General features: G+C 40.0%; 2 protein-coding genes across 3 annotated transcripts; one reads left to right on the top strand and one right to left on the bottom strand.

Annotated features, from left to right (window-relative positions):
- Window positions 1-18,328: 18,328 nt before the first annotated feature.
- Window positions 18,329-23,138, top strand: LOC128807617 (prolactin-like). Of its 2 annotated transcripts, none has more exons than XM_053978114.1 (5): window positions 18,329-18,417; window positions 18,500-18,651; window positions 18,800-18,907; window positions 19,962-20,099; window positions 21,840-23,138. In XM_053978114.1, exons 1-5 carry the CDS (start codon window positions 18,381-18,383, stop codon window positions 22,032-22,034), a joined length of 630 nt encoding a protein of 209 aa, XP_053834089.1. In that variant the 5' UTR covers window positions 18,329-18,380; the 3' UTR covers window positions 22,035-23,138. The 2 variants fall into 2 exon arrangements, with proteins under 2 accessions (XP_053834089.1, XP_053834088.1); XM_053978113.1 differs by having other exon boundaries at window positions 19,962-20,141.
- Window positions 23,139-29,502: 6,364 nt separating this feature from the next.
- On the bottom strand, window positions 29,503-48,891 carry DBX2 (developing brain homeobox 2). Its single transcript, XM_053977918.1, has 4 exons — window positions 48,251-48,891; window positions 37,489-37,584; window positions 33,248-33,435; window positions 29,503-30,842 (listed from the first exon to the last, which is right to left on the bottom strand). Exons 1-4 carry the CDS (start codon window positions 48,792-48,794, stop codon window positions 30,522-30,524), a joined length of 1,149 nt encoding a protein of 382 aa, XP_053833893.1. The 5' UTR covers window positions 48,795-48,891; the 3' UTR covers window positions 29,503-30,521.
- Between the last annotated feature and the right edge of the window lie 23,198 nt (window positions 48,892-72,089).

The following is a 72,089-nucleotide window of genomic DNA, read 5'->3' as shown; positions in this document are numbered from 1 at the left end:
AATCTCTCTCCAGTCTGTCTCTTCCTGCAAAGAAATACCCAGTCTCAGTATTCATATTAGAATCATCCAAATTTTTCATCATGTCCTTGCTTACTCCCTAGTCTCTGGTCTCCTTCCCCGGTAAGTGGCTAGGCTGCTTAGCCAAAACTGTTAAAATAATTTTGCTGAGAGGCTATAATCTCAGGATAGAGAATTTCAAACAGAACAGACTTTAACTTGGTCATAAAAATTTATTAATATGGTCTTTTACAATCAGACAGGTTTTGTGCTACATGCCCAGGTATACTGAAGACTCGTTTCTCTAAGATTACTGAAGCAAAGTAATCAATTGAAAGTGATATACTGCACCAGATACACTTATTCCAATTGATAAAACAGAAAGTTTCATGGCCAATATTAATTTTCTTTTGCTGCAATACATGGTTTTATTTCATGCTCCATTAACAAGTGTAGGTGTACTTGACACTAACTCAGCTCTTTCTAATTAGGTCTCATGCATTCATGCTCTTCCTCCTACAAGTGCAAAAAAGAGGGACAAGGTAATGTTAAGAAAAAAGGGAGATGACTTACTACTCATAGGCCTGAGAACTTTTTGTTTCTATTTACAAACCATTCCCAGTTTAGCAATTTCCTTAAGATGAAGGTGGTCAGCCTGTGACTGACCGACAAAACAACTAACCCAGCATGTCCAGCACTGTCGTGGTTACAGGAGAAAGAGTGCCAGTAGTTTGGGAGTAACCAAACTATGTTTTCTACGCCCATCTACATAATTCCTGGTGAACTGTTAATGGTGGGTAATTTGCAATAGCTACCCAACCCATCAGGCTACCAGCTGGGTGTTGCCTGAGATAAGGAAAGAGAAAAAACCCTTCCAGGCAGGGTAATGTTTCTTTTTCTTCACACCAATGACTCAGCCCCATTATGAAGCTCTCTCCCCTGGGGGAGGTACTGAACATTCCTGCCAGGATTTGAGGATATATAATCTGGACCACTACCACCACTGGACATCCAGAAAAGGACATGAACTTTCACAGGAGGACCAGACCTTCCACAGGACCACTGCTTTTGACAAGACTGCAACCACCAGCAGGACTGCAACCACTGTTTAACTGGCCCATGACCACCACCCTGACCAACAATGGCCAGGTTGTACTCTGACTTTGTGTATTTAAGCCAATTTTTCTGTATTGTTGCATTTATTGTAATCTTTCTATGAAATTGTAATTTCCGTCTTGAAATGTCTTGCAAAGTATTTGTGTGGGGTTAATTTCTCCCGCTGGTTTGCCTTCAAACCCTCAAAACACCCACATTCCTCCTTCTTCCAGAGCCTCCTTGAATGCTCCCCAGCAGCTGTCCCAGAGTAAATACTTCATTCTGAGGTAGCACTGGGTCACTGTCTCTCCTGAGGCTTGGCTGCTCATGTCTTGTCTATCTCCTGTTGTGGCATGGGGTCCCCAGGAAGGTGCAGCTGAACCCTCCCATGGCCCTGACCTGCCCAAACTAGTAGACTGGGGAAGGCTGGGAAGAAACTCTGTGATTATTTTGTAACTAACAGGCCACTGCTGTCTGCCTCTTGCCACGGTCAGCCTCAGGGCAGCAGCTAGGGTTTATCTGCACACACTCACAGTGGATGCAGGAGCACTGAATGCTGTACAGGACAGCTGTAGATGGTCCTGTAGAATGTGGCTCTTAGTACTATGGTCTAGATGACAAAGTGGTGATCAGTTGAAGGCTGGAGTCGATGATCTTGGAGGCCTTTTCCAACCTAAATGATTCTGTATGTCAAGGAGATGGAGGCAGACCATGGGGCAGGGACTGTGGTATCTGGCCCTTGCCAGCCACTAAAGGAAGCTTTGTGGCCTGCTTGCCTAGAAAGGTTTAAACTAGAAGAGAAATGTGCCTCTCATGTATCAACAGTGTGTTTTTATGAACAAGGATAAACTTTATGAAAGCAATTCCCAAAAGCTGAACTGTTTTATCAATTATAATGCAAGTAGTAGACTACAATCCTCTGTGCAGGTCAGTGTATCTCCTGTTACCTCCACTTACACATGTCCTGACTGTCAATAGTAATTCAGCTGAATAAGATGCCTGTTTGTAACATTTTATACTGCCAGAAAAATGTGCTGTTGTTAGAAGAAAATGGCAAACTGAAGCCTTCTGAGAGGAAAAAAAAATCCCCTTATCAGCAGGCACGTAAGCAAGGACACTGTATAACACTGAACTAATATAATAAATCTATTTGTTTGAGAAAATGTCTCTTCTCTAACACAAGATGGTTAAGTCATATCCAAGTTTAATTATTACAATGATAGTGCATCTAATTACAATCTTAGCAGTATCATCATACTGCTGGAAGATGCAATTTAGCTGAGTTAACTTTGCAAAAGTACAGAAACAATAGCATTTAAAGCACTTACGTTCAAAACAGGTGATACCCAGATGAGAAAGTAGGGATGAATTGTAATACTCCTTTCAGAGATGAGGACTGACATACTGAGAGAAGAACCACTCTCCTTGTTTTTCTCTTCATCTCCTTGACACCAAGGTCTCAGGGAATCACGGCAGTGAGCAGAATTGCACTCAGCTGCTTCAGAGTGCCAAGCCCAGGCTTCAACTATACCCTACCTAAAGAAGCTTTTACAAATCAATGCAACAACAAAATTAGACATTTTGACATATCTTATTATACTTAATTAGATAGAATTGTGTCTCCTTAATTGCCTTTATTATATGCAGATTATATGCCGATGACAGGCATTGTGTTTTAAATACTTTACAAGAAAGCAGGTTTTTAAGTTCACCTTTCAAACTATCTTTTGTGCCTTTGGCTGTATGTAAAAAGTATGGAAAACTCCTTCATGGAACTCTAAATTCATACAGCTTACCACAGCTCTATAAAGGAAGCATTTGAAGGAGTGCACTGTGGTCCGGGCCTCATTTTGTTGCCTTGCTGCTTTTGGATAATTTCCTGAGTTGTGATTCTTTTTTTTTTCCCAGAGCTGATCCCAGCTGGTATCTAGATGAAAACTTCTGGGCCATTGACAAAAGAAAAATAAAACCCAACAATGCTCTTGCAGTTATTTTTACATTGCAGCAGAGAGGTTGGGGAAGCTAAGGAACTGCCAGATGTCAAGCTTTAAACTGGTCTTGTATCTTGATTCCACAAAGCAGTTAGGCATACTCTGAGATCCAACTTTCTTCCAGGCAGCAGGAGATTGCATTTTGATACATGCAAAAGAAACTTACTATAATAAGCCATCCATATATTTCAGCCATCTGGGATGCATATAAAGTGTATTACCACAAAATCCTCCTTTTGCTGTACAAATCTATTTAATGGAACTAGTTTTATATGTCCAGTAGTTAAACAGCAGTGGTGCACGTTCAGATTTCAGGTGAATTATTTTGGCCAGCATTACGAAAAACAACAGTTAAAACAACTATCATGCCCTTTTTCTTTAACCTATAAAATCTCATGGAAACAGTCTCTTCAAAGCGTTGTTTTGTTCTGAAAGTTTGTGTCTAGAAAATGAAGTTTGCTGTACGCCCGTGTTGTTATCTAAAGGATTGCACTGCCATCTCGTGGCAAGAAAACCATTGAAAATCGAGTACTGATGGTGGCTGAGACGGAAATTAAGCAAAAAAACCTAAAATAATTAAACAAAGGAAATGAATTACGGAATAAGTATCTTGTGGTCAGGTTTTAGTAAGAAGGGGTAGAAGATAGCAATTTTCTCCACTCTTCATCACGTTTCCTCCAAGGGTTTCCCAAGTGGTTAGAGGTGGTCTCTTCTTGGCGAGAGGTTCTTCCATTGAGTTGTGACATCAAACCCAACCATAAAAGGTCTTCAATACTTTAAACAGTGGAAACACACAAACTTCTTGACAATATCGGCAGCTTGAGGTACCATCCTCTAAACAAATAGTCCCAACTTCATATCTTCAGGGTGCTTTTGGCATACACTGTGCTCTTAGAAAGTCTGGCTACTTTCAGAGACCCATAAGCAACGCTATATGTGTCCAACACTTGATACCTTTCCTTCACATCAGCCCAGAAATCCCACAGCTTCCTTTTCTGTGTGATGATCCTGACACCATCTTGTCTTCACACCTTCACCCCATCCTTTCCACATCTTTCTCACATAGATGCAGATACATGCAATGGTTTCACAGAATCAGCTGAGTTGAAAAGGACCCACAAGGATCACCAAGTCCAACTCCTGTCCCTGCACGGGACACCCCAAGAGTCACACCATGTGCCTGAGAGCAATGTCCAAATTCTTGGACTGTCAGACTTGGTGCTGTGACCACTTCCCTGGGGAGCCTGTTCCAGTGGCCAACCACCTTCTGATACCAAATAACAAAATGGGAAAAAAGGAAGAAGAAAAGAATCAGAGGTAGAAAGTGTGCAAAATGTGAAAATTGAATGTAACATTACAGGACTAGAGTAATATGGATTGGGAGAGAGGATAAAATGATACCTTACAACAGTCATAAACTTTTTCTTGGAAGACATAGGACATATCATCTGGTCATGGAATAGAAGTACAGTATTATTAATTAATGCCTTGAGTACACCAGAATTAAAAGATTAGCAATCCAGAAAACCTGTTAGAGAAAAAACAGTTCTAGAAAGAAAAAAAAAGAAAAAAAAAGTGGTAAAACCATAATTTTTTGAAAGAACAGTGTATAAACAAGTTAATAACAAGGTTGAGAGTTCTCCCAAAAAGTTTTCTTCCACTATACATCTTGTCAAAACCAACACTTGTCTTAAGAATTGAGCTTTTATAACCAGGGGTCCAGCAGAAATCAAAGATAATGAATAAAGCTCTAGCCATTTAAATACTTATGCATATCCCTAATACTTCACATTATTCAAAGAGACAACTAGCAGACCGAAGTAAATAAAACTTAATGTCTCAATGTCAATACAACTTTTTTGAGGGGAAAAAAAACCCTCTGCTCTAAATTTTCTGGAGTTTTGTTTCCAAATTTAAAAATAACCTGTCTCCTTTTTTTGGTTTTTTTTTTTTTTTTTAAGAAGTTCAAACTTTCAGTAGCAATCTTGGCAAAGAAAAAAGATGCAACATTAAAAAAAAAAAAAAGATGTTTTCTTGTTTGGGAGACTGGAATTTTTTTCTTTCTTCTGAGTTACGTTGTCCTTTTCCAAATCCTCTGTCAACTATCTACGTGTATTTACAGGCAGGAGGCATAAATCTGCAGTGAAGCAACTCCTGAAGCCATTACCCTTTTCCCATCAACTATTTTGCTTTAACTGCTGTAGCTAGGTCTGAATCTCAATTTCTCCTTTGCCCTTCTGTCTTTAAAAATCTATTATCAGTAACAGGCTAGACATGTAGGTCAATATCTGAAGAGGCCTCATCAGGACCTCTGAATTCACGTTTGAAGAAAAAGCAGTATCCTGACATTTAGGTTCTTGATTGCAAACACAAGTGTTGCCTGTCACCACAATGCAGAGTTAGATATCAAAATGCTCTTTCTTTTGCCATTTGGCTGAAAGAAAACAAGACCATTGAAGTGTTTAAGAATTTTTTTTCTCTAGAAACATTTCACACAATTTATAGCTTGCAATAACAATGTCTGCAAAAGCTTTAATGTGTTTCTTGTTATTTTCTGTATTACATACACTGCTAGAAAAGCTATATATTATTTTATATATTTTTTCATAATTGAATAAATGCTAAACTCTTCTAACAATGAAAGTGTTTGTTTAGAATTCTTCCCCTTCTTACCTTTTACATTTCTGTGTAAGAAAATGGAATATGTATACACATTAAATCAAAACATCTCTTAAGTATCATGGAGCCTTGGCATGTTGGCATTCAATTGAGGAAACTTGTTTGAATGGCTTTTAGCTTTGGCCAGATGAATATTTGGTTGTGTAGAAATCATACTGACTGATTCTTTCCTTTGCACCTGGAAGCTACTACTTTTATTTAGGTTTGATTTATTCTTCCCAGGAGGACTGAAAAATAAATCTGCTTTCAGCTGTTGAATTCCATGTAATTTCAGCTGCCTTTTCACTTGTGCTAAAATGTTATGCAACTTTTATCAAAGCAGGTGGCCTACTGACTTCAGCAAGCCAAAGCAAATATTATCTGTCCTTCTCTAGTAATTCTGCCACCCCAAGTGACTCACTCTGCTCATAAGTGAGACAACCCTCACTTCTCCATTTAATAGTGCTCTTCTCTCCAACCTGGTCAACAAATATCCTAATAAATTGACTGAATGGTCTCATCTTTCCCCTTTGAGTTTCCATTGTATTGTGTCACTTCCAACTGCTTCCCAGAGACCCTGTTGAGGAAACCTGTATTCCTGTCCTGTGTCAGGTTATCCTGATAGTTGACAATGCCACAGGGCAGACAGTCACACTGTTCCTCAGGGCTGTTAATACTTTGCCATCCCACTTTCCCATGCCCACTACAGTTTTTTTGCATCTCTTTATTCTTCTTCCTCTTGATGCTGTGTTTCATCAGCTTTAGTGTCACTGTATTCATTATGTAGCCCAGTACTAGTTCCTGATTCACCAGAGACACTGCCATCACCTCCAGACTTGACATCCTGGTTATTGATCCTCCTTAGGGTCTTCAAACTCAGTGTAAAATGCTGTGCCATTACTCTTTGACTCAAGTCAAGGGCTGACTAGGGTGTGAGTAAAGGTGGCTGTAAAGGATCACAGCTAAAGATTAGCTGCTATCTAATATCCAGCCTTGCTCTGCTTCTGCTGTCCAACACCCAGCTCTCAGTTCCCTGGTCTCCTCAATTTTCTGTCTTCAGAAGTGTTTTGGAGTAATTACCTGTAGGAGAGAAAAAGAAACTCTAATCCACAAGGCAAATTATCAAATCTTCCTCTCAGAGTTGGAAGATCCACTGCTATTAAGTAAACACAGCACCATGGAGGTCAAATTACAATGATAAAAACTGGACAGTAAAGGCAACACATACCATATGCAATAGATAAGAAACATGTTGGCTGTTGGGAAAAAAAAAAAACCCTAGTTAGAAGATAAACCACTACTTTTATACCATCTTTGGATTTATTGCTTATGATTGACTTGAGTTTAGAGGCCTTTGGTAGCCTTTAGTTCATATCAACTTCACCTTGTCACGTAACTGACAAATACTACAAATTACAACAAAAAGAGTGAGGCCAACATCCAATGACAAAATATGACAAAAATTAATTAAGTATAAAACCAAAATTCCCTATTGCCTAACTAGAGGCTACTTCTACAGGTCAAAATTAAGGTAAATTTATAGAATAATGGAGAAAAATCTTTGCTGTGACCTCCTTCCCTTCAAGACAGTACAAGTTCGGGTCAAGATCATCCTCATTTAACCTTGCATTATGAAGTGACTCATTCAATGTCTCCTAATCATTGAAAATCTACCACATGATAAGGACACCAGACAAAAATTAGTTCCACACATGCTCACGCTTGAAGCACACTTCTAATTATTTGAATTGTATGAGTCAAATATTTGCTAATGGGCAAAAACAAAATATTAACTTGTTAAACAATACACTGAGCTTCTAAGACAATATTTTTACATTACCAAAAAAAAAATTAAATTAAATATAACATTTTCAAAGACCCTGACTTGAGTTCCCACTGACTTTCCCATCTCTTTGCTGTTATCTTTTTTTGTCCCTTTGAAAAAATCATCTGATAAATGTCAGGCTACTTAGATAACAATGTGACTCCAAAACACAGCTCTCTCCCATTAAATGATATACAATGCACATTACAGAGAAAATTGGAAATCAGACTATTTACTATCACTGCAGACTTCAAAATACCTCATTCTAATTTATATCATTTGTCACATCACTGGTATTATTAATAGTCTTTATTTCAAATGAAGAATTTGTTTAAAATCTTGCCTGGAGTTAGTTTTGCATTAGTACTGGATATGAATGAGAATCCAAAGTACAAATCCCAAGGCAAATCTCAACTGAGATTATTTAATTTTAATTTCAGCTTCCATATTCTAAAATATAAGAGGTGGCTCTGCAGGACTTCCTTGCTGCTGTCAGTTTCTCAGACCACCCTATTGGGCCTGGATTCTCCACAGATCCAGAAGGTCTTGCCTGGATGTAGCCCTTAAGATTTCAGGCTTGAACTCCAAGAGGTAGTCAGGAGTAATTTTAAGTAATCCTGCAGCTGTCAGACTGATCAGTTCAGCTAGCAGACATTCATAGCCACACATATATTTTCATACTCTGCAGAGCTGATGTCTTTATATTCATTTTCTTTGACAGTTTTTCCCTTCTAAAGACATACTCTACCACTGACAAAGAAACAGACAACTACGCCATTTTAATTACATTGTTTCAGGCTTATACTACTATTCAAGCAAATAGTTGCTACTCAAGCAAATAGTTACTATAACTTAGTATGGCTACTTAATGTCATACTTAGTGACTTGTACATTTACATACATTTACATGACAGACTTGACAGTGGGAGAAGAGAGGAAAATATTACTGTCATGTCAGGAGTGAAGAATGAGGATATAGCTATAGTTCAAAATCTATAAAAAACCTACCAGTACTGTTCTTGTTAAGCCTTAGGTTTTGTAGCATGATGATTAATGGCCCCAAATAAACAAGAAAGATGGTGCGACAACATACTTCCCTATAAAAGTCTCACAGTCTTTGATTATGTAATTCTAAATCAAATATATTCTTGGCAATTAAGTTTCACTATCAACATATTCTGTCTGTAGTTTAAAGAAAGGAGCATTTGCTAATGATTGCCTGTGATGGTTCCTTCCTGGTTCACATTTTCCACTACAAAGTCTATGACAAGTTTTCACTGATAAAAATTGTCATTTCCTGAAGATCATTGATAGCTGGTGATGCACAATTATAATTTATTTCTTAATGCCAGATACAGTTTTCCATTTGACCATGTGATGGTTCATTCATTTTTGTACAAACATCAACTAAAACACCTGCATACCTAAGAACAACTGAAAAGTCCAATAGCACATCCATAAGATAACACTGAGAAAAGTACAGTGTGAGATTTTCTTCATTTTATTTATCATATTATTTTATTTCCTACAGATTTCTTCAACTGACATTCAAAAAAAAAAAAAAAAAAAAAATCCCCAACACTATTAACAGTGTCTTGTCAAGTAAATGGGAAACTTAAATCAGAAGGAATGGGAACACAAAGGTTTCTCTAGCCTGTGTCAGAGGTGAAGAAAATTTGCTCATTCTTCTCATTTGCTGAGTGACCAACCAGTCTGGGCAGTGAGCTTGAAATGCTGAACATTTTTGGCCATCTGGGATCTTCTTCCTTTCGCCAGGTTTTCTAGCCTCACACTGGCTTCCCTTCCTGTTTCTCCCATTCATTCCAATCTTCACATTTCAGTTGGTCATTGCAGGGAAAGTCAATTAGATATATTTTTTGCAGGAACAGCTGTTAGTTCCTTCTGGCTGGGCTTATGTTTTTTGTTAACATTGTTTGCTTTTTTCCTTCTCGGATTTTCTCTTAGCACAAGCCAATTTTTACCAGAAATTTTCTTCTACCTTTTTTCCCTTTTTCAATACCATAGACTTTACCTTGTTGGATTTACCAACAAGAGCTGAATGTGACTAGGACATGTCTTAGGGCTAGTGAACAGCCAGTCACCTACACCTTAGACTGATCTATGAAGCCCCAGGAAAGGGATAAAATTGAATGGGGCAGTTTGACCTCAAACCACAAGACTGGTTAGGCTTGGAGTCTTAAAACATCATGGATTTAATCAGAAACACAAACCCTTTTGTTCCATAGCAGGCCTTACTATAGTCCCTTTTTCTCTACTCATGCTTTTTCTCATATTCCATCTTGTAGTCAGGGAGATCAGACAGGAGTCGGGGGAGCAGAAATCTCTGTAACAGAGCTGCTCTTGGCTATGGTCTGCTTAAAGCTTCAATTTCACATTCTTCTGACAGGCTCTACCCTGCCTACTTGCAGCTGGAACAACCCATCCCTGGCAGCAGATACGTACTAAGAGGGGATAGGGTGTCTGGTATATAAATCAGGAACATCATCAGGCATTTTCAGAAACACTGTCAGGGTAAGGACTTCCCATGACTTGTGATTTAAACTCCGCTATTCAAAGAGCGCTGTCTCCTGACAGGACTGAGCACACTGATAAGCACAGAGCCACAGCACCCATGGAGCATGAGGACCAGCAGATGAGGACCAGTGCACAAGAGAGATCAGTGCTTGGTCTCCAGCCTCCTTTGCTCCTGCGCTTGGCTGGAGCAAGAAGGGCTGCTCCCAAGAGCTGTGGAGATCTTGGTAAGTGACACACTTGCCAACTGTGCAAGTGCTGTCCCTGCAGCACAATCCAGAAGAATCCTGCAGTTCCATGGGTCCTATGGTTCCAATATGGAACATATGTCTTTGCTCAGAAAGATGAGAGAATGAGGAGAGCAGACTGGAAGGATCTTGTACTCCTGGCTGGTTATGCCTGGTTCAGGGTAGGAGGATTTTTATTTCTCTGCACTTCTTTCACACAAAGGTCAGTTAGAGCAAATACACACGGGAAAGTAAATTTTAATTTGCATGACTGCTTCTCCCTTTTGAAAGGATATTCTAGCCACTCACTTTAAATAATTCCTGTCCTGGGAACAGTAAGGATTATTAGAAAATGCTGGAATGAAGCCTTAAGTTACATTACAGTAATTTGTTATTTAATTATTTCCTTTGGCAAGAGTTAGATGTCAACATATGAGCATGATAATTATATATATATATACACATTACTCATTCCAATTAGTTTTATTATAAGTATGTCATATTTCATCCTTGTCAACTGTAACACATAGCAGGACCAGTGGGTTCTTAACATTTGGTAGTAGGTTTATTTTTTCCAAGGAGTTTGACAGAGACACGTGAAAGACAGACACACATTCCATGTGACAGTAAACAAATTTAGAGACAGCAGCCTCTATAAATAATCTATGTTCATCATCTTACATAAGAAAGTGGAAGGTTAGCCACTTATTCCAATCTATTAAATGCTTTGCAGCAGTTTAGTAAGAAAACCTGCAGGGTTTCTCGCTATCTTTATGCTGTCACATGGCTGCAGTCAGATGACACAAGAATAAAGTCCACAAGCATGTGAATATAAATGGAAGTACAAGTCAGTGATTTGGAAAGACAAACACACACACACAAAAACCCTCTAGGGAACATGAAGGAGCAATTTTTCTTTTCTGATTCTGAATAATTTGTCACTTTTTATAATATTTATTGTAACATATATGTCAAAAGCATGTGCACTAGTCTTTTCTCAGCATGGAGCACCTAGTCTGTCCAGGGAAGGATTCCTGAGGTTAGAGCACAGCAACTGAAAGGCATGGGGGTTTTTCTCAGCCAGGAGGACTCCTTGCACCATCTTGGAAGAGTCACTTTTCTACTCAGTGCTTCTTCCATCTGTAAACTATTGAAACACACCTCCAAACCTGTTAGTGGGATAGTGCATACTGTTAGCACCTCCTAGGAGTATGAAGATCTGGTTTGCTGCCTCCCCCAACCCCTGGGTACTGTGGGTGGAGTGGGCAGGGACTAGAAAAGTCTTTAAGTTAAGGGAACAGGATTTGTTCCACAAAAGCCATGTACAACTCAAATGTAAACTGGATCTGATAGGTATTTGCTGTTATTGTGCAAATTCACCCTCTTATTGTCAATTGGTAACCTTTTGAAAAAGGAAAACACTCTGTATAAATGCAATTTAATCTTCTTGATATTAGCTGGAAACTTTCTAACCAATTCCCCCTCCACTCAACCTTCTTCATCCCAGAGATGATGCAGCTCTAAACTACCAGGGGATAAAAAATCTTGGCCATGACACTTAACTCAGAGTATGCACCATCCTGCATTGCCTGTTTCCATGCTGCACTCTGAGACCCTGAAAGAAGAATATGCCTGATTCAAACACAGAGAAGATGTGTACCAGTCCCATGTAGAGCAGTTTGGGAAGCGCAGGTAGAGGAGAACAGGACCTGAATTTTTCCTTCCAAGATTCAGGTACATTCTGTCAATCTTCAGGCCTGACTAGTGAGAAAGCAAATAGAATGGGGCAAAAAGTCTGGTGCAAGGAAGAGAATGAGTATTAGGTTTTAATGAGGTAGATAGGATGACTAGAAGCTAAGTCTCAGGAGAAAGACTTGTAAAAGATATAGGAAAAAGTATGCAACAGTTTGAATAGGTATCTCAAAACAAGAAGGCAGGGGAGAACTGGAGAAAATATCCATATACTAGGAATATTTGGTGAAGGGAATACCTACCATGTATCAATGTCTCAGTACTGGAGACAAGACTGACAGTTCTATCTAATTACAGCACAGCCCCTTTACAGCTTGAGAGGGAACAAAATGTTCCCAGGTCTCACTTAGTGCAACCTTAGTGTCAACAAATATCTTCACCTTTTCCCCAGAGATGAATAATAACTTACCACTGCTATCAACTTCTTGCCTTACATGAAAAATACTTCAGGGTTCCAAGCAGAGGTGGGTGAAACTACCTATTTTTTCCCCCTGTGGTTGTGGTGAGGGAAGTATCTTCAGAAGAGCACATCGGAGACCTAAACAAAAGACTTTTATATCTGAGTTCAGTAAAGATATTACTTATATATGAAGCTTTTCATATATGATGTGAGGCTTTTCTTCAAGCACTGTTCCTATCCTTTGAATGGCAAATTGACTATCCAAATGAGCATGTAATTTCACTATGATTTTTCATTTATCTACAAAATGGGCATGATAGCATCCATCCACCTCAGGAATATGCTGGGATAATAAATTAACTAATGTGTGTGAACAGACATATATTTGAGAGCAATAGAGAGATTCCAAAAGGAAAATGATTATGTATTCAGAATGGGTCGGAACAGTGAGTAGTACAGAAGGCATGAGACATACAGTGATCATCAGGAGAAAACTGAAAATTCAATGGCCACTTATTCAGTTGAATAAACCAAAGTGGAAACCATGAGAAAAAATACCGTCCAATCATGTCATTAAACATACTAGCTTTTATGCACAAAGAGGGCAAAGGAAGATTCCATAGCATAGTTAGTATTTCCAGCCTCAGCAAGAAGCAATCAAATAACATTTGAGAATATGAAAATAATGTAGCAGAAACTACAAAGTATTTTTAAAAATTGAGGACCTATATGTCATTTTGTCATTTTTCCTGTGATTCCTGCTATGAAAAAAAGCAAACCTTGAGATACTGGAAGTCCTCTATGCAGTAAAATATTACTATGTGAGTGAGGAAGGCACATCTTGGCAACACCTGACACTAGACAGATGTTAAATTAACTGCAGTTAGGTTATGTCCGTACTGCACTGATAGAAAACTTGGACCTTTGGTACTTTTGACAAGATTCTCTTCTACAATGATGACTTCAATATGGTGGCAGATGGGAAGTTACAATTCAAATGAAATTTAAATGAAGCATAATTTCAAATCTGTAGACAGTCGTAGTGTCTTCTTCCCTACTTCACTAAATGCTCTAAATAATTTGATTTCCTAAACAGAGGACAAAGCATGTATTCTTTCCAGATGGATATTACAGAATTAACCCTGGGGGATGTAGTTCATTTTCAACTGCAAATGCTTATCAATAATATAGACTCAGGACTGAAACCTCTTTGATGTCTCTGTGACATCAGTGAACCAAAAGTAAATACACCTAAATCAGTGAAGCTACACCAGTGAAGCCACAACAGCTTCACCAGTCAGTGAAGCATGATGGTCTAACCCAGTGTTTATTAAAGTCAGCCAAAGCCTATTAGAGATCTGAGTGGGCACCAGGACATGGCCTTGAAATTGCCACCTTTGTGTGACAGAGATATCTGCATTTCCTTAAAATTCTTGGAACTGAGGTAATGACTTTGCCTGAAATTTATCTCCAGACAATTTCAGATCATGAGCTAAAGAATGCATTTTTGCTTGATGCACTTACAAACATTAAATACATCATTTTATATTCCTCTACAAACAAAGATTGTTGAAATACAAGCCCATATCCTCTAAAATTTAACTTTTTTTAACACACATGTTACTACAGATGCTATTGACACAGCAGCGACACACTTCATATCAGGAAAAATACAGCTAAGCTTGAAATACCTAGTATTATTACAGCACATCAGAGACACGGCGTAGACTATCCTATATGGACACTCTAAGATGTAGAAAGCATGATGATGCACATTTATAGCTAGGGTGTAGCTTCTCTTGAGAAGACTGGTTTCCTTTCTAGTGGTTTAGAGGAAAATGAAATTCCATTGTAGGATTTTCCAAATCTGCAGCTGGTAAAATATGACACCTTACCCCTCTCAGTAATATTAAGACAGTAAGAATATATGTAAATATTCAAGTAGTAGGATTCAACCATGTCTTTCTCTTTTTCAAATATTTTTAATATATTTTAGAAATATTTTGCATTTATAAGTAAGAGCATTCTTCAATGGAATTGAACATCCCAGAATGCAGAACTTTTTTTCTCCTAAAGTTTCATTGTCTAAATAGTATTGAATATTTTAATTATAGATTCTACCTTTCATGCTGAAATCCAGTCTACATTCAAGACCAATTGCAAAACTGAAATATACAAAATTTTATATAAAATATATAATGTAAAGTTGAAATAATCAAATTTCACAAACAAAAATTTGTGTAAAGACCTAAAATTCCAAGTTAAGATTTCATAGGGTGTATTACCCTTTCAAGTTTCAGTGAAGATCAGAGTTTTCACCTATTTTTCCTGTGATTCAATCTATCCTCCCAAATCACTATTAAGTAAATCTTCTATCAGATAGATCTAAATTCACACATATAAGTAAGCCCACTGAAGCCAATAGAGATGAGAACATGAATGTTCTCCTCTTAAAAAATAAATTGAAACAATATCCTAAAAAAATCATAAATAAAGCATTAAGACACTGATTTTCCCACTTGACTTGCATGATGCTTAGTATGGTGAAAATCATACATTAGTATGATCATTACTATGGTGAAATTGATTTACAGTAATATCTGTTTAGCACGGCAATATTCTGCTCAGGCACTCCACATGCACTCCAATCTGTCCTTACAGAATTGATTCTACCACTTTAGCAGGGTGTAAAATAACACATTTTAATAATAATGAAGGGTTCCAGAACTTACAGTACCTGAATTTGTAACTGGGTCTATATCTTCAGTTTTACTTAATCTTTATGTGCATACAGGTCTCACCTAAAATAGCACAGAAGTTCATTCTCATGAGTAGCCAGCACACCAGCTAAGGAATTCATCTCCTCCAGAGGGTTGGAATAGAGCAGATGTTTCAAAAACATGTTACTCTCTACGTGTGTGCTACAATCATAGTCACAAACAGCAGACATCTCTGTAGCCCCAAGGGAGGCAAAAATGCAATGCCTGTATGAGGCTGTCCAGCAGAGGAGTAGGAAAAGAAGCAGCGCACCAGCTCCATTTGATGTGTCAAGCACATGCTCCCTCAGCTCCTGGGCTACATTTGCAAACAGAAAACGAGATTTCTCTGCACTAGCTCACTCTATACTCATCACCCTGAGCTCACCTGAGAATCAACAGGCAAGACCATGCACCACCAGAGATTAGTGAATTAGTGAATGGAAGCAACTTCTCAGTGAGTGAGGTTATTTAATGAGATGGAGGATAGGGAAGGATTTTGCCCAGAATGACAACTAGAGACAAGAACCAGTTGCTTTAAGATGAAAGGACTAAAAAATGTTTGTACTGTGAAGAGTGAGAAGAAGGAGAAGTAGACAGATATAAAGGCAAGAAATATACAATCCAGAGCAAGATGAGATTTGCAAACCATTGATTAAAAAAAAAAAAAAAAAAAAGGATAGTTGATCAAGCAGACAGTTTTTCAGCTTCACTCTGAAAGAAGCTCACATTTCCTGCAAACATTGTTTCTGTTTTCCCAGCTATATCAATAGATCTAATGAAAAATACTATGTGTTTTTACTTTCCTTGTGTTGTCTATATCTTTGGAGTCTCAAGATTGTAACAATCAAGAACAACACAAATCAAGACAAAATCAGCAAGTTGATTACTATATGAAAGCAGGGAGACATGAACTGGACAGCTGTTTCCATAGAGAAGAGAGAGGAGAGAAGACAAGTAAGAAGAGAAAAGTCAAACAATTCTACATGAAGTGATTCTGTTTACAGAACTCAGAAAAAACACAGATCTGAGATCCAGCCTTCAGAAAGTGGTTTACTCCTTTAAGCAGGTACCTTAATTTCCCTTTTAAGATCCAGGTTAGATAATTTTCGTCTTGTTTTATTCAAGAGCTTGTATTGTCAACTTTCAGAGAAGAAGTGTGTGACATGTCCCTTATTAAGCTGTAAAATATGCCTGTTGTTATAGGAAAAGGTTCAAACCAATAGTGGACAGTATTTGATTGAAACAAAGCTTTTCATTCCAGCTTTTACACCTTCATGATGTAAATTCAGGAGTGATTCTTGAATACATAATGAACTCCAGTTGATCTTGCACTATAAATCTTTGGCAAGCTGGAAGGGGCAGAGTTGCTGTTCAAGTAATTTACATTTTCCAGAGTTGAAGTTCATCGCTCCTTCAAAACTTAAAAATTTAATATTTCAAGGAACCTTTTTAAGATATGCATATATCAGGATTTCTCCAAGGCACATGAAAAAGAAAAGAAAATGGCTATTGGCCAATAAAAATAAGTCAGTGATCCATGTGTTTCCCATATGCAAACTACCAATGTTTTTCAGATCCTGTCATATGCATCATTGCTTGTTTTATGATAATTATTAGAACTCATTATTATTAATATTCCAACCCTTCAGCTGGACCACAAGCCATTAAGCAGTTTATCAGCTAGCAAAGAGCTCAGCGCTATTGCCATATTGGTATGGTCCCCAGTAAGAACTGGCTCAGCAGCACTAAACACTGAAATTACCTACATTGTTTTATTCATTAGGCACATCTTAGGCACATCTGTTTTTAAAATTAATTTTAGAAGTTCTATAAAATAAGGGATTAAAATTATCCTACAGATTCATTGGGCTACCAGACTTTCAAAACATGAGTCCTTTAGAAATGTCCTCTTGACTTTGTGCAGAAGCAGTGGCAGACAATTACATTTAAGATCTGGCTAGAGAAGTAGCTACCTCTACTTGTTTTCTACCAGTTTTTTTAGTACCCACACACAATATAGGTGACAGAGCTCCATTTCACCTTGGCCAAGAACTAGTCAAACTCATGTCTTCTATCTCCAGAATGAGTTCTAGTCACCCAGCTGCTCTTAAAAGGTGGGGAGAGGGATGATTTTCATCATTCTGGCAGAGGTATATTCCTTCTATTTTCCATAAATGAAATCAGGATTCAGGGGCTAGAAAACAGATACCTGACTCCAGCATAATGGTTGGGGAGAAAAGATAACAATTTCATAGCACATGTCTCCTCATGTAGACTTTTCCCTTGGCAGTGAAAAACCCCAGTAAGAAGGGCAGAATCAACTAATTTTCCTCATGACCAGCATCTCAACTTTTCTTATGTGTCCTGAGGGTTGCTCGGATCTCATGCACCAAAATAGAGGACACCACCCATGGCCACAGGACTTGCACTCCTTTAGGAATCCTGATCTAAGTCCTTTGCTGCACTACCCCCTGAGCATTTAGCCTCATGGGATCAACCATCCTGAGGTATATTTGCACCATTAAACATGCAGTCACCAGCTATTACAACTTCAGCAGTCTTACCTCTCATCACCTGCAATGGAGCAGGAAAAGCAGAGCTGATCATAACAGTGTGATTTGAAAAGATGGCTAAGAGATGAATTTCATCAGACCAGGCTTCTCTCCTACCCCTCGTTTTGCCCATTTCTGACCTTTTGTAAATCCCGTTACCACGAACATGAGCAATTTATTTTCCTGGTCTCCTTTCTCCCGCCCTTACCCCCTCGGACACCCTGGGACGGACCTGACCACGCCGCTTCTGTGCGGGGGGCCGGAGCCGCCCCTCTGCCCACGAGAGGGCTGTGACGAGCGGGCGGCTGTGGAGGTCGGTAGCGGCCCCAGCACCGAGCCCAGGAGTCAGTCCCGTTTCGGCCGGGCCCGGTGGGTTGCCGAGGGCAGTCGGTCCCGTCGGTGCAAGGGACGCTCCCGTCCGCCTGCCAAGCCGTGAGCCCCGCTCCGGGCGGGCTGGCTCACGGTGGCCGCGGGCTGCGCACGTCAGGGGAGACACCCGTCATCACTGTGAGATCCCGGCATATATAGGAGATGCGGGGGCATCGCCGGCCGATCGCAACCGCTCCGTGCCGGGCACGGGCTCCGCAGCGCTATGGCCGTGGCCCTCGCCCGGGCGGAGGGGCGAGCAGGTGAGGGGGCGGGCTGCGGGGTCGGGCCGGGCGGGGAGACACCCCGACATTCCGCGCCCCGACGCCGCCGCCCTCTCCTCAGATGCGGTTGCGGCGCTGGCGCTGCTGTGGCTGCTGGTCTGCGCTCCGGGGGACGCTGGCTGTCACCCCCTGACCGTGGCCGATCTCTTCGACCGGGTGATCCGGCACTCGGGCAGGATCCACAGCCTCTCCACGGCGCTCTACGCCGAGCTGGTGAGTGCCGGGCCGGCCCCGCCGCCTCGGAGCTGGGCTTGCAACTGCCCTGGGATCGGCTGCCGACGGGCGGGATAGAGGAAAAGGTGGGGGGATGTAGGGGGGTGGTGGTGCTCTCGGTGTACGTTTAGGTGTTCTTCTGCCGTAGGAAAAACACTTTCCTCCCCGTGATAACGAGCTGGGGAGGCCCGCTCGGAAGTGCCACACGTCGGGGATGCTGACCCCCAACGGCAAAGAATACGCCCAGAAAATCCCGGTAAGGGCAATGGCGGCGTGGGCTGACAGAGACAGAGCAAAAGGGGGCACCGCGAGGCTTGGGAGACGGGAAGGGGACTCCGCAGGTCACACCGCCTTCTTTCTCCCTGGTCTGGAGAAAGGGGAATATACCTCCTGTCCTGTCAGAACCCCAAAATGTCTCATTCATCATGCGGTAATGGTCCCCCACTCCAGTCGGGCTGGAGACAGGCAGAGAGGTTTTTGTGCTTCCGGAGGTTCATCAACAATCTGGATGAAAGAGGCTACTAAGTTTTGACCCCAAACATGTGCACATCACAGAGATATTGCATATAAATCTTAAATTATTTGAATTTTAAATCTGTATGTGGTACCTAAAACTGGACCGTAAATACTAGTTATAATAAGGATATTGCAGTAGTACTTTGTCAGAATGACTGACAGACATCCTTTGATTTTGTTGAGGCAAACTCTGTGGAACAAAAACTTAGAAACTTTTGTGTGTGGCAAATAAGTTATATTAATCAGTATCACTGCAAAGTACAAAAAGCAATCATGAGAAAGAAATAACAGTCATCTCTGAATTGGTAGTTAGATAAGGGGAAAAGAACAGCGGTTTGTTTACATCACAGTTGTGATGGCAAAGAGAAAAAAAAAATCATTATTAGTTCAGAGAAGAGTAGGAAGAGTTTGCTCCTATAGAGAAAAAGCAAATTGCGATGTTGGAGATACATCAGTGGGAGACACTTTTGCCTCTAGGAGACAGACAAAGACAAATACTAACATTTTGGTTTTTGGATGTAGTGGAATGAGGAGATTCCCCCAGGACGTCCTTCTAGATGGTCCCCTGGAAGGGCAATGGGAAATGAGGCCCTGCTCGTGTTAGCTGAAAACATGACAAGTACAACTTCTGGGTGTTACTATATATATACAAATAACCAGAGACAGAGTGGTGTTTAAGTAGTCAATTGCAGATGTAAATCTTAATCCCACTGAGATTTCATAATGAGACTAAGAGTATTCATATGATCTGCTGCAAAGTAACAGACACATTCTCTACTGCTTCAATTTATAAGAGAGAAGAACTAACTCACGTGATACTGAAACTTTTGCAAGCCTGGAAAGAACCACTTTCCCACTTTAACCAGTATATTGAGCACCATCAAGAGCTACCTGATGACAGCCTTAGCAAAGCTAAGCAAATCAGCAATATGGTACGTGAGCTGAAGACTGGAGTCGAGAAAGTAACAGAAAAGGCAAGATTTTTGATATAGCTTTTATTTATATCAGTTATGTGGCATGGGTGACTTCAAGGAGGGGGCAATGTCTGCTCCCACTTGGGCTTGGAAGCTCTTATTCAGCAAAATGCAGGACTTTGTTAAAGATACAGTCATTTTTCTGTTAGAGGATGTGACTTAGTTATAAACTGGCAGAAATGTAGATGGCCTTATAGAAGTCCATATCTGTGAGGCAACATTTTAATTAATATGACATACATGAACAACACACAAAAGTACAAAGGCTAGAGCCCTTTGTAGCTTCATATATGAGCCAGGAATGACTTGTTTTTTCTAGGCCAGTAGAGAAGATGTGGGTGAACCATGATAAATGCTTAATAATTGTGTTAAGTTTTATTTGGATTTACATTCTAAGCAAGTCAAGTATCATTGCTGTCTGATGCAAAGAGCTCCTTCCTAAGGCAATAATTTTATGCTGGGATAAGTTCTTCAAGACAACAGTGGCATTGTTTAAGTCTGATGTCAGTCACAAAACAATTTCAAAACTCCATTCCAAATTATGGGAGATTATATATAAATCATTGGATGAAATTCTTTGTTATTTCCATTTCTGTCTTCTCATTACTAGCCAGAAGTCCTGACCTTTGCCTTTTTTGTGCATTTATAGCTAAAATTAACTGTGGTTTTGGCTGAACAAATGAAATCTGTGTGCCTGTTCTCTAAAATGGCTACACTGCCAGGGTGTTTGTTTCACTAAAAAAAAAGAAGTGATTAATAAACTAGTATCTTACACTAGTAGATCACCTTTCAACTTTATGAACACAGGTGGGGAACACAAGTTTTAAAACAGTAAGCAGCTCATCACTAGAATAGGCTGAATTGTACCCTACCATAAAATGCAGTCCAGGTTAGGGTGACTCTGAGTTACAAATGGAAACTCCATCATCCAAATGCAGCCATGGTTCTGGGTTAAAATGGCCTTGAAGTTCAGATGTCTTCAACCTCAAAGCTTGACCTCTGCTTCAATCTGTAGCTGAAGCAAACTCTAAAGTAGCTACACACTTTTGGTGTATTTAAATGCTTTATTTTTTCTAAAACACCTTTGAAGCTATTACTAAGAGGGAAACAAACCTTTGAAGTATTGACTTCTCTGTGCCATGGATATTTCTACACAGGGTAGAAATACAATTACAAAAATTAATGCATTGCATATTTTGCATCTGTGTTTTTCTGTTAATAATTAGGAAAATTCTAAACTTGCTTTTGTTGTGAAGCACCTACTCTGAGAGGTGATCACAGCCTGTAGAACACAGATTAAATAAACAGCACTGGCGGATGCTCATGTTAGAAGCTTCCCTTCACAGAAAGCATTAAAATAAATAGCTAAAAAAAATCTCAAGACTGATTTGCTATAATACTTCAAGAGGAAATAAGGATTACCAAACCGGGGTTCCTCTACTTAAACTCAGATGAAGTATTCATTACTAGCATATCAAGAAAATTCAGACTAGTTAAAAGTTGCAGAGATACCATAAGGATAAAAAGTCAATGTTATTCTATGTAAGGATCTTTACATATACCTTTAGTAAGTATGTGAAAGATCTGGAATAGCACAGCCCAAAGGAGTGACACCTCAGTTGTCTTCTGCAGTAGTATTTTCAAGGTTTGTTGTATGTGTAGTTACAAGTTGAACTTCTTTGCCTGTTTCCAATACAGATGCAGTCAATGGGGATCATCAGCAATTCATTAAATGGAATGGCATCATCCGAAGGCACCGGTTTATCAATTAGTAATGAAGCAAATATGATGAGTGACTCTGACTTCATTCACTGTTTTAGGAGAGATTCCAATAAAGTACAAAGCTACTTAAAAATCCTCAAATGTAGGATTATGCCAGAAAATAGTTGCTAAATTGTAATCCCTTGACAAGTAGTCTTCAGCATGTTGCTTATAAAGATTTAAAAAAATAGAACTTCTAAAATATCACTTTCACAGTAATTTTAATAGGAAAGTGTTTTTTAAATCCTTTGGAAGCTGACACAGTTGACTAATGCAGATGAAATACTAAATAAAGCCTCGTGTGTGTGTATGTCGGTTAATGCACCAATAAAAAGGAGTGCTCTAGCATTAGATAAATAAATGTTCTTGCATGTTACACTGTGGCAGACTATACTATGGCTGATTCATACAGTTTAGATAAATACACAGAATTACAGAATGGCTTGGGTTGAAAGGGACCTTAATGATCATTGAGTTCCAACCCCCACTCCACCATTGGCAGGGATGCCATCCACTAGATCAGGCTGGTGAGGGCCCCACCCAAGCTGGCCCTGAACACTTCCAGATATGAGCCATCTACAACTTCTCTGGGCAATGTATTCCAGTGCCTCACCATGCCTTTGAGTAAAGAACTTCTTCCTGACATCTAATCTAAATCTCTCCTATTTTAGTTTAAAATCATTCCCCCTTATCCTGTCACTCCTTATCCATGTACAAAGCCACTCCCTCTTTTTTATCAGCAATCTTTAAGTCACGTAAGGCTGCAATGAGACTTCCCTGGTGCCTTCTCTTCTATAGGTTAAACAGCGCCAACTCTCAGACTGTCTTCATGAGGTTCTTGTAGGCCCACTTCTTAAGCTTGTCCAGGTTCCCCTGGATGACATCCCCTCCTTCTGTTGTGTCAGCTGCATTGCTCAGCTTCATATCTGCAAACTTCCTGAGGATGCACTCCATGCCACTCTCACTGTCATTGAGGTAAACGCTGAAGAGCACCAGTCCCAAGACAGAACCTTGAGGGACACCACATGTCACTGGCCTCCACCTGGACATAAGAGCCACTGTTCAATGTCCTGGGTGCATCCAACCAGTGAATTCCTTAACCACCAAATAGTCGAGCCTTCAAACCCATGTCTCTCCAATGTGCAGATAAGGGTGTCAAGTGGGACCCTGTGGAAAGCCTTACAGAAGCTGAAACATTGGTACAACATAGTTGAAAGTAAGATTCAATCTGTTAAACCTTGGTACATCTGTATACTATCAATAAAGTATATTTTTACCCTAAGAAAATGTTTCCCCCCATTTCTACATACATACCTACCTGCAGAGTATTGCTTAACACTGAAGAGGGGCATTGATGTTGATCAGCTCATTTAATGGCAGGGCCTATGCCAGACTTTTACATTCACATCATACTTCTTACTGATTTCTTACATATATGTCCCATAAAATCTAGTATTTTTATTCATTTTGAATGCTCTTTTATATCTGTAATGGCTTCATTGATTTCAGTAGAAACTCCTAAAGGAAAAGTTTGTGAAAAGTAAATCAGAACTCTGGTCCAAATAGCATTTCAGTCTAAGGGCTGAGCAGGGAGTAGCAATAAGTCTCTTTCCCATTCCACATGCTGACACAGGACTTGGGTTTTACAGTAATGATTACAAACTCCATTGCAAATAAAAATATGAAAGCTGTCAGATATTTTAAGGAAATCACATTTTCCTAGCAGCAGGGTGGTGCTGCTGGCTGTGCATAAAACAAAACTTTTTTGTAGTCAGAGTCTGAGACGTTTAAGCAAGTAGATAAAATCAACATGGATTTATCTTTAATATTCTTTACTTTTTTACCACTAAATGCTCTTTTCTGGCCTTCCATGATCTTGATGGTTGCTGACAGTAGCAGGAGCTCAGGCAAGCAAGAACAAGGAGTAAAATGCTGATGATTATTTAATAAAGACACTAAATTTGGGCTTGAGAAACCTAGCAGAGAAAGATGTCAAAGAAGCATTTATGCAGACCAGAGAAACAAGATTTTATTTACATGCCTGTGACTGCAAATATCCTCAGATATCTCCTATCAGGTAGATGGCTGATGTACTTTTGCAGCTAGAAGCTGTGAGTGTTCACAATTTGCGTCTGGTCCCTGCTGTGTCAGGTATAGTGGAAAGGCAATGGGTTACACTGCGCTTGCCCTGAAGAAGTTACTAGCTGCAGTTCCTCATGCAGTAAGATACCACAAACACACAACGAAATAGCAGCATTCATGGACAGATTTTGAGGAAGTTCTGGAAACAAAACACAGCTCCAAAAAGAGCAAAGGAAGACTCCTCTGAGGAAACAGACAGAACCAGAGGGGGACGACCACACTGCCTGCATCTAGCTGCGATCATAGAAGATGTAGTAGCAATTAATAGCTACTACAATGGAGCATTAATGCGGCCATCTGGAGTAGCCGCAGTCGCGGAGTACAGCAGCCCGCTGGCAGTGTGTGCCTCCCATGCCAGCGAGGGGTCACTGCTGGCTCCCAAACGCTGCAGCGGAGCGACCGCCCTTCACTGAGGAGACAAGCGGTGCCAGGGTAATAACGCCGCGTACCGGCACAGACATGCCAGCCACCCTGCGTCAGAGGCGAGGGGTGACAGACACAGGCGGGGTCACTGCGCCCAAGAGGCTGACGGCAGAAAGCTCCCTCCAGACCGGCTGTGGCCCGCCCCGCTCCCCGGGGCACCGCGGACGACGCTGACGCGCCGCGCCCCGCGCTGCCACAGGGTGGGAGGCGGTCGTGTTCCCATGGGAGGTGGCCGTGCCCCCATGGTCCTGCCTGGTGGCAAGTAATTGCAAGCGAATTGCATGGTGACTCAGAAATCAGCCGTACCCGCAGCTGGCAGGACGTCCCAAGGGGTGCAGCTGAGGGTCAGGCGGAAAACCTCGCAAACAGAACAGGTCATTCAAAAAACTCTCACCTCCGCCAAAGTGTTAAACCCCGGGAACGTTTTGCTGTACAGAAATGTGAAAACAGAGAAAATGAGATAGTGGGTAGCACACAAGGAACAGTGCATCTAAGTGTTATCCACAGTCATTCATCCTCATTAGTGTTACATTTCAGTTTTGCCTTTGGCTGAAGCGAGGCATGTTGGTAAAACAAAAGCCTTCCTATATTGCTAGCATTGCTTTGCTTCCACTTGCGATTGAGGAAACAATTGAGCAGTGGGCTGACAAGGGCATGGTTTTCTCTGTGGCCACCGATGCCTCAAACAGAAAAAAGATGGTTGCTTTCTGCACAGGGGAATACTTCATCTCCTGCATGATTTCCTCCAAGACAGCAGCATAACTGGTTAGGAGAATTTGATAATGATAAATTGTGTGCTACTATCAACAGCTTTGGAGTTTGAGAATCCATCACTTTTATAGCAGAATATTAATTTAAGAGAAACAATTCTGTAAAATTAATGTAAAATCAGAAAATCAGGATTGGCTTCCAGTTAAGCACAAGCATCACGTACAACAAAATAGGTAAGTAATGGTATAATTTCAATTTGTATAATGATCTCTTTCTATTAAACTTTCTTGTCAACCAAATAAATTTAAGAATTAAAAACATATTCACTGTTCTTCAGACCTTATTCCATGAAGCACTACAGGATAATCCCAGAATACTGACATTTTTGTATAGTCCAATTATTTTTTTTCAATTATTAGATTTGGCTTTTGCACATCAGAGATTTCCTCATCATAGTGTTTCCATTTTTTCAGAATTATGAAGGATACAACAGAGACACTCCCAGTGACTGAAAATTCATTTTGTTCCTTTCATAAAGCACTAAATGGTATTGATAGTGTATCTTAAATTTAGACTGAATCTTGTATGTGCTGATGCTTCCATGGTAGATTAAGTGGCTAATGTCACTCATAGTTTAGCTCTTATCTAAACCCATGATCACAAAACAGAAACAAATTGAAACTGTCTTCTTTGCACAACATACATGTATGTTCAGCTATCTGCATTCAAATATTGACCTGTAAATAAAAATTACTTGGAAAAACTGAAGAATTCCTCAAGGTTGGATGCTTCTAAAAAGTGGCATTTCTGTGTGCTTTAGAAAGCACTGAAAGATCACTATAGAGATGTTACCTTCTGACATCCCTGTCCAGCATGCCCAGCTTCAGCACTCAGAATTACAACCAATAAAAAAACAAGGAGTTGCCATTCTCTGGCCATGAATTCTGGTGCAAGTCTGCATGGAGGAATTTCAGACCTAGGTTTAACTATCCCAGTTTACCTTCCAGTAAAGGTGAGCAGCAGTCACCAGGTACACAGCTTAGAAGCATGGTCATTTAAAGACTTCCTCAGCTGCCAAAAATTTCATCCACTGTGAACCTTTCCCTGTAGGGAGTTTTTTTGTCTGTAGGTCTCCCCGTAGTTCAAAGCTGAGTCTCAAGTTAATTGGATTCTAATTCCTCTCTGTTCCTTTCTAAAGGCACAGGATTTACAGCTATCATCATGAAATTGGTTTGTCTTTCCTTCTAGTATGTGAAAATCAGTAACAGTCTAGTTGGTAGAGGGTGCTGAAGCATGTGAATGTACTTAATTTATGTCAGTCTTTTGACTGCAGAACATACATTCATCAGAGGAGCTGTGTGGCTACAGTGATGGCAACTGGTATTTAAAACCCAGTACTAGTAAATCACAGCAGATAAAACAAATCTGATGTATTACTGCAGCTCAGGAGTGACATTTGACCTTTGTACTACTGTTCTGACACTGAAATTAGTAATGCAGTTTTGTGCCTTAAAGCAGCCCTTTTCTCAGCAGATCATAACACTTACTTCCTGTTTGGCAAAGGATCAATAAAAACAAGATAACTTTCAGAAAATCATTTTAGACTGTAAATATGTACAACTAAAGTTTAAGTGCTGACACACCTGTGGTCAGCAAATCCACTTTTTAACAATGTTACATGAGGTCCATGGAGGAGCTAGCTGGCCTCTCATGTTCACAGGCTCACAGTCATTCACATGCAAAAAAAACGATGACTGTGGCTGTGCCTGATATAGACTGCAAAAATCTGCATTGTGATACATTTTAAAAGTCCAAGAGCCAGACCTAGAAGGAAATCAGCAGCCTTTTCTTGGGTATCAGGGAAGCTCCTCTGCCTGACTTTAAGAATATACTTTCAAGATCCACATTCAGACCCATATGGAGGATCTTCAATAGGTGGGATGAGAAAAGTCTCTTCTGCTCCTGAGGCTGCTGGGTTGGGCAGAGAGAGATCTCTGTTCAGCAGCATAGCCTGAGAACATGGAAGTCTGCAGCTCAGTTAACAAAGCGAGTACTGAGTCTCTGTCTTTCCTCCCTTTCCTTGTTGTATTCTGTATTACATTAGCATTGATAAGTTGCCAGAACAAACAGAGAGGTGCCCAGTGAGTATAAGTATCTGCTTTGTTTGCAGCCTTTGAAGAGATGAGGTTTTTAACTGTAGTTTGCAATTTGAGGTACCCGAACTCTCCCAGTCCCTGGATCTCAATAAATGTCCATCATAATACTCCACAGCCAGTAACTGTAGTCTCAAAATGCTACACACAGGAAATACCTCAGATACCCTACAACCATGCTGCAAGATCATCCATCAGATCAAATCTTTGAAGTCCAAGTAGCATATTACTGATTTTAACCTAGGTGTCACTGGTACCTACCATGTCACTCCCTTATACCGGCTGCACTACACCTTTCACCTCTGCACCATGTCTGTTATGAAGCAGTTCAAATACCTGCTGGGCACTTTGCATACTTGTGCTCTCTTTGTTCTTTCTAGAACTAGTATGCATACCATATTTGAAGAAACTAAATACCACTTGATCCTTCACAAAGACTGGCACTGTAAAAATATTTTCGTATTTGTACAGGCTATTTCTCATTTACCAAGTTTTCACAGTATGGACTGAAGGGAACCTTCTACTTTATATAGCACAAAATCAGAGGAATCAAAATTGTGTGTTTCCTGGGCCTAAATCTTAATTGAATCAGACTATTTTAGATATAATTGAAGATTTGCATGTATACTTTCAGGATTTTTTAAAAAGCTTGGTCAGCATTTTCAGATAAAGAATCTTTTATCTGGCATACTGAAACCGCATTCTAGCTGTGGAATAAGAATACTGACAGGAGGTGTTAAGAGATTTGGAGAACCTTGAAATTATTTAAGTTTTAACAGGCCACAGAACTTGTTTGATTTAAAACACCTGTATTATTACAATTGTGAAACCAATGCTGCATGAGCCTTGCTTGATCTTTGCCTCAGTGAGACAGCCTTCAGATGCATTCTGTTCAGCACATCAGCTCACAGTTTTGACAGTAGTTCGTATTTTGTGCTTGCAGCACCATGAACTGAAAGAATTTCCCAAGGATCATTCTGAACTGCATCTCCCACCTCCAAAAGTGTTGCTTCTAGCACTGAGGCTTCATTGACTTGTAAAGTAAAACAATATGAGCAGCTGAGAAGGCTCCCTTTCCATTAAAGGTGAGATTAAAAAAAAACCCACCATACAGATTTCCTCCAAAATGGGAAGCACTGATGAACAGATGCACATGTATATACCACCACCTGATCATTAGATGGTACTCTGCAAATACCTGCAATGCAATTTCACAAACATTTGGGCTACTAAGCCTAGCTGGTTCTTCAAGCAGGAGCTGGTCAAACAGGGCAGGACTTCAACACCAAATTTATCCCTATGTGTACACAATCTGTCTGTTCTCTCCCCCCCCTCCCCCAAATGTTTCTCGCAGAATCTGAGTTGGTTCTGGGATTTCAATTGCAAGACAGGAATAAACTCCTCTCATTACTGACCAGTATATATAACGTGTTCAAAGGCTTTCTGAGGGTAGGTATTGAGGCAGCTCGCACTAATGAAGATTTGTAAGTGCAGGAAGAGATAACTTCTTAAGTCTTCTGTAATTTGTTTTTTTCTTTAAATCAAGCAGAGGAAATCACATGCAAGGAATGCCACATAATGCAAGACTAGGATTGCATATGTGGCCATTGAGACAGCAGGACATGCACAAGGCAAGGTACAAAACCCACCTTATCGTGTATAAATACAAGCATCGTCATTGCATTCTCAAGTTTTTTAGCTGCAAATGTATCCAAACGTCACCTCCCAGATAATACAATGTAACAAGGGGAATAATAAATCATCTATCAAAAGGTAAAACATTAAATAAGAACTTACTCCACAACAATTGCATGGCTTCTTGAAAGATGTACAATACAGTTCAAAATATTTGGAGCTCAAGGCAAGAATCATCAGAAATATTCAAGGCATATATGATAAGAAAAGCCAGACGAGATTTTCATAATCTTTCGCCTATAAAATATATGGATGCCAGAAAGAAAATAGCCCCTATAGAACCATAATGTTCTCCATAAGGTTTTACCTGTAACATAAAATATCTTTAATCTCTCTTCTCAACAAAGGCATCCATAAATGCATGAAAAAGAAAATGGATGCTATGCTCCTATTTTGAGCTATGAAGATTTGCAAATAAAACAAAGATACACCTAAATTCATAGACTGACATCCTTAAATTGGATTAAGCAAGCAAATAATTTTAAGTAGCTTTAATAATATTCAAGGCTTCTTGTATTACACAGAATACTGTCCTGTCTTTGATACAGTTATATGCTAATGTGTCCTTACTGGCACCAGTTTAAACAGCAGCAAGCCATGAATAATGCTACTATGGTACATCATTCCATAAGTCATTTTCTGAACTGGCTGTAGTAGCAATTTTCCCAGTTATGGGTCTGTTGTTTAGTGCATTTTTGGCTACAACTCTGCACACTGTCATTACAGTTTTGAAATACAAAAGATTCTACCAACAGCCAAAAAAAAGACACTGCAATTCAAAGTTAAGAATGCTAGTAGATTCATGCATGGACAGAAAGACAGAAGCCAGTGAACTGCACCTTCCAGTACACACTCTCATCAGAGTTACTTAAACATGGAACATTTTATAGACTAGGTTGGTTGCCTTTTAATATTGCATACTTTACCGAGGTTATCACTTGACCTGTGACTACACTATTTAAAGCCAATTAAATACTGACATAGGCGAGGACAGATGGAGAAAACACACCAAAATGCTTGTATTTGTCCATATGAATCTATTGTGTTATTTAATGAATTTCTAAAAGAACCCAAAACCACTTACTGTCTTGAGATAAACAGAGTTCTTTTTATCTCATGCACAGAAGAAATTAATTGGTCTGACTACAATGAGAGATAAAAGTGATTCTCTATTAGTCCGTTTATAACGAGCATCACATACAGTGCAGATGTATAAATCAGAGCACAAATTCAGCTTCATGTTCTTCACTTCATTTTACTTACCATCAGTTCCTATTTTACTTTTAAGGTCAGTACAAGACTGAAAAGACACAAGAAAAGACTGAATATTGAAGAATACTTCTTTAGTCATTAGTTGTTTGCAATTTTAATGGCGTTAGCACATTTTTGAAGCATAAACTAGTTAGCTTTACAATGTTCAAATACTGTTAATCTTAAAAGACTGCTCATTTGAAGCCTGCACTCTCCCACTCCCCACTCCATTTACAAACTGCCCCTACTCCCTTACACTTGATGCCTTGTTTGCAGTGTCTTGGTCAGGATACAAATAGAGTGGGCTCTGCAATGAATTTGCTCTTGGAGGTGGTTGTGTAGTTGTCAGTCTTTCAGAATTTCCTGGAGAATTCTCCCTCCACCTTGGACTTGCCCGCTCTTCAGACATTTCCCACACAGATGGGCATGGGGAGGTAAAATTCATGGTGGATCGTGAGAGGTAGTTCTCCTGAAGACCTTCTTCTTGGAGGCACCTGTTAGAAAGCACTTCTTTTTCTTTGGAGTTTCGCCATTTCATCCTTCGATTCTGAAACCAGATTTTCACCTGTTTGCAAGTTAACAAGAGTTTATTATCATTCTTTGCTTTAAACAACTTTCCCCTAACAAGTGGTTTTTTTCCTTTCCATCCTCTTAGTTTCACATTCCTTCCTTATTTGTTGTTACAGTAGAGAACCAGTGAAGCCAGCTAACTGACACTATCGGAGGATTTTCCCATCACTATTTACTACACCTAGAACAAATAATCTCCTTGAATTTCACCACCTATAACAGATGATTACTTAGCTTAGGCTGGAAAATGGACAGCCCAATAGCTAGGGATAGAAGAGTTTCCTACAAGCAACATCCTTCTAGACAGAAGATAATTCCCAGAGAAAATTAGTATCATCATTCAGAAAACTAAGTGATATTACTGGTGGTGTGAGGGCCTCCATTAAAAAGAGGCTGTAAGAATCATGACTGTCCCTTTCACAAACGTAGCTAAAATCAGGTTGGCCATACAGCTTTGAAAAACATGTTGTGACATAGGAGACGGGATTGAGAATTTAAAGACATTTTGTCTACCTGACTACAGTTTTCCAGAAGTTGCCTAGAACACATGTGATTTTGAGACAAAATCAACTTTTCAAAAACTTTGAGTTGCAACTCTTAAACACAAGGATTCAAAGGCATTTATGAAATGCTGGGGAAAGCTTGGGGGAATATACAATCAGGAACTGGTTTTACAGGAAAAGAAAGGTGAGGGTGATCAATCAAATTATTCAGATTGTGCACTCTTTTCCCTTAAACATTTGCATTTAGATCTAATATTCAGATACTTGATATGAAGACAAAGGGGGTGTGGTTTCAAAGGTTTGAGAATCATTGCCTTAGATTACATATACTGTTCCTCCAGCATAACTGGTCAGAAAATTGGAGTAACCTTCACAGCAACTTCTCTTCCTTTCATGAGGGGAATAAAAAAAGAGATGAATATCATCTGGTCTGTCACAATCAAAAAATTGTATTCTTGTAGTGGTACTGGTTATCTATGTATCATTACATTATATTTTACACACCCAAGGTCTCTTGAATAACAGAAAATAATCTCGAGGAAATAACTTCAATACTAGGAATTTGATTACATTTTGGGAATTTTTTTAGGCAGCACACTGGTGAGTGCACATTTCCATTGAAATAGTTTTCCTGCAGAGATTACAGTTCTGTACATCACACTGAGAAACACCACACTCTGCTTGTTTTTGTGTTTATTGTTGCAGTGTTTGCAACAGTGTCAGAGTCATCGGGTTGCAAGGAACCACCACAGACCACCAGATCTAACCTCCTGTGCAAACTGAAGCCAACTGCAAAGTTAGATCAAATTGTTGAGAGCCTTTCAAGTTCTGAAAATCTCCAAGACAGAGATGACAAGAGCTCTCATCACCACTCCCATACTTTTCTGTCCCCCAGACAGCTTCTGCACACGTATGTTAAGCACTTTCACTCCTACTGCACACAAAGAAACAGAATTGTACTGTCACCTCTCAGTATTTCATCTGCGATCTAGAGGGTTGCATCTACTCCAGCACCTTCAGAATCCTACCTGTCAGCAACTACCAAGTTCATTTTCTGTTGTTACATGCCCTCACAAAGTTTTTTTTTCCTCCCAGTTTCTTTCAGATTTTGTGCTCTTCAAGCCAGGCATTTTTCCTTTGTTTTTATCTGCAGATAGGTGAGGCCCCGAAGATTCCAGATTGGGCTACTGCTGCTCAGAACCACTATTAATGTAGCTGTTCAGTCAGAACAGCTCACTGGAGGCATTAGACCCTCAGCTAAACTCTAAAATCCTGCAGTAGACCAACTCAGATTCATGCAAAAAATCCCATGAAATGTGAATTGGCAAGTAAAATGGGAGTGTTTTAGAAGGTCACCCTGCAAAGCTTTTCTTCTTATTGTATCTCTCAGCTCTGAAAATCTCCTTCTTTGTGCAGTCAAGTGTCTTTCCATAGGAATGGTTGCCTGTCTCTTTGGGCAGAACAGTTCCAGAGGAAGTGCTGTGACTGCGTTGTCCCTAGTTATTAATCTGTGAGTGCAAAGGGTGCTCAGTGGAATAAAGGAATGATCTATGCTCACATGTTTTATCTACTGCCTTTAGAGCAATGGGATGGAGCAGTTTCCTCCCCCAAAGCTTCCAAGGGGGCTCTGTTGGACAGCAAAAAAAGAGAGTTGTGAATGAAACACAGAGGTCATGGTTCTTTGTGTGAAAAATGGAGACATCAATTTTTGAATGCATACATACAGGAAATAAACCAGGAAACTGTTCAAGTATTCCCTGGTTTAAACTGCCATTGATTTATTGAGGTCTTTGCAGATAAAAGAGCAGATAAAAGAGCTCCAGGCTGCCCCTGCACTGTTCAATTTTCCTCCTTCAAAGCCATTTTAAAGATTTTTCCCCAAAAGGACATTCTTTACCTGAGACTCCTTTAGACCCAGGTTAAGGGCCAGTTTCTTCCTGTCTGTTTTACTAATATACTTCTGCTTCTGGAACATTTTCTCCAAAGCTTTCCTCTGGTCTTCAGAAAAGACAGCTCTTCTTAATATGCCTCTCCGGGATTTGGAGTTAGACTCCTGGGTCAGAAGAGGCAGCACACTTTCCTCTCCTAGTGGAAATAGATGAGAATTTCCCATTACATCTATCACGTATCAAAGAAATATTAAGTGCTGTTCATTATAACGTTTGCAGACTCTTGTCCCACTTTTGATTTGTTGGTGTTATAAGTGTGTTGTAATGCTTCAATCATGTTCATTAAGGATTAAATCCTTGCTTGCAACTAGAGGTGTTGTCAGTAGTCAAGAGTCTCCCCCTGACATGGTACAAAGAAAATCAGATGAGTTCATAGAGGAATATTAGGACAGAGCCCATGCTACTGCAAAATTCAAATACAGTCAGGGAGGAACTTCACTTTTCTTTGCCTGTCATCATCACTGAATAAACTGCAACTAGTTTTCCTATGAGTTTATTTACTCCTTGTGTGGAATGTAAAATGAAAGAAAAGTGGTCTGTAATAGTGATTCAAAGAAACTAAACAGCCTTTCCTCTTTTTTTTTTTTTTTTTTTTTTTTTTTTTTTTTTTTTTTTTTACTAATGAAAGGGTTTCAGAGTGATCTATTTCTCAGAAAATCCCTGATCATTCACTTAGTTATTCTGGAAACTACAGCAATTTCTATATTAGAGGATTTGGAGAGTACTTGGACTTACTCCTTTCAGCCTCCTTTGACATCTCATAACACATCCTGGGAGGGCAGTTTTCAGTGAATACAATCACATCCCCTCAATGCACACCTAGAGGGAGCCCTACCCTGGAAAACAGCCTACAGCCTCAAAGCTGAGGGACAGAGCTGCAGTGAAGAAGTGTACACACAAAGAGCACAGAAACCCCAAGATACATCTCTTGTGTTCCTCATACCCAATAAAACCTAAAGCCATAGTGTTTTCCCATGCTCCCTGTCCCTTAGAAAGATACGGTGTATGAGAAGCAGTTCTTGGTGAGGCTTCATATGCTTCCAGTGCACCCAGCTTCCTCAAATACTCAGGAAGCAGGAGCAGGGATCAGTTGAATAGGGCCCATCATCACGCATGGCATGTGATAATTAGGGAGATGCAAGCAGGCCAGGAAACAGGTGCACTTTGGCTCAGAAACCTGTGCCATGGCTGTACAGCCACTGACACCTACCATCTTGATGTAGGAGTAGCAATTCAGATGCAAGCTGCCCTCCTGCTGTCCACCTTCTCAAGTCCATGGGCCTAGATTGCCCTTCCAGCTTATAGTTACACCAGCTGCAAGGTGTGCTGCTGCTCAATTCCTACAAAGGATCTGATCATCTTCATATCAGAGCCAAAAGCAAATTCCCCCTGAAAAGCAGATTTTCTAAAATACTAGACATTTTTTTTGTGTAGAAGTCTATCTATTCTGATCAGCTGCAATGGGGTGGGGGGGAAATTAAATACATTTTTTCAATTGATATAGTGCTCTTGAAAATACTAATGAAATCCAGATGCAGCTTCTACAAAATGTCCTTGGGGCTACACTACATTTCAATTTCTGTATATTATACATATATACACATGGGTATTTGTATCTTTAAACATCCTCATATACTGAGGATATCGTAATATAATGAAGTGTGTATCTGCATACCTTGCAAAGTTGACTAAATACTTTTGTAGCCATGTGTTACTGATTTGATATTACATACACTACCCCTGCATCCTGCTTCCAGCTCTGACCAGTAGAGCAGAGCATCAAAAGCTGAGCAAGTGTACAATGACTATTCCCTAAAATAACACTACCCCTCAAACTTAGTGAATTTAGGTACCTTTTTCCAGGCAGCCTCTGAGAAGTTTCTGCTGAATTGTCAGCCATTCTCAGGTTTACTGGATGGTATGGTCTGGCAGCAGCAGAACTGGTACCATCTCTCATCCCTACTGTGGGATGAGAGACACCAGCAAGGGAAGAGGCGTAACAGGGCTGGTCCTCACCTCCCAGCCACAGTTCCACAATGGAGTTGTCAGCCAAGGACAGAGGAAGCCAAATTATGTGACCCCTTAAAATTTGTCTTGCCTGGTTGGTTGTTAACAGTCAGTCAGCAAGGAAACAACCTCCTGCTGGAGACTCGAGGCAGAAATTAATTCCTGTACAGGCAGTATGTAGGGTGCAGCTTAACACCTATATTAGATGAATTTAATAGTGAGGCATCTTTACACTCTAAGGCACAATATATGATGGATTTTAAAAGATTAACTGAACAAAATTTAATGATGAGCAGAATGCTCAGAAGCATTAACAAACAGCCTATGGAGTAAAAAATCTGAAATCTACCACCAACTGAGTAGCCTAGAGAATTTCTTTAAAAATAAGCCATATTCTAAAAAGCATTCGAACTGTTACACAAAAACGAAATTTCAGTTTGTGGATTATAGGATTTTTCAGTGCAGCAGGATAGGCAGTATAAATATACATTTCAACAATTCCAGCAAAATTACATATGTCAGTTTGCAGCTCATCACTCTGAATATGCAGCAGGTTTAGTGTTCTGCTGACACAAATATGACCAACTATTTCCTATGTTACTGATTTGATTTTTGTTAAGTCTTTCCTTTGTATCCTAATATATAGTGATAAATGTCCTCTTAATCTGTGGAACAATTTTCATTTGCCTTCATGGCAGAGACCACCTTGAAGGAGCAAGTAAAAGCTTTAGTCATGGTTTCCATTTTTTCATTAGAATTCAATACATTCTAGTTAAATGGACAATTAATAGGTCACTTCCAAAATAGTAGTGTATCAGTCCTGGTTAATAAACAATCCCCACAGTTGATAATGGGCCTATGTATTCAGCAAGTCCCTGTATACACTCAGCTCATCCACTAAATCCCTTTTCAGGTAGACAGGGTTATATGGGAAGATGAGCTAGAATGAGTCTATAAAAGTCAGTTTCATTCACTGCTTTATTTTTCAGTCAAGTGCTTTAAATGGTGTCCAGAAAATCTCTTGGAATGTGAGACAGGAGAAAAGACTGGCATATAGAGTATTGCTTTATGGCTATACAAAAGGGCAACTGACCCTTGCCCAGGCCTTTTCAATGTGAAATGGTTCCTAAAGTTCATCTGCACAGTGAAAAATTGTGGTGAGGTCGCGTGTGGATGAGTAAAGTGAAAGTGGTGATTGGTCATGGTGCTGTCAGCCATTGTGGGAGAGCCGAGGCCATGTAAAACGCTCTGTGGGAAAGTGTCAGCCCCCTAAAGAGGTGCTCAGAAACTTGCAGCTCATTAAACTGCCAGCATTTGCTGCCTCACTTGTCAAGAATCATTCAACTTAGCAACTGTCCTTCTGAAACATTCATAAAAAGCATGCACTTTAGTCAGGAATAGTTTGAATGCATTTGTGATAAAAAAGTATATGCCAGAGCATGTATAAGCTCCCATTTTCATTTGGATTTGACAAGCAATTTGTGCTTTTTTTTTCTGTTTTGAAGAAAGAGGAAGAGTACTGCTTCTGTTTGCATTCCTGAGCCATAAGCACAAAATCATAACTGTCCATTCTTAAACTATTGCATGCAATCTTCCCAATCAAGGTTAAATTTAGTTTTGGATTAAATGGACTCTTAATCCTGAATGGATAGTGTACACTGGTCAAAATTCTCTTCAACATACTTCTTCAATTTTTTACATTATGATTACAAAAGAGAAACAAAATTAAACATGTGCACACATTTGACTGCTACAAAAAGAATGATTGTTGTATTTAAATAATGCTAAAGCTTCCTCAATCATAATTTATCCCTAACAAACATTAAAATGCAGCACACATTTTACGATCCTCCAGCTCTTTTCTTATTTGCAAGTATTTATTGACACTGATTTTTAAAAGAGTTACTGATTTTAAAGAATTGTTTCTAGCAAACTGAAAACAAGGCACTTTCCTAGGTTAGCTCTGTCTGGGTGTCTCAATGCCATTAGAAACCTCTCACAATTGCTCAGTGTACTTAAGTTTGATAAATCTTTGGAAGCCCTCTGAATAGGATTGCTGTGATTTTACTAAGGAATTAGCTGCTGCCATTGCATCACCAATTAGTTTTCCAGAACACATTAAATCCTGCTGCTTTGGTTTACAGAATAACTCAAGCATTACTGATGAAGCATAAAAACTTACTTGGAAAAGCAGTGGGGGATGCAGGGTGCTGACAGGACCCACCGCAGCATGCTGAGTAGAATGGCGGGGCTCGGAGAAAAAAGTGTTTGGAAAGAGCTGCAAAGAAAGCATAGATCTAATTGATTATCCATTGAGCTTAGGTGATATTCATAACAACAGTCCTCCAAAAAGTCAGTGTGTAAAGTCCTGCCCCACAAGCTCTTTTTCCTTTTTTCAACATGGTGATATTTTTAAGGCAAACAATGATAAACCAAGTAATTGCTCTTTAATTTAGCAAGGTTATTTTACATGTGTAGCTTAGCTATAATATGCAAAACTCTCCCTATATTTATAAGAATGAAGCTCTGCAGACTAGAAATTTCCTTCCTATAATTGCTGTAATTATGGGGGTTTTCCTAAATATTGGCATTGAACACATTGTTTCAATAATATGTTGTTGAAACAATGACAATAATGAATCTGAAAGTTATTTAAAATAACTCTAGTAAGCATGCCATCTTACAAAAAAAAAAAAAATCAGCTGGTACTCCAATGCTCAAGCACTCAAACCAATAACATCCTCAACAAGAAACCTTTTTGAATAAAATTTACAAAATGCCATGAGATGAAACAGCTGAGCTCTATAGGCACATACTACAGGGCCTGATTCTGTTATTCTGACTGTCATCTTAGTCTTGCTGGACAAGTGCTCTAAATTTAAACAAACCACTTGCTGAAGGCTCTGCTAGATACAACAAAAAAAAATCTGCAGTCAACTCACAGAATTAGGTAATATTTGGTAAATTTTTTACGGAATTTTTTAAATCGAAGTCTCTCACATCTAAAAAGAGCTTTCAAATCATGGAAAGGTCTTCATTATCTTCATTATCCCTTAATTTTTTTTCAATAAGGCTCATGGGCTTTTCCATTAAACTTAATTACCTATCAATTTCTTCTTGTACTACTCAACTATGAAACCTGGAATGTTTTTGTTTTGAAAAAGATACATCATTGCTAGAACTGTACACTTTTAAAATGTGATCAGCATCAAAACATCTATGTCTTTCTTGTTTTGGTTTAGGCAGAAAAAAAGTGGCTCTAGAGGCTGTACTGTAGTTGTCCAAATCTCCAGAAAAAAATCCCATTAAATAAAAAAAAAAGTAACTGTACACTTCAGTTAAAAAAAAAAAAAAGAAATCAACAATCAGAAAGAAAGGTAAATAGATAAATGTATCTAAGCCACGCTTCTAATTTTGAAAAGTTTTTCAACTGCAATTAAAAATAAAGATAATTCAAAATTAAGTTTCTGAGAATGTATTAGGACCTCAAAATAAGTTTTGTGACCCTTAAATTTGCTGTTATCCCAGAGCAAAAAAATTATTGCTGTAAAATATTTGCTTAAGAAGTAAGATGCAGGTGATATCCTCATGTAACTTTGAACGAAGAGGTTCCTGAGCTCACTCTTCAAGATTTAGTCTAGATCCTGGGGAATAAACAATGCCATGATGGCACTCTATGTCTATAGCCAACATGTATGCCCAGTTCATAATCTTTTTTAATGTGCTGCAGCTATACTGATGCACAGGTGAAATCTACATTATGTACATGAAACTACATCCCTACATCTACTGAAGCTGTTGCACTCAAACCAATGTGCAGCAGTTTTGCAGACTTATATAAGTAAAAAAACATGTGACATAATACAGGGATATTCAACTCTGTCTTGGGAGTTCTACATACAGAAAAATATTAATACTTCAACATAACATATCCAAGTATATTTTTATCTTTGATAAAACAACACAGTTCATCACATTAAATGGCTTCCACTACCTGTATGAAACTCCATTAACAGAATTAAAATTGTCCAGAATTATACTGGAATTATACCTGTAGAAATGACATAATACAGTTTTGAAAACAATATAGAGGATGGACTACCTATTATTTTCTTTTCACATATATCACAGTAACTCTACCAATATCTGTTGATCAAGAGACCTAAAGCAAACACACTTTGCTGTTCACACAAGGCTGAAAACTGCTGAGATGTCAGAATACTAATTATGCCATTTTTTGGCCAGAATGAGGTATACAGTAACCAAAAGGCAGCTGTTGCTCCCAAAGATGTAGAGGAACCTAAAGCAAGGGCAAAATCCTAATAATTTGTATTCAGGACACTTAAGCCTTTTTCTGCTTTATATCTTCATTTCATAAAACTGAGACTGTGTGGAACTAAGTTTTTCACAAAATTCAGTCTTTACAGGTTTAGTTTCACACATGCATGAAAAGTATCAAAGTATGATATAAGTTTCTTTTGGCACTCCAAAAACTGTATTATATGCCTTAAAAGAAAATGTATTGGATCGTATATACAGAAGTATTAAATACCTAGTTTTGTTGTTTTTTTTTTTTTTCCACAAAACAAATACTTTTGACACTGGTGCTGTATGCAAAATTTTAGTAATAATATTCACTACATTTACCTTTGTGAATAGAAATCGTTTTACAGACAATAAAATAATACTAAACATGTAAATGGACCTCAAGCTTATCTAGTGCTAAAACTCAGAAAGCAGTTCAGATATTGGTATTTTAAAATACACTGCCTGCTCTGAAAATATTCTAAATTGAAAAGCCCTTCCATTATAAAAAGTCATACTGACAATGAGATCGAAGTTTTCCTTCCAACTAGCCATCATCTTGAGAGTAAGGTTCCTAAATACAGTCCAGCTCAGTTACGCAACTTTGAAAATGGCTTATTATTAAGGACACTGTTTACTCTTTCTACTTCTACCACTGTGAAATAACTCAGTAAATAGTGTAGGCTATCAGGAAAGTGGGAAGGGGTGAAAGAAAAATGGCTGTTGAGGGAAAGTGAAACTGATGGTAAATTTCTGGTATTATCTATACAGGCTCCTTCACTGGACATGCTGCTAGTCTACTGAGGGGTTTTAAAGATAACTGATAAAAATGTGGTATCAACATGTGAAGAGAGCTGGAACACCTCCCAAAAAAAATTATTCAGAAAACTGCCTAGAGCCAGCTAACAAAACTAACAACAGGACCAGAAAGACCACAAGCTGCATGAACACTTCAAGTCTCCAAGTCCACATGAACTGCTTTCCACCATGACGTCTAGGTTCCAGCCCTTGCAGGAAACTTAAATATATTATCCGTAAAATTATCACATTTTATCTGAGAATCTTGGATGGTTTGTGCCCATAACATGGGCACACCTGCAATTTCCTACCTACATCCATTCTTGGCAATGTCTAAAGAAGGCTTTTGCAAAGTTGCAGGGAAGTTTCATGTCATGAAGAGCTTCCCTGAAAACAGTCCTGCAGTAGCTCTGCCAGCTTAGTGATCCAGCTGAGCTGTGTTTCTGCTCCCGAACCACAAGCCCTGGACCTCATGATGAGTCATGGCTCTTTCCCTAGCAGTTACTGTCCTTAGAGTGCAATGTTCCAGCAGCAGTTGTGCTCCCCCAAAGCATTTCAACCAGCTGAAGAGGAGCCTCCAACTGCAAGAACAAAGCAGCAGCCACTGCCATATCCCACCCAAAAGCAACTGCCATCACATGGAACTGGAAAAACTTCCTGCAAGAGCCTGTGGTGCAGGACCCTTCAGAACAGGCTTTCCTGTACTCCCAAAGTTACCATTTGCTTCCTATTTATTCCTGTAAAACACAACCACGTGAATGCTCAAAGGAAGTCAAGCCAAAAGGGCAAAGCAGAGTAGCATCCACAGATCAGTTTTTAACAATTGCCAAACATTCATAGAAAGGGTTTTAAAGTTCTAAATATATATTTTTTTAATTTCTACACAAAACATGGATGCAAGAAGTGGGATTGCATTTTTATGTTGAGTCGTGGTGAAGCTTTCAAAAATTGGCAGAGCAGCCCCCAAAATGGGCTTGAAATGTGCTAACAGCATAATCACTTACATCTACAGCAATGTAATGGCCAAGAGCATCACACTGCAGATTATCTGAAACCACATTAATCACTGTCAGTTTTCAGAGGCATCATTCACATGCCTAATTATTATGTTGTAATTTGCTGTACATGATTTTCACCACCTGAGGAAATACACCAGCCTGAGGCTGGTGACAATACATGGTCAGATCTCACCTCTACAACCCAAAGCAACATCCAAACTCCACAATGTTTGCCAAAGACCCCATGGGTACCCTGGTGTCAGGAGTAAAAGTAGCTTCTACCCTCTCCATGCCTCCTATAAAGCCTTGCTATTGAGAAGATGGGAATCTACCTGTGGATTTACCAGCTTTTTTTTCTGGCTTTGTCTTTCCTCAGGATGCCCATGTACTAGTGTGCCTCAGCACTTTATGATTACCAGTTCTTGTCAAAACAGGCATCACTGTTAGTTCTCTGTCTAAAAGTTCACTGTCTTGCCCAAGTTCCTTGTCTGGGCCTCCTGTATAGTCAATGAGAAGAGATAAGTAGCTCTACATAACAATTCATCACCTTAAAACAGACACAGAAGGTGTCTCATCCTCTGGATGCATCTCTCTGTATTGACTACAGCTTAGACAAGACACCTACTTTTTATTGAAAGCTGAATTACCATGACATTCTTATCTGTCATTCTTCTTATCCCCACATTCTTCTTATCCCTCTTATCCCATCAAAAGAATACTATCATCTGTACAGCCATAATGTCTCTAAAAAATGTAAAAATTCAGCAAGAAAGTAATTAGTTATTTTGTTTGTTTTTCAACATATTACAATTTGTTTAGAAATTGTTTCCTCAAGCATGGCAAAATTAAGGTCAGCTGCTGCAAGCTGGCATTTCACTGTTTTTTCATTGTTGCAGCACTAATTCAAAATCTTACAATAAGCCAAAATGCATAATTTATTCCTATATTATGCACTGATTAGCCATAATTTTTTACCTGGAACAGTCTTTACTTGTTGCAGCATTGCCAGCTCCAAACAGACAAAAGTCTCAAGATAATATAAATAGTGTGAGAATAAAAAAATAACACATGGTCAGTTCTTTTTTCTTTTTTTTTTTTTTTTAAGGGGTTTAGTATTTTTACATTTGTACAAGGAAATACTTTTTCAAGTTGAAACTTGAGATATTCACATAGTCACAAGGAGGAACATTCTCAACACACATTCAGAATACCTCAAGAGAATTATGCGCTACAACTGCAGACAAAAGCAGCCTCTCATGAAAAATTTTCATAAGCTTTTCAGCACAAAGCAAAAGCCACTTCTCCAGAGTGACAACTCACCTCAAAGAAACAGAGTCCAGGAAACTGAAAATATTTGGATGTATAATTTTATAAATACCAGGGTCTACATAATTGACATTTGAAACAGCCTCCAACTGCTTTATATACCTGCAGTTGTTTTCATTAAAAAAAAAAAAAAATCTTCCCTTTCTGCTGTGGGGTCATGACTGACCACAAAAGTACCATGTAAAACATAAGTTATTTTGCAGAGCTGCTCTATAAAAGAATGCAAATCACCTTCAGAGGGTAATGGAAGCAGAGAATTTGCCTTCCAAAATTTAGGAGGATTTTTTTAACAGAAAAAAAATACAGACATAGTACAATAAAACCTGAAATCTGCACTTGAGTTTGCCCGATGAGATTAATCCTTACCACGGCCATGTGTTTTCTAAAATCATGAGGAATATACTATAGGATTTCAGAAGACCAGTTCTTTCTGCTGTACAAAATACATTTTACAGAAGTTCATTCACTAACTGCAGGCATGCATGACTGATACCATGGTTTCAAATCAATTTCTTTTCTACAAACTCCACCACTTGTCTTTCCTAGCGAAGCTCTGAGATCTTCTGGTAGCATCTAAATCTTGCCAAGGACCAAACTCGGGATCCTCTTCCTTCTAAGAGATGGCACCACGAGAGTAGCCAAAGGAAGGAGCAGTGTCCAGCCAGTGCTCATACTCCTCACTGAGCACAGACTGCCAGACTAGTGGCTGGGTCGGAGAGTAGCTGGCACTAGTCTAGCTCTGGCAACCTCACAATGAGGACAACAGTTTGTCCTCTAAAAGCCATTTTGCAGCCACTCTTAAAATATGCTGGGCATTCCAGACCAATTCTATTAAATGGCTCACAAAGTTAACTGGAAACAGGAAACGTGCTAGTCTGTGATTCCTAATACTTACAAAAACTTCTTTGCTTCCAAAGACAAACTTTCAAAACAATTACAGTGTCTCGGTGCTCCTAGTAATCAGGGAATAAGAAAAGATGCCAAATACATCTCCCCACCTTAAAGAAACTTTCTATCTCCAGAAAACACCAACAAAACAAGAAAATCCTAAAACTTGTCAGTCACCTTGTTGCCTGAGTTAGATGAGTCAAGACAAAACATTGGGCTCTTTCCTGTCTTTTATTTTACTGAAAGCTAGTGTTATATGTCGCTTGAGGACACAGCTTGGCTGCCAGTTGGCTTGAAATCAATAACAAGCATTAATTCACTAAGAGGTCCAAATGAAAGAAAAAATATCACTTAAATTTCAGTAATTTAATTATCTCCTGGTTGTCATAAAGAAACACAAGACACTTTATTAAGTATGGGAAATAAGATATGTTTGACTCAAGTAAGTATTAAGGATAGAATTGGTGTCATCACCTGAGAAGGAAAAAATTGACATAATTTTTCAGAGACCTAGCCTGCAGAAGATTTGGTTTAATTTCCTTGCAATACTACCAGTTTTCTGTATTATCTTAGGTAAGTCACCTTATTTCTTTTTGCTCCAGCTTCTCCTCTACACAATAGAAATCTCTCCCATCTCACTGGCACAATGTGATGATAACTGCATCAAAATGTAAAATACCCAAACGTTACAAAAAGAAAAGACACATCTATAGCACAAATGTATCTGGATATGTATAAAGTACTATATAGCTCTTCTGATTTCTTTTGTGTTACATGTGCTGTCCTTCATTCTGCTCTTGTATTCTGATGTTTTAGGCAAAAGTCCCCTAAGACAAATTTCTCAGCAGGTCTTACAATGGAATTATCTCACTGTTTGTTTTGTTGCAGTTTTCAATCTCCTTTCTCTGTTCATCTACAAAAATGCCAAAATTAAAGCAGAAAGTCAGATTCTTTCCACATGACCATATTCATGCTGTAAAGCACTTACTGTCAACCTCCACCAGGACAAATTACTTAAGAAGAGCAGAGATATTTAGAAAAATTATTTCAGGTAGCACAGTAATTTCACATTTCCCAAGGAGGTCACTCAGCTCTAGTGCCAGCCAATACTTCTGGAAACTAAGTCATGAGGAAATATTTGGAGTGGACCTCTTTACAGCACCTGTACTACAAGATAGAGCATCTCAGCATCATCTGGCCAATTTTTATGTGTCAGAAAACACTGAAGAAAACTGTCAAGTCTTCTAATTTATCCAGAAGAGAGCAATAGGCTTGGAGTCAAGGGACTAAAACCCAGATTAGCAAGAAGAAATTGAGGACAGCAAAGAGCAAAGGGGCTTCAGGTGAAGTGCAAGAAAGCCTGGGGGAATTCCAAGCCAGTACAAATTGGCATACCACTGCAGAAGGCTCATGAGTTTATCGTATAGCAGTAATGCTCCTTCTGCTTTTCCTTCCTAATTTTTACGTAACATGCTCTTTGTTCATGTTCTTCCTAAATGAAACCAAACTAATTTCAAACACCTGCAATGATTACATTTAATTTTTAAAAATGTATATAATGATGGAAAGTGATTATTTAAACTTTTACAGACAACAAATATACTTATTTCTACCATGCTCATTAGATGATGTGACATTTAGGGTATGACACTTCCTGAGTACTTGTTCCGTTTTTTATTCACAATAATTTTGCAGGAGATATACATAAAATACACATGCAGATGAGCACTTGAAATAGTCCAACTAATACTTTGAAACCTGTAAATTATGGGAAGGAAACTTGCTGATACAAGTCAGTTGCTGAGGAGTTATAAAAGGAAAAATCACCATGATCAGATAGCCCAGATCAAGAATGCCATCCCACCTGATCTCCTTTGCCACCATGGATAAAGTGTTTTCCAATTTACAGAAAGAATACAGGATTTACATTCTTTAGCACTTTTATGGAGTGTTAAAAGGTACCCTAAAATGGAGTGCTTTCTTCACATCTTTCCTTTGGATACTTACAAAAAGGTTCAGCTTATTCAGTTAAGTCCTTGGTGTGATTTTACACTTCGTTCTTTTTGAGAACTTTTGGTGACCTCACCAGAATTTGGGACTACATGAGTCATACACTGTTACACTGTTTCCAAAAAGTCTGGTACTTTTTCAATTTCCCTTTTTTTTTTTTTTTTAATTAAAAAATAAAAGAAAACTTGGCTTATGCCAAGCTAATTTATTAGGGGACTTTTAATCCCTGCATGATCTATAAAGCACTTGCTAGTTCAGAAAGATTTTTTGAAAAAAACTTGCTTTATCATTTTCAATATTCTTAAAACTTCGAGAAAGATTTTCCAAAATGCCACGTGATTTGGGGGTTCCAAATATGAGTTTATCCTTAAAAAAAAATAAAAAATCAGTAAATTAAAAAACCCTACCTAGCACAAATTCCTTAGTTAAAATATCTTCACTAGTCCCTGAAGGCTAAAATTTTTGTTCTGTCAAAATGCTCCTTTGCCCTATCACTGTATAAACAAGAAACATTACACACAGCCTGACCACCCCAGCTCTACTCACAAATGCAGTGTCTGGTCTGAACAGTTTCCTCAGTATACGCCTACACTAGAGACAAGAGACTCCTTAGAAACCACAAACTGGCTCAGCAAGACAGTTACAATCTAATTCAAATTTGTGAATGTTGAGGCAACCAAGTGTCCTCACCACTTTAAGACATACAAGTGAGATCAGAATCAACAGATCCCTGTTAGAATATAAAAGTCATTGTCGCAAGTGTACAGTCACAGGAGAATTTTCTTCTGGGTACACAATGACTGAGGAAACACTAGTACTTCTCCCTGCTCAAATCTAAGAGCCTGGTGCATTTGCCAAGATCTGTGGGAGCTGTGGAATCAGAAGAAGAATAGGACTGGACTCCAAATCACTAGGCAGACTTACCACACTAAAATCACAACTACTACTATGGGTCGATCAAAACAAGAAATAATCCTGGAAACAAGCATTTACAAAACTTGACATTCGGAAACTTCTGCAGCAATTTACCTATAGCTCTTTAAAAAAAACCAAACAAAAACCCAGACAAACAAACTAACAACAACAAATAAAACCCAACAAAATACCTTTACTTCTAGCAAACAAGCGTGCTGGGGCATCTGCTATCTCTCTACAAATAAGTATAGCATTTTCTCTAGAACTTTTTTTCAGGATAAGGGCAAGGGGCTGGCAAGGATAATATTCATCGAATTTCAGGAAGATGATACTTGTCCTGTTCCCTGGCCGAGCCTATAGTTAAAACAAACACCTTTAAGTAACTGATAATGCTTAAGGTAACACTTACCTGAGAGGTCAGGAACGTTCAGAAACGTTATTGTACACTTTGACTCTGTCCTGCCTACCTTTAAAGTACATAATGCTAAAGGATCAAATATGCTTTGGATTTTGAAGAACAATTTGCAGGATCTAACTGAAATAAAATTATGTTTGAAAACAATTACTTCTGTTTTCAAAACAAGTCTTTTGGTTTCACATTTCAAAGACTTAATTCAATAAATACAGTTCTGCTTGTCTGATTTTCATTTTAAATGCAATTAAAACTGCATGACCATAAATAAAAATTCTTAAAATACCGCATAATACTGAAATAATTTATGCATTCTAATAGAAAAGTAAAATATGATATAGATAGTGAGTCTAATACCAAATTTAATTAATTGACTACAATCAGTTCCATAACTAACAGAAGTACACATTTCTTACAATATGTTACTCATGCCCAGACAAAATCTATTTATACGAAAATCGGCACATACAAGAAACTGAATAGGTTTTGAAAACCTGTTTGTCTCCAATTCCATGGCCCGGATTCCTGCGGGCCCCCGGCGGCCGCGAGCTGGTCCCCATCGCCCGGCAGGGCGCTGGCTCTCAGTGTGACACCGGGACGAACGGCTGATAACGCACCTTTACAGCTCTTTAAAACGTTTTTTTATTTTTCCCCCGTCCCTGGTTTTGTCAAAACTTCCAGAAAATTGTCTGTTCTACATGGCTTAATTCTCCTTTTGACAGGAGGAGCTGGATCCTCCACGCCTTGCTGTCCCGCACGGCAGGGCGTGTAGAGAAAGGGGCTGCTGCCTCCAGAGCTATCGCTACTTAGGAGGATGGGACCGCTCGCCTTCCTCCCAAAACTTGCAATTTCAGACTTTCCCGGAGCGCAAGTTGGCGGCGAAGCTTCTAACACCCCTTGAGGCTGCGGGACGTCAAGATCTGAAAGTACTGCGATTTAACATCACCCGACGCGGCCATCACAGGGCTCTGCCGCGCTCTCTGCACCCACAGGTGCGCCGGCCGGCCGCACTCGGAAGCCGCCGCCCGGCGTCCCGCACCACCCGCTCCTCGGCGTCCCGTTGACAGCGGTAGGGCGAGACCCTCGGCCGGAGCCCTGGGCGCAGCCCCCACCGCGCCCCGGCGGCACGGTACCCAGCGGGGCTCGGCGTCCCGCCGCCGCCTGCGGGCTCCTCGGAGCGTCCGCGCCTCTCCTGCCGCCGTCTCCGCCGTGCGGAGCGCGGGGCCGAGCCCTCGGAAAGCCCCTCGGTCCCATCTCCCCGGCGGCAAGACGCAGGAGGGGCCGGCGCTCACCTGTGGCTGCCGGCGGGAAGATGCCGCCTCTCTCCGCCGCCGCGGCCCGCGCTGGCGGGCGGCCGCCGTCCGCCGCAGAGGGGTTGAGCACTTGGAAAGCCCATCTCGCCGGGAAGGGACCCCCTGAGGGGTTGATTTGTTCCGCCGCGGGGCACAGCTTGAGGGGCACGGGGTTGGCGGGGAGGGGACGGAGCTGGGCAGGGCTCGGCGCCCCGGCCCGCAGCAAGTTCTCGATGAGGAAACTTTTGCCCAGGTTGCCGAAACCTGGCGCCGCCGGCAGGTTGAGGAGAGCCGAGGAGCCCACCAGGTCCCAGTAAAAGGCGCTGGGCAGCATAGCGAGAGTTTCTACCCTCCTCGCCCTGCCCAGCCCGGCCCGGCCGCCGCGGCCCCTCACTGGGCTGGGACGGGGCGCCGGGCTATGGGGCCGGGCGGGCCGGCGGGGCGCCTCCCCGAGGGCTGTGGGGAGCGGAGCGGAGGGCTCGGTGAGGCCGTCCGTGGAGACGCCGCGCCTCTCCGCCGGGCTGGAAGGTGTGTCCAAGCGCATTCATTATGTCAGCCGGGGACGAGGAGTGATGGACGCGGCCAACAATGCCGTCTTGCCCAGCAGCCCCCCGGGGCGGGGGCAGGGCGGGGAGCTGAGGTGGCTGTCCCGCCGTGCCCGCCCCGACATGGCGGCGGGTCGCGTCTCCCGCTGCGGGGTGCACCTGTGCGAGGGGACGGGAGGGGAAGGGAAAGGCCGCTGGCCTCCGTCCCGGCGGGGAAGTGGCTCCGGTACTGGCCGCGGAGAGATCATGTCGACCTAATGATCCCATGAGGTAATGGGAAGATAGTCATTAGCTCACTCCCTCTGGGCATTTTTATCTGGCCTTTTTTTTTTTTTTTTTTTTTTTTTTTCTTTCTTTCTTTAGTTGCCCATACATAGCATGCACGCTGGATTTTCAACATTTGTCTTAATAAATCTGATTAAGATCAGCACAGTACTGTTAATCATGTTTTTCTCAAGATGTTGGACGAAGCTTTGTGTGGGCATAAACATTCTTTGTCCTGAATAGCTTAGTGCATTTCTACTTCCTTGCATGTATTCTTCATTTGCTTACAAATCACGTAATATGGCAAAGATGTCTCATTTTGCAGTTCAAACATGCATGCAGAAAGTTAAAATTGGATGCTGTTCCAAAGTCCTGAAAGCACCTCCCTGTTTTGCAGAGAAATCCTTTTATTTCAAAGCAGCTCTTCACCGGTCAAATCTTGAGAATATTCCCTGCAAAATCCACTGGAGGAGGTGCATCCCTTATTTTTGTATAGCAGCAGAGGCATAACCCTTGGACATCAGGGTGGTTCAAAGCTAAAACCAGCTGGATTAGTGGAATCATCTGCGCCCTTGTATGAGAAATGGGAACAATATCCTAACTGTTGTAGTACTAAGTAATACCTTGGGGAATATAAATTAGATGCTCATATGTCCAAATCTTTCCTTTACATCTTTGGGTAGGTTGGCCCTGCTAGAGTTTTGGCACTTAACTCCATTGATACTAAGATATGGTGAATGGGAGCCTAAGAGTTGATAAGGCTGCTTCATGCCAGAGGCCCATGTAGTTTGACCTTTTGTCTTACAGCAGTGGCTGTGAGCAGAAAGAAGTCCAAGATGAGTCTGATAGTTTTGCCCTGATACATTCTCATAAGTGTTCTCAGCCTAAACAATTTCCTCAGTTTGAACACTTGTATTTGCAAATCTAAAGGCCTCCATCAAAAGATATTAATGCAAGTATTTTACTCGTGAACATATTGAGACTCTTGCTTCTTGCTGTAGAATGGACAGAATCCAGGCTGTTGAATCCCAGACTATATCTGAAGCTAATGTGCATTGTTGTAGTATAAGGTGCAGAAATTATGTTTCTAAGGGAAAGAAAAAAGTCAGGAGGGCACTGGCCTTCTGAGCATTGCAAGTAGCTGCCTTTCCAATTACCCCTCATAAATTTATTCACACTCAAGGATTTATTTTGTCTTTCATTTCACTGATCAAATTCTCAGAGAATTCCCAAGGGCCCGACATACTGAAAACCATAATTCAACACTTGGGATATGCAGTTAGTCCATCCAGCTGTGCTGCATGAATGAAAGGTATTCACCAGGGAAATGATGGTTGTCAGAGACTGTAGCCTTCAAAGACAGACTTGGGTTTTGGTTTCCTCTGAGGCTACTTTTGGTGCCAGAGTGGATGCTAATGTGTTAATCTCAACTGTGTATTTTGGTAAAGTATGATTAGTAAGTTTCATGTTTCTGTGAAGTATAAGCACAACACACAGAAATATAACACAACACACTTCTGAGTTGGAAGGGACCCACGAGGTTCATCAACACATGTAGCATTTGACTACATGGAAGAGAGTGATTGACCCACATGATGAGTTAACAATGTCAGATTGCATCTCTAGTTCCAGGGTGACCCATGCCTTACAATGTGTGTTTAAGCAGTCCTTTTTCTCTCTGATTTTCATCTATCAGTGGCCTCTCACCCATGATCTGACTCTGTTGTCATGGCTATACTAAAAACCCACCAAATCACAAGACTCAGGTTTTAAATAAGACAGGAAATACTATTTTTCAAGAGATTCCCAATGGAGACATCAAACTGGTTGTGTGATGTTAAGCAAGGGTGGTAGAGCAGAATAGCAAAATGTATTCATTAAACCAAGGCAGCCTCTGAGCACTTGGTCTCTGGGACACACATCTGCAGCTCTGCTGAGCAGTAGCTACCAAATTCCATCTATCCTCTGGGCAGTACAGTCAGGCCCAAGAGTTGTTACCTGTCAAAAGCTGGAGAGCACAGCACAAGAAAATATAAATTCCTTCTTCAGATCTGGAGTATGGAATGATTTGAGAGTAAAACAAGTGGCATCCCTAAAATCCAGATCCTTTCTGGTGAATGCAGACTGGAATTGCATGACAAATGAATCCTTAGCCATGGACTAAGTTTTTGGATGTGAAAAGTTTTTGGATGTGTATTACTCAGATACATTCAGAAAGTAGAGATGACATTCACATGATGAGTAGCTCTTACTTCTTTTGATTTGATTATGCAAACTTGGAAGGTACTTGCTCTGCATTTGGATTTTGTCAATTTGCTAATTTACCTTAATCACACTAAAGGAGAAGAAAGTTTGCCTTCACTGGGTATCTTGGCTTGTATCAGGTGTTTGGAAAACATGAAAATACACTTCTCAGGTTGCAAAACTTGAAAAATGGGGTACATGAAACATACATTAAATTCTCAGTACTCATTTAAGCCTTCCCTACTCGGAGTCCAGAGGACAGTCTTACTGACAGGGCAGACAATTTATGTAACATACCAAACACAAGATCTGTGAAGCTACATCAAAGTCTCCCTAATGATCCTTCTCCTACATCAGCTCTGCCCTTTCTTAGGTGGCATTTCCATCCTTGAGCCAGGGACTTTCTCCCTTGCAACTCCTCTGGAGCAATTCACATGAAGCTGAATCCTGCCATTACTTAAACTTTTCTTACAAACCCTCCTGATGCTAAATGGCAAGCATGCATATTAGCAGCATCTACAGTTTTTGCCAGATTTATATCCATATGATTTTTCTGCAAGTAAGGTTTTTGTTGTTGTTGTTGTTGTTGTTGTTGTTTTGGTTTGTTTGGTTTTTTTTTTTTGTTTGTTTGTTTTTTTAAGGTTTGAACAGCTAACATTTAGGCCTGCACTCCAGTAAATCCCCATCTCTAGCCTTTGTCCTCATGGTACACTTCAGCTTATCAGATGTCTGTTGGAAATGCAAAACAGCATAGAGGAAACAGTCAAGGAGGTTCCTGGGTTGTGTGGAAGATAACTTCCCCACACAGCTGGTGAGTGTGCCAGCTGGGGAAGCTGCCCTGCTGGACCTGCTGTTTGTAAACAGAGGAGGACTTTAGGTGATGTAATGGTCAGCAGCAGTCTTGGGCACAACAGCCATTAAATCACAGAGTTTGCTATTCTTGGAAAACTAAGGAGGGGGCTCCTTAGCAGAATTGCTGTCTTGAACTCCCAAAGCCTTGGCAGGCTTTGTCCATTTTAGGAGCCTCATTGGTAGAGTCCCTTGGGAGGCAGTCCTGAAGGGCAAAGTATTCCAGGAAAGCTGGATGTTCCTCAAGAAGGGACTTTTAAAGACACTGGAACCGGCTGTTCCCATGTGCCGTAAGACTGGGATGGCTGAACAGAGAGCTTTATCTGGAACTCAGGGAAAAAAGGAGAGTTGATGATCTTTGGAAGAATGGCCAGGCAGCTCAGCAGGACTGCAAGGACATCATGTAGTTTTGCAGAGAGGAAATTGAAAGGACCAAAACCCAGCTAGAACTTAACCTGGTTACTTTGTAAAAGACAATAAAACTGTTTCAATAAATACCTTTGTGACAAGTGAAGGAAGGGCCTTGGAGGCTCTCCATCCTTTGTTGAATAGGAGGGGAAACACAGGAACAGAGAATGAGGAAAAGGCTGAGTTAAGCAATGCCTTCTTTGCCTCAGTCTTTAGTAGTAAGACCAGTTGTTCTCTGAGAACCCAGCCCACTGAGATGGGAGATGGGTAGGGAGCAGAATGAAGCCCTCATAATCCAAGGGGAAACAGTCAGTGACCTGCTACACCACTTAAACAGACATAAGTTCCTGGGACTGGATAGGATCCACCCAAAGGTGCTGAGCTGCTCATGGCTTGGACAGGTGCACTGTTTGCAGAGTAAAATGTTGGCTGGATGGTTGGGCCCAGAGAGAGATGTTTGATGGAAGTCAGCTGGTGACCAGTCACTGGGGGGGGTGTTCCCAGGGCTCAGTATTGGGGCCAGTCCTGTTTAATATCTTTATCAATGATCTGTACAAGGAAATCAAGTGCACTCTCAGTGATATTCCATGTGACACTGCACGGAGTTGTGTTTTTAGGTTCCACTGTATGTATGTTCAAAATGGTTTATCCCTCTGTACCCCCCCTTGTGCCCTTTTGGTTCATCCCAGGTTTTCCCATCAGCACCTGTGTGTCCATCAATCCCAAAAACCCTGACTCATGCCCCTGACCCCTCCCAGGTGACTTGTCCATCCTTCCCCTCTGTCTGGAAGCTTTTGCCGGGGTCGCTGGGTGACTGGACAATGGCCTGGGGTCCCTCCCCTCCTCCCTGCTCAGTGGATACCCCAGCTGTCCTTCCCTCGGAGGGCCACGCCCATGGCTTCTCCCATTGGCTGAGTGGGTTTCCCTGTCCACCCTATATCAGGGCCTGCTCGAGGTCCAGAGCTCACTCTCTTCTGGGACCTCTTCGAGTGCTGTTGGCCTCTGGGGCTCTCCTCGGAGTCACAATAAATCTTGGACCCATCCCCAGAAGAGTGTCGCCTCCTTCCTTGCCGGTGGGATCAGTAGTGTCCTTGGACCCACAAAGGCACTCTCTAAAGCCCAGCTGGGTTCAGCAGAAAGTGCTTCTCACTGCCGTATCGCCCCGTGGAGAGCTAGCCGGGGCTGGCAATAGATCTGCTCTTGCGAAGTGGGGACGAGACGTGGCAACACTGAGTTGGGTTGAAGTGTTGGTCTGGTGGAGGGCAAAAAGGCTCTGCAAAGGGATCTGGATAGGTTGCATTGATGGTCCAAAGTCAATTGTATGAAGCTGAACAAGGCACAAAGTGCTGGGTCTTGCTTTTGGGTTACAACAAGCACATGCAGCACTATATGCTTGAAGGAAGAGTAACTAGGAAGCTGCCTGACAGAAAAGAGCCTGGGGGTACTGTTCAACATCCTGATAAACATGAGCCAGCAGTGTGCCCAGGTGGCCAACAAGGCCAGTGGCATCCTGGCCAGTATCAGCAAGTGTGTGACCAGCAGGGCCAGGGCAGTGATTGTCCCTCTGTACTTGGCACTGATGAGGCCACGCCTTGAATGCTGTGTCTGGTTCTGGGCCCCTCACTACAGCAAGGACATTAAGGTGCTGGAGCATATATCTAGAGAAGGGCAACACAGCTGGTGAAAAAGCTGAAACTCCGTTCTTCTGAGAAATGGCTGAGAGAGCTGGGCTTGTTTGTCCTGGAGAGAAGGACACTCAGAGGAGACCTTATCACTCTCTCCAACTGCCTGAAAGGAGGTTGTAGCAAGGTGTGGGTCAGTCTCTTCTTCCAAGTAACAAGCAATAGGACAAGAGAAATTGGCCTGAAGTTGTGCCAGGGGAGGTTTTAGATTGGATATTAGAAAAAAGTTTTTCAGTGAAAGGGTTGTTGAGTATTTTAACAGGATGCCCAGGGAAGTGGTTAAGTCAACCAACCCTGGAGGTATCTAAAAGCCATGCAGATTTGGTGCTTCAAGGCATGGTTTAGTGGTGAAGTGGGCAGTGCTGGGTTAATGGTTGAACTCAATGATCTTATAGCTCTTTTTGCAACCTAAATGATTCTGGGATTCAGTGACATTACTTCAAGGTATCCAAAGGACAGTGGAGAGGCTCCTTTATTTTACTGCATAAGCTGTGTTGGAAGCTGGTAGCATAGGTATCTCCGGAGAAGATGTATTTTCCAGGACCTTGTGACAGCAGCAGCTGAAAAGCTTTGTAATTCAAAAGAAGCATGTAAATACTGGGGAAAGTCCTACCTAGCCCAGGGCAACCTCACACTCTGTTTTTCCTGACTGCAAGTTTTCCCAAAGGCACCTCCAATCAACATGGATAAAATGCATAAAATTGATTTAAGAAGAAAAATTAATAATTTAAATGCCCTTTACCTTCTATTAAAATTGGATATGCAAAAACTTCAGCACACCTGCCATTTCTGTTGTGAAGACTTGACATGGTGTCAACCATCGCCTCCATGCATACACACAATGTTCCTCTCTGGCAGCCTGAGATGCTCAAACTTTATGGAAGCCATATAGCTTCCATAAAGCCAAGAACAAGGATCTTGATATAGAAACAGATGCACATCTGCAGCAGGCAGAGATGAGGTAATTAAATACAGGTCTTTTCTAAGGCTGTCTTTGCTTAGATGTGCTAAAGGCAGCTCTACCCAGTCATAATTTTACTGGACTCTGTGTATGACACTTTGGAAACATCTATTTGAACTAATTAATGATTTCCAACTTTGCTTTTCCAGTAAAAATAATACCATGTTCTCTACATTTCTGCTTGTAAGCTTTGGAGTGACATATTCTAGCCAAAGGAATTATACATTAATCCTATCAAAGCATTTTTTGTGATTGATCCTGAATTTCTCTGGCAAAAAATGCTTTGGACTTACACATTAAAACATATTTGTAATAACATAGCTATCTGCCATTTTCCAAGTTAGATGGATTTTCCACACTCTTGGAGATAATTGTCTCATACTGTTTTGTCTAACCTGAGCATATTAGACAGCAGTATTTAAAGTATGTTCTTCAATGTATTACCAAGTTTGGCAATCTGAGCCTGGGTTATGTCATCACTGCAGAGCTGCTGCAGACTTTTAGGCAGATTTTGTTCTAAATTTCCCCATTCAAAAATGCTCTCTTGACATTTTGGTGATGATCATTTCATGGTTGTCTTGGTCCAAGAAAGTAACTCAGTCAGGTTGTGCTAACCTGGATGCAAAGCACTTAGGTTAGCTCCATTTCAGAGATATCTCAGAACAGCAACAGTAGAAGTAACACTCAGCAAACTAGGAGCAAAATTCCAACTGTGACGGAGGGATTTAAGTTTTGACTACATGTTTAATTTCTACATTCTTGTACTGTCCCCAAAGTATTCTGGCTTACACCTGCTGCTTTGTTTACCATGAAGCTTAGGACACAGTTCAAATAAAAGGTATGACACTTGCCTGATGTGGGGCATGAACCCATTATAAGCTGACTTCTTAAGCATAGCTGACACCAAAAAATGTTGTGGTTACTTGCACTGTGCAGACTTTTGTATGTGAGTGTTACCTCCACCACATTAAGATTGAGTGTACCACAGGTGGCCTGAGGAAACCTTTGGTCTATCTTTCAAGGAACAGAAAGGCTATGAAAGGAGAGGAAAATTAGATTTGTGCACTCTGGCCAGGCTTGAGTCCTGTCACAGCTCAGTATTTTCTCCATTTGTCTCGTAAATATTTTCTGTGCATTGGGAAACATAGTCCATGTTCAGAAAACAGAGTAGGAAACTACACTGCTGTCTTGCTCTGCATGCAGCAGCAAAGGGGCAGCCTCAAGGAGAGCCTGGGTGGGCTTGTGTTGGATATTGGCTTCCTCTGTAGCTGCTCACACAAGCCACTTGCAAGCCTCCCAATCCTTGCATGCTGCAGCTGCCTTATGAGGAAGGAGCAAAACTGGCATCCAGCCCACAACATTAGAAGATTTGGGGCACCCTGTTGTTGTCATTCTAATTTCTGAGGAGGCAGTTTGCCTTGACACTTACTTCTCTTCCTACCTCCCGCTGTTTCTTTTTTTACAGCCCTGACATCCTGAAAGCAATATAAACTTTGCCAGGTTAGTCAGGCTTTTGAAAAATCTAGATTTAACTAAAGAATTTTTCAGCACTCCCAGCTGAACTTAACCATTCACCAGGAAACTGCTGTGCTTAGGAGTCACCATCATTCTGAAGAAACACAGATGGAATTAGCATTCTTTCAATCCAGTTCCATAAAAAGCTTCAACAGCTCAGTTTCAAATGACTGAAGCAATTTCTGTCAAATCTGGCTTGGCATTAGAGCTCAGCAAGTTGCAGAAAAATACACAGAAGTGAAATATTGAAGTGTGAAAAGAAATTGATTCCCTGTCAAGTTACGTTGCATATGTGCACAAAATCTTACTGCAGCATGCGCCCTGACTTTTGTGCATGATTTTAACACATGTTGAAAGCTAGATATATGGATGTGACTAAACTTTTTAAACTGTGCTTCTTCCTGCAGAAACCACACATGGAATGCTTCAGTCATAGACGACTTTATTTGGAAATTTCATTTTCCTAGTTTGGAATTTTTTTTCACCCTTGTGACATACCAGGAATAGTACAAAGCATGTGAGAGAGCTTATATAAAGGAACTTGCAATTCATATTAAATTATATGGTAGCATGATCTATTGTTCCCAGTCTGGTACAAAGGATTCAGAAAAAAGTATCTAAAACATACAGTGATTTCTCAGAAGATGATTTCTATTCCTAAGAATAAGTCATATTTACAACTCTGATGATATGAAATGCACAGCTTATCCAATAGTCTGTCCAGTACTGTTTCATATACCTTGGCATGATTTACAGCAGTGTTGAAACTTCAGGCATCTGGTGATATAAAAATCAGAGCAAGATGTTTTCTGAGTGTCTTGGGTATTTTACACAACTTCTATTTGTGTACATTTGTCCTCTGGGAATAGCAATGGTGTTAGAAACTTGTGTAATTGTTTTAGGGAAAGTTTTTCGATTTTGGATTAACCAGCTGAAATACACATAGTGATCAAAAGTATCAACTACTTCTGCAATCAGAGCACTGTGGTCCTCTTACATATCATAGTTTCAAGCTACATTTTTACAAAAGACTTAATTATTAAATGTTCTTCTAACAATTTATATATTTTTAGTCATTTAAAGAAGGTGAGAGGGTAACAGTTTTCTCCATGTCTCCTCCCTTTCCCACTGACTTCCTCTGTCCATTCTCTCATGTGGCCTACCTACCCCATATTTCCTGTTTTACAGCTGCTGGCACAGTTTCCAAAGCTTTAACATCTTCAGGTCAAAGGGCACGGCATGCTGCTGCACTGCTCCAGCACAGGTGTGTCTCAAAGTAACTGAGACAGATGGACAGCCTTTTTCTATTCCCTATATATATTTCAATTACTGTATTAATTTCTTCATTGTACCTAGAAGGGCCTTTCAATAAGATACATGCACATGAGGCTGTTAGGAGACAAATCAGTCACCATCGTATTATCAGAGGGCGCATACTCTTCTTCATGCTTCCTTTGAAAAAATAAATATCAGTGATTTTTTTAAACATTGTCCTTAAACGTTAGAAATAATTGTTGCCCAAAAAAATAGCAGAGTTTCAAGTGCAGTTTTATGTATGAAAAAAATAATCTTTTTTGCCCACTTATTGACATAATTAAATTCTTTTACACCTTGTAACATAATGCAGGGGAGCGTCTGAGGTGAGTTACTGCATTCAAAAGTATTTTACTGAGGTGAAGGGTCACAATTTGGTTAGGTCGCAAATGGCTGACTTGAATGATGCTGGCAGTTCCTAACTGAAGTGTTAGGTAATATAACGAAATTTCAAGGCAAAGAAAAACACATATAGCTTGTGCAGTTGTGAAAGAAGTAAAACCTTGATAACTAGGTCTCAACCTAACAGTTACAATATAATTACAAGGTCCATTAGTCCAGTAAAAGTCCTCCTCAGGTAACACTGCATGAAACGTAGTGGACTGGTTTCCTCTGACAGTTTCTCTTTACTGCACACCAGCATAGAGTCGTGGAAATTGTGTTTATTTCACTGAGGGAAGCAAAGCTGTTAATAGCATAACAACAACCAAAAAAAAAAAAAAAAAATCTAAATTCAGGGTGAAGAGCCCAGCATGGTCTGAGCTGGGTATTGTTTGCAAGTGATGCACAAGAAACAGGTTTGGCCACATTTTGCCCAAGAACAAACAATTTAATAAAACAGCATTATTGTTGAGTAGTTATTCATTTATCAAAGGAAAACATCTTTTCTCTTTCTGCATGTGAAATGACTGTAGCCTTTTTTCCAAAGGAAGAATGTCACAACTGCCAGTTTGATATTAGTAACTGAGCACTTTGCCTGCACAATTCAGGGTCCATCTTTTGTGTAGGTCTAGCCAAGGTGTTACTGAAGAAAACAGTATTTCAGTGTGGCATTCCTGAAAGGTTTGAGCCTTCTTGATCCAGCTAGCTGAAAGGTTAGATTCCACGCTGATCATGACAACTGAGCACCACTAAAGTCAATATAATAATTTATATTAGTTAGGCTTATGGAACACTGAGTTGTATAATGTCCCAAAGGAAATCTCACTATTTTGCTATCAGAGTTTTGTTATGTTGTGGCAATTTTTCTGTTCACAAATGTTTATTATCATGGTAACAGTAACAGATTGAAGCAAAAGCCCCAAATATCCTGCTTTTTAGAAAGCCAGCCTTAGTGCTACCCGAACATTTTCAGAGGCTGGGGAGAGGAGAAAAGGTCTGCAAAGCTGCAGTAGGGGTTGTGATCCAGCAGGAGAGTAGGTGGGGAGCCTTGCATGGCTGCTGACTGCTAGACAAAGCTTTTATGGCTACAAGTAGCATCAGGACTGGGTAGCCTGACCAAGAGCTCTGACCCAAAAGGAAGCAGGATTTCTGCAAGTAAGAGAAACAGATCTCGAATTTACCCACCCTCATTTCTCCTAGTGGTCTCAGCAGGGCAAACTGACAGATCAAGGCAAGGAACCTGCAAAATCATCTCCAAAATTATATTTTGCATTTCAACAGTAGTTTCTGGGAAGCTCTGCCCAACATAGTACAAGCCTTTTTTGTATTCAAATACAAATACTGAAGTATTTTACTTTGTTTTTCCCAGACATTACTGTTTGACATATGTAGGGCACCATGCCATGTGTATCACATCTTTCCTGCACATGATCTATATGTCTATAAAATCCCCCTGTTTGTCACAGGAAGGGATAGTAATCCAGTGAAATCCAGTTAAAGCTGGATTGGAAAAATCTTTCAAGATTAAATACTCCTTCATTCCTGAATTTTTTTTTTTTTTTTTTTTATTTATGCAGTAGAGCTAGCACAGAAAACATTTATTAATGCAACCATTACTATTTATTGAAACTCTTTTGGAAAGTTTTTGTTCACCAGACTTTGCAAAAAGAATTATTCTTTGGGTGTTCCTTATGTTAGTAACTAAAATGATCTATTTACTTCTTCGTAACAGTTTCTTACTAAGAGTGCTGTCCTCCATTGTTTGCAGACCCCAAGATACCTGAATGTTTAAGCACTTATCTCTGTGACTTTTGCCTTGTCTCACGTAAATGTCTGCCAGGAAGGAACTGGGCTGTCAGCTTCATCCCCTCAAAAAGCCTTCCAGTGCCATGAGCTGAAGGCAGGTTCCAATTGTTAAGTCATTCTGGCCCGAGCTGAATTTAAAGGCAGGCTCCTGTAGCTAACGGAAGTTGCTGGAGGCAACTTCTCACCAAAAGGCATTAAAATCATATGTCTCATAATTATTCTTTTGACTCAATTACCCATTTACTCTTTATTTTTATATCCAGTGGAACCTGAGGGCAGCAAATGCTGCATAAGGGGAACAAATCCTGTATAATAGTTCTTGTTTTGGTACATTCACTTAGTGGTGATTTATTAAGGGCTGCTGAATAAGCCTGATTAAAATGCATAAACAGTTCTGAACAGTAAACAACCATGTCTAAGGATGAAAAAATGGGACCCACATGCTGTGCATGGAAATTGCCCTTAACAACATGGCCTATTGTTGAACAGATAGGAAGCCAAAGGTTGCTTGTAATCAAATTTGAAGTTTCCCATCACTAATAAAAGCAACACTTCCTTGTGTAAACGTTTCAATTTGTTGTTGTTGAAAACTGCTTCCTGACTTAATCCCTACAGGAACACACAAATTCTTTTATTGTCAGGTAGAAAGACAATTTTAGATAAAGTAACTTTTAGATTTAGACTAAGTAAAATAAATACATTTTGCCTGAGCGTTCCTGCAGCAGTAAAATCTGCACAGTTTTCTAGGATTAATTAGAAAGAAAAGGACTCGTTGCATCATTTTAATCTCTCCTGAAAATTTCCTGTGTTCTTGCAATTTAAATAATAACTAATAGGAAAGACACAGTACACAGTACAAACCCTCCTAACTTTGTACAGCAGTGAGAAGCTCCGTGCAGATTTTTTATTTTTCCCTTGATTAATAGGGTTAATTAATTACAGAAATTTTCATATTAAATATCTGATCTAATCTAACCTAAATAAAGTTGTCTTTCCATTGTCAGGGGCTTTGAACTACACCTGGAGCAAACAGAGGTACCTTTTAAAAAATAAAAGTTGCTTTCAATTACTTTGACAAATACAGCTTTAGAGCAAGGAAACCCAAGCCCTAACTGAACTAAAAATGCCATTACATTTCCCTCTGGAGGCAACAAGATCTTTGTCAGAGGCTTCCAGAGAGCCTAGATTTCACCCACTGCATTTGAGATCTTTAAAATGATGGTCTTTGAGGTCTTTAAAATGATGTCTTCCTAACATTATTAAACCTTTTTTTTTCCCTTCTGGAACAAATAGGAGCAAATTACATTTAACTATGTCCTCATGTTTAAAACATGATTCTCTATTATCCGTTGCCTTTGGAAGGTCCTAGAGACTTAAAGGCCCCTTACTACTGGAGAAGGTCAAGAAAGGCAAATGTTGCAACCATTCCCCAAAAGGACAGTCTGGGAAACTACAAGAGCTAATGGGACCGTGTGAGATTCAGCAAGGGAAAAGTTGAAGTGCTGCCCCCAAGAGTGAAGCACCCCTGCAGCAGCCCAGGCTGGGGAACAGCTCGCCAGGAATGGCCCACCCTGGGGGCCCAGCAGGCAACTGTGTTCCCTGCTGGAACGGCCAGGACAGCCAGGCTGCCTCAGGTGTGAATAGGGATGCAGCCCTTGGGCTGTGGGAAGGGATTTGTTCCCCATTCCTCCATGCTTGTTAGGCTACCTCTAGGTGCTGCATTCAGTTTTGAGCACACCAATGCAAGAAAGAGATTGATAAACTGGAGTGAATTCAGCATTGTCCCAAAGCTGACTGGGGTCTCAAGCACTTGCCCAGTGAGCAGAAACTGGAGGGACTGGGCTTGTTCAGCTTGAAAGAGACACAGCCTCAGGGGGCAACCAACAGCCCCCCAGTACCTCTGGGGAGGTCAGCAGGAAGATAGAGTCAGGCGCTTCACAGCAGAGCATGGAGAGAGAAGAGGAGGCAATAGGCATAAATTGAAACAAGGAATTCAGACTGGATAGAAAGAAAAAAAAATCCCATGAGGGCAATCGGGCAGTGGTAGAAACTTCCCAGAGAGGCTGTGCAGTCTCCATCCCCAGAGATTTATAAGACCTAACTGGATAAAACTGTGAGCAATCTGGTCTGAACTCAGAAGTGACCCTGCTATGAACAGGAGATTAGACTATTGACTATTGGACTACCCTGAGGTCTTTCCAACCTGAATTACGCAATGAATTTATTCTAATATTCAGGATCAAGTTCCTGATGACAGGTCTGTGTAAACAGTGGTGCAACATCAAACCAATTTTCAATCATGTTATAATTGTGAGTATTCCATATAAGGAATAGACTTTACAGTATTTCTCCTTTCTCAAGAGAAAGCTCCCTGAACTGAGAGGTGATGAAGAAACAATATTTCTAGGTCTTTCTGTACAACTTTTATTTATGGGTCCTTGTACTGTGATAAGACAAGGATCCATGAAACCTCAAGTTCTGGTGTATTTGGGCATCTTCTAGGTAAAAATATTAATTCCTATTTTTGCAGATAGCCCTTTTTAAACCAAAATACTGTTTTGTTTTGTTTTGTTTTTTTTATTTTGTGTATCATATGCCATGTCACTTAAGATGAGCATAGTGAGGACTAGGAGGTCTGTGGGGCCAGAGAGAAGGCATAAAGAAAAGCCCCACTCTGTGACCTGGGGAAGACTCCTCACATTCTGCTGTGGGATTACTCTAGGCTTAGCATTAGCTGTCCTGGGCTGACTGGCTGTACACCTGGCTAAAGCATAAAAATGGGTATCATCTTGTAACTGAATGTCTTTTGGCTAAAGGAGGCCCATTATACAATGGATTCTGTTGAACAAAAAGGACACGTACAGAAATTTGAGTGAAACAAATCCTACATGTGTGCTCCAGTGAAGGCTTAGGCCTGTAACAGAATCTGGGGCACTGACCTCTCCCTTGGGGTGACAGACTTCCATAGTCTGGGAGAACTCAGAGCCAATGAGGTGTTTAACTCGTGAAAATACATGTTTTGTAGTTGCCCAGAAGCTGGTGGGAAATTTCTTTGGGCCCGTGCCATACACACAGGGATGTATAATCATGCTTCAAAGGTTATGTCTGGTAAGGATCTGGCTGAAACTGTGTGATTAAAACTTCCAAGGGTTTCTGCTAAAGCTAATAATAGCAAAAACTAGTATAGTCAGTAGGTGGGTACTTGTATCTTTGGAAATTAACTATTTTATAAGCTGTGTGAACCAGCATTGCTATTTTTTGTCCTAACCATAGGGTTACACAGGCTTTATGAAGATGAGATTTATGATGAGATTCAGAATGTCATGAGGTGCAAAGCTGTAAGCATAATTAATGCTATGGTGAAAATACAGGACTGTACATAAGTAATCCTTTTTTTCTTTTTTTTTTGTTCCTTGCAGTCTGCCACAGAAAGAATTGCCTTTTCTGTAGGTTAGAAGCTCCTCATATATGAGACACAATGTGTTACTACCTGTGATCTGCATCTTTTGCATTCTTTGACTGTCTGCTTTTGAAGTAAGGCGAAGTTAACGTATCAAACTGTAGCTGTTCATTTACATTTTGATCTCCAAGAAAACAAAAAAGCAAAGAAGAGATTTCCTTTCCCAAATTTTTACAGGCATCAAGTATTGTATTTGAGCTTCTATTATTACTCTAAAAACCTTTTGTCTAATTTTTTTTACAGAATGTAAGAATAAATTTTGACAATAAATACGGTCTAAGATTCATTACTTTAAAATGTCTATATTTCCAACATTCATTTTCTTTCTTTTCACTAGAGTTCAAGCTTATAATTTTTTTCTGCTTTGCATGAGTGTGCATTTTTTAAAGAGTGTTTATATATTACTGGAGGAAGTTCTAAACCTAATTCTCATTATGATTCTTATGACATCCCTAAATTTATATCCATTTAATACAGTTCTCTTATCTCATTTAGGGAACTATTTTTCCCCAGTGTAAGATGCCACAATCAATATCACATTTAATGATGGTACTTATCAATCTTTTATGTGATGCTAAATCAAAAAGCCTCTTCGTAGTCGCCTACTTCATACCTGTCAGTTTTCATTGTCTTTCCCATGAAGAAGTTAATCATGTTAGTTAAACACAATTTTCTTTTATATCCATGCTGACTAGTGTGTATCTGTTCATGTGTTTGCCAGTTATCTTTCCAAATAATTACTGAAACAATTTTTGTGGTTTCCTGGGTTTTTCTTTAATAAAAAAAAAAAAAATTACACCTAGGTAGCACGTATTTGGGAGATCAGTTAACTGGAATTCTGGGCCAACAGGAAGAAATTATTTAGGAGATAGACTAATGTTACAAAGAAATGTAGTTGCTAGGGAAAGGCACTCTGGCATCTTTACCATGTGTTATTTTACCTATCACTGTTGGTCATTCTGTCAGTCTTATGTACATAAACTTTGTTTCTGCATTAACCACGTATAAGAACATTACTGCACTGAGTAACCTCTATTTAAACCCTTTTCTCAACTCATTGAAATAGAAAGGATGTGATTAATTACTCAATTAAGTTAGATTGTAATCTAGCCAGGTATTTGCATAGCACCTACTCCTTTGTATACAATTACTTCTCTTCTTTCTTTGCCACACACTCATGTCATTTAAATGTCTTTATACTCTGAAGAAGAAAATAACATCTTAATGGTACCATGTAAGAGTCATTACAGCTAGTCAAACACTTAGTGACAAAATGGTTTTGGTTGGAAAATACTTTCTTGGTTATTTTTACCTAAAAGTTCTTTAACAAAACTGAAAACTTGTGTTATGTTACTATCATCACTTGATTTGATGCTAAAATACCCAGTTTCACACTAATCAGTGTGAAACAGTAAAATCGTCTACACATTCTAGGGGCAAAACTTTCCTGAAATTTCCCTGTGTAGGAACTGATAATGTCCCAAGTTGGGAATACAATTTCCAAAGGTCAGAAGTGATCATGAAATAGGTCACTTTCAGGATTTATGACTGTGTGGTTTTCTGACTGTCCTCATGCCAGCTTTAATAGGAGGCCATTTTTATTCTCAAGCTACTTGAAATATATTATTGTCAGTCACTGCTACAGGATCTTCTCTTTGTCACTTACAGGCTTTTATTTCACACTTATCAGCTGGTGACAGTATAGGAGTTTTTATTACTGTGTCCAGCTTAGAAGATATTACGCTGTTTTGATTCAAAGTCCAGTTACCTCTCTGATTTTTTCCTAGATATCAAACCCATAGCTGTGTTTTAGTATAGTAACTCGTCTTGAACATGCATTTGTAATATCCCAGCATAATTTACCCTTATTAGACTTTATAGCCAATCTTTGCACCTCATGCACTAATTTCTTCTCTTCAAATCTCATGTAATCATCCTTTTCTTTGTTCTCATCTAAACTTATCTTCATGATTATTTTTGCCATTTGATACCACACTAGAATATCTACTACTCCTATATAATTGAATGAGACTATACAAATTTTTGAGGTTCTGTTGAGTTTCATGTATGATAGGTGCTACACATGTATCATAGGTGCTACACATCTGGATTATTTCTTACAAAATTAACACTGGAAAGCATCAATTTGTTTTATACCTATTCTGTTTGTCCTATTAGTTATCCTAAGTACTGTTGTTATATTACTCTTACTATACTATATTACTTTTACATTTTTGGTGTTACTATAATTGGAAGGTCTAGAGATTGGCTAGTCATGGTCCATTGTACAAATATACTATGCAGACATAAAAGCAAATATGAGTTATATTTAGCCACAGATACATTATAACTATTCATTGAGAGTGCTTAGAATCCTCAATTTCACAGAATCACATAATGGATAAAATTGGAAGGGACCAGAGTGGATCATTAATCCAACTTCCCTGCTCAAGCAGGGTCATCCTGGAACACATTGCACAGACTGGCATCCAGGAAGTATCTTGAATATCTGCAGAGAGACTCCACAACCTCTCTGAATAATATGTTCTAGTGCTCAGCCACCTGCACAGTAAAGAAGTTCTTCCTCATGTTGCCTCTTGTCCTATTGCTTGGGACCACCAAGAAGAGCCTGGAAACATCCTCTTTGCACCCTCCCTTCAGATACTGATAGACATTGACAAAGTCCCCTCTCAGTTGTTTCTTCTTGAGGCTGAACAGGCACAGCTCCCTCAGCCTTTCCTCATGTTATAAATGAATGCTCCAATTTATTAATTACAGAAAATGTATTAAATGGTCCAAATATAAATTTAGAAAATAACAACAAAAAGCCACTATCCAATAAAAAGGGTCAGTGCCGAGCCTGGGTATCGGCGCTGGGTGAGACACAGGTCTGACCACTACAGCAGCGGGTCTCCTATGCTTCACACCAACTGTCCTGTCCGAGTGATTTTTATACGGTTTTTCTTGCCCAAGGCAGAGTCCCTTTTCTTCCTTTTCGGACTGCACATATTCATGTGGAGTTCTTTCTCTGTGGCAAGTTGAAAAAACACGTCCAGAGAGTGATGAACACCCATGATCGTGTTCCTGGAATTCAATATTGAGATGTATCTCCCCGATGGCTCCGGCTATCTCAATCTCAGATATTTATCCCATATTCATCATCGAGGTGTTCCTCGGATCACCATGATGGACGATCCATCGCTGGGCTGGTCATGTTCATTTGATTGTAAATGAGGTTCTCCCTCCCTTGTCCAGGTGGTTTCGACATTGTGCTGCAATCCCCATCACTGGCTTGTGCGTTTTAAAACCTCTTATAAAAGTATGTCTTAACAGTACATAACTATAAAATATATGACAACATTCTTTGCACAAATTATCATATACACATATAGCACTCATAAAAGAGATGATCCATTCCCCTGATCATCTTTGACACGCTCTGCAGGACCTACTCCAGGAGCTCCATGTCTCGCACTGAGGAGCCCAGAACTGGATACAGCACTCCAGATGTGCCTCAGCAGGGCTGAGTGGAGGGGCAGGATCACCTCCCTGGACCTGCTGGCAGTGCTCTTCCTAATGCAGCCCAGGATACTACTGGCCTTCTCTCTGTCCTCTGTTAGGAAGCCCTCCCCTCCACTTAGTAAAAGCCCACATTATCCTTTGTTTTCCTTTTGTTATTGGTGTATTTGAAGAAGCTCTTCTTGTCCTTGACATTTTTGGCCAGATTGAATTCCAGGTGGGCCTTGGCCTTACCCATCTTATTTCTACTTACTTTCAGGTAGGTCTGAAGAAAACTTTTCAAGCTGAGCAGTTCTATCAGGTAGAGCTATTTTTTTAGCTTCTCCCACTTTGCCAAGGACTTGGCCCCGGTACCTGGGCATGAAGTTCTGGCAAATACAAAAGAACCCAAAGTAAAGATGCCACTTATTTCAATAAATTATTTCAGCTAAGATACAAATACTACCCGGAAAAATGCTGAAAGATAATGTTACACCCGGCCTCTGCCTGTGTAAGAATGTAAACAAATCCATACAGGAAATAGTAAAATTGTCAGTGACCTGAAGAGTTGATTTTTATGCTACTCTTTATCTAACAAGCTTTCAAGCAGTATACATTTGCTATTAAAAAAGAATGACTTTTACTGGATTCCATTCAATTAATTGCTGACTTAACTCTTCCTCTGCATTGTAATTAAGACCAACAGCAGCTGGAAGAATGGCTTCTACATTTGTTTGTTTGTTTTGCTTGTGAGAGAACAAAGTGAAATTTACAGATTATTGATGTGATAGCTTCAGGAGCCTTCCTGTTTGCAGTGTCTTGACTGTGTCTCAGATTAAATAAATTTGGAGGCCAAAGGCCAAAGTCCTGGGCTGCAATCAGACATTCACTGCAGAAATGATGCTGTTTGTTTGTGTTTTTGCTCCTTCAAGCCCCCCATCTCTGTATCCCCAAAGCAGAGATGCCAAAATCAGTTGTGTAACTGGCTCTGCAACTTCCTGAATCCAAATATCAGCAGTATCAGATCAGTTTAATTATCTCTGAAAAGCTGTTAAGGTAAACTCAGTGACTTCGCAATGAAGACAGTATGAGTCTTCACGAGTCATTTTGAACACGCTGTTGTTAGGGGCTATGCTGGAATTGCTGTTAACTGGTTTCATGCTTTGTCCTTTGGCCACTTGTTGAAGGTACCGAAAAGGTGTAGGTGGCTGCTATCTTCAAAAAATCACTAATTTCAGTGCATGTTCACTGGTCATTTCACATGACCAGTGGTTCCTTCCCTTTTCTACATTTCCATTTAGCTTTTGGATTGCCTTCAAATGAGGTGCAGATTTTTTCATTGGCCTCTTCATCTCCTCCTATAATCACATTCAAAATCATATTCACTATTTTACTTAAGAGTAAACTGATTAAACATTTGTGGGCTGGGTCTAGGAAACTCCCAGAGATGTAAATTTATGGGTTGAGAAAATAACATAGAGATGGCATAGCAACTAAAAGGTAACCAAACTGTGACCATGGAGATTTGAGGACTTAGCTTTGTAATGGCTGACAAACAAGCAGGACACAAGCTTTTCTATGCTAGGCTGGAGTAGTGAATAAATCCCACCTAATACTCCAGGCAGAGCTCATTGACCAAAAAGTAACTGTGAACTTATTTGCCAGCAAATGTACAGCATTCCTGAATTATAACAGTGACCCAAATCCATTCTGATGATTCTGAAGGGATATGATATTTCCTTAACAGACTGTTTTGTTTGTATTTATTTTACATCATATCTACTAATGGCACAAAATTGACTTACATGCTAGCTCTTTCTGAAGTAGAAAAATTAAACAGGGACTAACAAAACTTATTTTGCTCGTAACCAAAATATACAGATGTCATGCAGTACTACTTTTCTGTTGCTGTTATATTAAAACTAATTAACAATTTCTTGCTGTATGTTTCTCCACTGATTTCATAATGTAATGTATATCAACATAAGGGAATAGTAGGAGTACCCACCTAAACGCCATTTATGTGCAAACAACAATTTCCCTACTTCAGATTTCACACATGGCCAGACCCAAAGCTATAGTTATTTTAATGTCAAGTTGCTTTTTCTTAGAGCAAAACACCTCACAGAGATTGTGAGAAATGGCTAGGATGCTAAATAGCTTCTCCTGATGTAAAGATACCTTATTGTGAAATATTAAAAGGAATCTTTGCCAGAAAAAATTATCTACACACTTTTTCCTGTTTGCCTGAAAGCATAAAACCCTTTGGATTTGGTGTAAAATGAGTCCCTTTGGTCTGCAAATCTGTTGTTCCTGGGTTTATGGGAAGTGTGGAAATTCTGAAAAGTATACCAAAGGTTGCCACCCAGACAGCTGGCTGCTGCTGCCCAAGGCAATGAGCATCAATTTTCAAAAAATGAGAATGAATTAAAAATCAGTACTTCGGGGTTTCATGTCTGAGTCTTAAATAGAAAAGAAAACCCATTTAAAATATGGTTGAGACACAACCCATGTCGTTGTGCTCAGAGACTGAATAGTGCAAAAGCCTTAATGCTCTATTGATGATATAGGGAGATGTTTATACTGCACCCAAAGCCATAGTGAACTGTGCTATCAGCTGCTAGCAGCACACAGCATATTTGCCAAAGATGCTGACACTTTGTGGAGACAGGTGCACAGACAGACTCCAGCCCAAGAAGTACAAACTTGTTTCATTAGTGGCAGAAGAGAGAGCAGTTCCTTATTCTTATCTTGGTTAGGGTCGGACTTTGACAGCCTTCTGCAGCTTTTGTAGCTCCTTACTCCTTCAGTAAATCAGCTAAAATCTAGGAGAAAAGGAGCATTATTCAAGGCAGGTAAACAAAGCCGAACCTGGCCCTCTGTCAGTAAATGATTTGTGAAAAGGTCTTTTAAAGATATACTGTGAATGACTGTTTGCTTGCCTTGAAGCAGCAAACAAAGACAACCTCCAAATCCCACTGTAGCGTTTGGCAAGTGTAATCCTAGCCAGTGTATTTCAAGTAGCCAGTTGATTTCAAATACACTGTCCTAAGTGAAATAGGAATTTCAAGGAAGCAGAGTTAAAAGATGCTGGCAAATGAATCTTCGCTACAAAAGCTGAAATGGAGGATTACAAATGAGTGATCCCTTTAGTTAGCCTGCTAAATTGGTGTGCAGGCCTGGAAAAAGGGAACAATGAACACCTCCTGACACCAGGCTGTTTGTCTGGTGAGTATCCCTCAGTGCAAATGTTGGTACTGTGTGAGTATTTTTTGTGTTTCTATAAAGTCCTAATGAGCTCCTTGGGTGAGAGTGAAACCCTTTGCTTTTTCACACTGTGCTCAAGACCCTTAAACTTCATGGGGTCAGGCCTAAAGAAAGGGTAATGGACCATGAGGTCCAGCTTAATAGACCCGATATTAACACAGCAGCAAGAATGTCATCAAATGCAAAGTTTAGGGCAGGCGGTGAATGAAGTATTTGTTACACTTAAATAATATACAAAGATTATAACAGAGTAGTAGCACTACATCAATGTCATCATGCGGGACTTTGAAAATCCCCCATGTATGAAATAACTTTGCAATGCATCCTTGTATAATAAAAATCACAATTTACCTACATGTCCTAAGAGATTAATTACATTAATGTGTCTTAAATGTCATATCTAGCTAATAATATTTATCATAACTTGTCATTAATCTTTGACCTTGAAAAACCTACGTGTAAGAAAACCTCTCTAATCTATTCAATCACAGTAAGAGAATATTTGCATATGAGAAGCAAAGAGTTTATTCATTCAGTGGCTGAGATTCCAGTACTGACAGATCAACAATTTTATCAGAAAGTGAATGGGATTTCTCACTTTTAGTTTAGCTCTGAAATATTTACTTGTGTAATTAATGTTTCATCTGACTAATGAAGTTAATTCATAATTCAAGATAAATTATGAACCAATATAGGGTCAGGTATCAGCAACTCAACAGCTTATTTAATAATTGTTTCACTTCTTTTCATAGGCTTACAGATGAAAGCCAGAACACTGCATTTGAAATATCTCTGTATTAAACTTTATTTGTAGGCAAGGAGCTTTTGCTATTGTCTCTATTTTGTATTGTTAGAAGAATAAAATGTAGATATAAATAGCAATTTGGTAAGCTTTCTGAAAGTGGTAAAAACACATTTCTGAAAATAACCCCCTTCTTTTCAATGGGCAGAATTTACTTCTCTTTTAATGACCAGGCAACATGCTTTCCAATAAAATAATTCAAAGAGAAGCTACACTGTGAGAAGTGTGTGTTGTACCTTTGAAATACAGCTTCACACAAATGCTTGAAATGGGAAACAGAAAAATTAAGCAAAACAAGTATTGGTAAACTTAGTAATTCTATTTAATTTTGCAGAAATAAAAAATTCTCTTTACTTTGGAAAAAAAAAAAGAAAATTTCCCATGAGTGATGCATGACAACATTCAGACCTGGTATTTACTGGTATGTCCTTCAGGTGATGGGAACAAAGAATGGCCCTGACCTGCCTGAGGACTCCAGAGGGACAGAAGGGGTGGTCTCTGCTCTTGGTGAGCAAACAAAAGCAATGGAGCAGCATTGCCTGCTTTTCTGCCTTAGGACAGTTGCAAACAGATTACCTGAATTACAATTTTCTTCCTCCTTCTGAGGTTAATTAAAGTTTGATTGGTAGATGGAGAACAGGTCCTCTTCCCAGGGTGCATTTCTTACTTCAGAGACTTTGTGTAGAAACTCGCATGCACCTGAGCCTTCCCTTCATTGGCCAGGGAGATGGTGGGACATATGGAACTGGTCTGGCTTGGTCCAGCATCCACAGTTGGCAACAGAAACTGCACTAAACTGTGACTGTCTCACTGCAGGACTCAGGTGGAGACCTCCCTGCCCAG

Source organism: Vidua macroura, chromosome 5 (genome assembly GCF_024509145.1).
Source record: "Vidua macroura isolate BioBank_ID:100142 chromosome 5, ASM2450914v1, whole genome shotgun sequence".
NCBI classification, from domain to species: Eukaryota; Metazoa; Chordata; class Aves; order Passeriformes; family Viduidae; genus Vidua; species Vidua macroura.
This window is presented reverse-complemented; position numbering and strand designations above follow the sequence as displayed.

Bases quoted from the DNA above. Each gene is read 5' to 3' on its own strand.
- LOC128807617 (XM_053978113.1), top strand. From the start codon at position 18,381: ATGGCCGTGGCCCTCGCCCGGGCGGAGGGGCGAGCAG. The intron at 18,418-18,499 runs GTGAGGGGGCGG...CCCTCTCCTCAG, and splicing joins CCGGGCGGAGGGGCGAGCAG to ATGCGGTTGCGGCGCTGGCG. The intron at 18,908-19,961 runs GTAAGGGCAATG...TCAATTTATAAG, and splicing joins AATACGCCCAGAAAATCCCG to AGAGAAGAACTAACTCACGT.
- DBX2 (XM_053977918.1), bottom strand. From the start codon at position 48,794: ATGCGCTTGGACACACCTTCCAGCCCGGCGGAGAGGCGCGGCGTCTCC. The intron at 37,585-48,250 runs GTGAGCGCCGGC...CTTTCTTTGCAG, and splicing joins CTTCCCGCCGGCAGCCACAG to CTCTTTCCAAACACTTTTTT. The intron at 33,436-37,488 runs GTAAGTTTTTAT...TATTTCCACTAG, and splicing joins ATCCCCCACTGCTTTTCCAA to GAGAGGAAAGTGTGCTGCCT.